The 72,089-nt window shown below is 39.6% G+C and overlaps 1 protein-coding gene across 1 annotated transcript; it reads left to right on the top strand.

The window, feature by feature from the left end:
* The first annotated feature begins 40,832 nt into the window (after positions 1-40,832).
* TAF7L (TATA-box binding protein associated factor 7 like) lies at positions 40,833-62,635 on the top strand. The gene is made up of 13 exons (XM_004447573.4): positions 40,833-41,091; positions 44,520-44,587; positions 45,849-45,927; positions 48,022-48,155; positions 48,820-48,946; positions 49,208-49,263; positions 52,226-52,267; positions 53,103-53,175; positions 53,496-53,609; positions 54,037-54,300; positions 54,509-54,621; positions 57,829-57,888; positions 61,788-62,635. The coding sequence occupies exons 1-13, from the start codon at positions 40,833-40,835 to the stop codon at positions 61,830-61,832; spliced, it is 1,434 nt and encodes a 477-aa protein (XP_004447630.1). The 3' UTR covers positions 61,833-62,635.
* Positions 62,636-72,089: the final 9,454 nt, after the last annotated feature.

Raw genomic sequence — 72,089 nt, 5'->3', positions numbered from 1 at the left:
GCACATGGATCATTCTCCAAGATAGACCATATGCCACAAAGAAAAGCTTAATGAATTCAGAAAGATTGAAATCATACAAAACAATATCTCTGACCACAGTGGAGTCAAGCTGGAAATTTGCAAGGGACAGAGGCCCAGGTTTCACACCAAGATGTGGAAATTAAACAGCACAATCTTAGAGAAACAGTGCGTCAAAGAGGAAATCTCAAAAGAAATCAATGACTACCTTGAAACAAATGATAATGATAACACAACATACCAAAATTTATGGGATGCAGCAAAAGCAGTACTGAGAGGGAAATTTATAGCCATAAATTCATATATCAAAAAAGAAGAGCAAAAATTGAAGAACTAACTGCACTTTTGAAGGAATTAGAAAAACAACAACAAAGTAACCCAACACGAAGAAGAAGGAAGGAAATAACAAAGATAAGAGCAGAACTAAATGAAATAGAAAGTAAGAAAGCACTTGAAAAGATAAACAAGACCAAGAGATGGTTTTTTGAGAAGATCAACAAAATTGACAAACCTTTAGCGAGACTAACAATGAAAAAAAGAGAGAAGATGCAAATGCACAAAATAAGAAATGAGAATGGAGATATCACCACTGACCCCACAGAAATAAAGACTATCATAAGAAGATACTTTGAAAAATTATATTCCAAAAAAATGGCAATTCAAAGGAAATGGACAAATTCCTAGAAACACATAAGCAACCCATATTGATGAAAGAAGAAATTGATGATCTTAACAAACCAATCACAAGCACAGAGATAGAATCAGTCATTAAAAATCTCCCAACTAAGAAGAGCCCAGGGCCAGACGGCTTCACAGGTGAATTCTACAAAACATTCCAGAAAGAACTAACACCAATTCTGCTGAAACTATTCCAAAAAATTGAAACAGAAGGAACATTGCCGAACTCATTCTATGATGCCAACATTACCCTAGTACCAAAGCCAAACAAGACACCACAAGAAAGGAAAATTACAGACCAATTTCTCTAATGAACCTAGACACAAAAATACTTAGCAAAATACTTGCTAATCGTATCCAACAACACATTAAATGAATTATACAACACGACCAAGTGGGATTTATTCCAGGTATGCAAGGATGGTTCAACATAAGAAAATCAATCAACGTAATACACCATATAAACAGATTGAAGGAAAAAAATCACATGATTATATCTATAGATGCAGAAAAAGCATTTGACAAAATACAGCACCCTTTCTTGATAAAAACACTCCAAAAGATTGGAATACAAGGAAATGTTTTGAACATGATAAAGAGTATATACAAAAAACTTAAAGCCAACATTGTTTACAATGGAGAAATCCTAAAATCCTTCCCTCTAAACTCAGGAACAAGACAAGGATGCCCTTTGTCTCCGCTCCTATTTAACATTGTCTTAGAAGTACTTGCTCGAGCACTGAGGAAAGAAACAGATATAAAAGGCATTCAAATTGGAAAGGAAGAAGCCAAAATTTCATTATTTGCAGATGACATGATCCTATACATAGAAAACCCTGAGAGATCTACAACAAAGCTTCTAGAACTCATAAATGAGTTTAGTAAAGTCGCAGGCTATAAGATCAATGCACAAAAGTCAGTAGCATTTCTGTACACCAATAATGAGCAAGATCAGGAGGAAATCAAGAAACAAATACCATTCACAATAGTAAATAAAAAAATCAAATACTGAGGAATAAATTTAACTAAAGAGGTAAAGAACTTATACACCGAGAACTATACAAGATTGTTCAAGGAAATCAAAGAAGACCTGAATAAATGGAAGACTATTCCTTGTTCATGGATAGGAAGACTGAACATTATTAAGATGTCTATCTTACCAAAACTGATCTACACATTCAATGCAATCCCAATAAAAATCAACGCAGCCTTCTTTAAGGAACTAGAAAAACTAACTATGAAATTTATTTGGAAAGGAAAGAGACCCCGAATAGCCAAAGACATACTGAAAAAGAAAAACGAAATTGGAGGAATCACACTACCTGACTTCAAAACATACTACAAGCTACAGTAGTGAAAACAGCATGATATTGGCATAAGGAGAGACACACAGACCAATGGAATCGAATTGAAATCTCAGATATAGAACCTCACATATATAGCCATATAATATTCGATAAAGCCACCAAACCCTCTCAACTGGGAGAGAGTGGCCTATTCAACAAATGGTGTCTGGAGAACTGGATAGCCATATGTAGAAAAATGAAAGAGGATTACCATCTCACACCTTATACAAAGATCAACTCAAGATGGATGAAAGACCTAAATATAAGAGCCAAGACCATAAAAACCTTGGAAAGCAGTGTAGGGAAACATCTACAGGACCTTGTAATAGGGAATGGATTCATGAATATCACACCAAAAGCACGAGCAGCAAAAGAACTAATAGATAAATGGGACTTCCTCAAAATTAAATCCTTCTGCACCTTAAAGGAGTTTGTCAAGAAAGTAAAAAGAGAGTCAACACAGTGGGAGAAAATGTTGGCAAACATATATCTGATAAGAAACTTATAACTTGCATATATAAAGAACTCCTATATCCTGAAAATAAAAAGATAAATAACCCATGTAAAAAATGGGAAAAAGATTTAAACAGACACTTCTCCAAAGAAGAAATACAAATGGCTAAAAAGCGCATGAAAAAATGCTCCAAATCTCTAGCTATCAGGGAAATGCAAATCAAAACTACAATGAGATACCATCTTACTCCCATAAGATTGGCAGCTATGAAAAAAACAGAAGAATACAAATGCTGGAGAGGATGTGAAGAAAGGGGAACACTCATCCACTGCTGGTGGGGATGCAGAAGGATCCAACCATTCTGGAGGACAGTTTGGCAGTTTCTCAAAAAACTAACCATAGATTTGCCATATGACCCAGCAATACCACTGCTGGGTATATACCCAGCAGAACTGAAAACAAGGACACAAACTGATATATGTACACCAATGTTCATAGCAGCATTGTTCACTATCGCCAAAAGTTGGAATCAACCCAAATGCCCATCAACAGATGAATGGATCAATAAAATGTGGTATATACACACAATGGAATACTACTCGGCTGTAAGAACAAATACACTACAAACACACGTGATAACATGGATGAATCTTGAAAACCTTATGTTGAGTGAAGCAACCCAAGCATTGAAGGACAAATACTAGATGAACTCAATGATATGAAATAAGAAAGCTGCCTCAGAGTGCTACAGACTGAACGATAGGCTTACAGGAAATCGGGGGGTGGAGGAAGGATGTGAGCCGACATCTGCAGGGATGGAATTTATGATGAGCTGGCGGTAAGTATAAACACAAAGAAGAGATAATATGGGGGTAAGGGGTTGCCTTTGGATGGGTCTTTGCAGGTTTGAGGGGCCTGGGGATGGGCGGATGGGTAATATTGCCCAAAAAGTGGGGGGAGGGAAGGGTAGCATACGAACATAGGAGAGTGTCAGGTGTTGGTCGAGAGTAAAAGGCTGAGAAAATCATATCAAAATATAATTAAGAGGGTTACCTGTTTAGGATGCTTGGAGGGGATGGTCAGATGCGGGATGGGCTCCTGGGGAATGTCTGAATGCTCATTTTGCCAGAGTGGGTGGTACCATTGGGTAGAGACCCAAGTAATGAGAGTTGGGGTGGACCCACATCCTGGGGAAGACTAATGCCATCAGATAGAGGGAACTGTATCTCTCGAGAGAAAGGGTGGCTCCCAGGGCATTGGGGTAATTGAGCATGTTAGGCCCTGAACAATGTTGCAAGTGTCTCTGGACGGGGCTCCTCGGGAAACGGAGGCTGGCTGTCACTGTTGGCACCAAGGGGATGGGAAAATGGATGTTAAATGTGTGGAACCAACTCATAGTGGCAACAATTAAAAACTACAGCTGGGGGGGTACTGAGTTCCTGGCTGGAGGTGCTCTGTTGTGGTCCCTAGGGGAACAGCGGCAATCCCCCAGGTGCAACGGTAAGGACCAGGAAGGAATGAGGGTCCAACAGGGAGAGCATGATACTAATGACTATGCTTGTGGGCCTATATGCCTGAAATAAGAACAAGGCCTAGAGCAGCACTGTGCCTGGGAATTTATTCCTGACAGCCTTCATGTTACTCAAATGTGGCCATTCTTGAAGCCAAACTCAGCATGTAGATGCAGTGCATTCCCCCCAGCATGGGACATGACACCCGGGGATGAGCCTCCCTGGCACCAAGGGATCACTACCAAATACCAGCTGAAGATGGAACTAGAAAATGACCTTGAGTTAAAGGTTCAATGCGGATCAGCAGAATATCCCTGTCTACATATAATAACATGACTTTAAAATGCCATTTGACCTAATGTAAGGGGGAATTGGAAAGCAGAAATGAGTTTATATGGCTACAAGTCTCTAAAAAAGAATCTGGAGGCTGTTGGAAGGATTGCCCCTGTGCACAGCTGAGCAGAGTCTTGGAGACAGATGGAGTGGATGCAATCCCCAGGTGTTGGTTCCTTTGAGGGCTAAAGAGACCCATGGGTTCTGTGGTCATGGCAGACGGGGTTCACTGCCATGTCAGATGGCCCTTCTTTGGAGCTGGTGTTTCTGCGTGATAGAACTGGACTCGGATGGGATCTCTTTTCATAAGACTTTCATCCTACTTTACTGGAATTGTAGTTGGTGTTGGGGTTTAAGATATATTTAGGGGATTTGAATCTCTGGATTGACAATAGTATAGCCAGGCCCTGAGCATCAACAGACTCCAGCTCCTACAATCTGATTTATTGGACTCACCTCACTCAGCTAAGATGGAGTTGAAGAAGGACAACCACCACACCATAGAGCCTAGAGTGCCTACAACTGAAAGCAGGAGGATTGCATCCAGTATCCATGTGGAATCTGAGCCTCCTCCTGACATAGAGGAGCAACAGACACAACCAATCTAAGGCCCACAGAGAAAAGGTGGCATTGGAATGGGAAAAGTGGACATGGTGGCTGATGGATATGGGGAATGGCAGGAAGAGATGAGATGTGGAGGCGCCTTTGGGACTTGGAGTTGCCCTGGATGGTGCTTCAGGGGCAATCACCAGACATTGTAAATCCTCCCAGGGCCCACTAGATGGAATGTGGGAGAGTATGGGCCATGATGTGAACCATTGACTGTGAGGTGCAGAGATGCCCAGAGATGTACTTACCAAATGCAATGGATGTGTCATGATGAAGGGAGTGAGTGTTGCTGGGGGGGGTGAGTGGTGGGGTGGAGGTGGTGGGGTTGAATGGGACCTCATATAATTTTTTTAATGTAATATTTTTACAAAATCAATAAAAAATAAAAATTAAAAAATTAAAAAAAAATAAAATGGGTTGTTTGTCTTTTTATTTTTGAGATATAGGATTTCTTTATATATGCCGGATATTAGGTCCCTATCTGATATATGGTTATCAAATATTTTCTCCCATTGAGTAAGCTGCCTTTTCACTTTCTTGACAAACTCCTTTGAGGTGTAAAAGTTTTTAATTTTGAGGAGGTCCCATTTATCTGTATTTTCTTTCATTGATCATGCTTTGGGTATAAAGTTCATGAAACCATTTCCTAATACAAGGTCCTGTAGATGCTTCCCTACATCACCTCCAAGATTTTTATGTTCTTGGCTCTTATATTTAGATCTTTGATGCATCTTGAATTGACTTTTTGTATAGGGTGTGGAATGGTGTTCCTCAGTCATTCTTTTGCATAGGGATATTCAGTTCCCCAAGCATCATTTGTTGAAGAAGCCATTCTCTCCCAGTTGAGTGGGCTTGGAGGCCTTGTCAAATATCAGTTGACTATATTCATGAGAATCTATATCAGACCTCTCAGTTCGGTTCCATTGGTCAGTATGTCTATCCTTGTGCCAATACAATGCAGCTGTAGGTTTGTAGTATGTTTTAAAGTCAGGTAGTGTAATTCCTCCAATTTCATTTTTATTTTTCAATATGTCTTTGGTTATTTGGGGCCTCTTGCTTTTCCAAATAAATTTCATAGTTAGCTTTTTCAATTTGGTAAAAAATACTGTGGTAATTTTTATTGTGCTTGTGTTAAATCTGTATATCAGTTTGAGTAGGATAGACATATTAATGATGTTTAGTGTTCCTATCCATAAACAGGGAATATTCTTCACTTATTGAGGTCTTCTTTGATTTCCTTAAACAGTGTTGTGTAGTTTTCTGCATACAAAACATTTACATCTTTAGTAAAATTTATTCTTAGGTATTTGATTCTTGTAGTTGCTATTGTAAATGGGATTTTTTTCTTTATTTCCTTTGCAGATTGCTCATTATTGGTGTCCAGAAATGCTACTGAGTTTTGCACATTAATCTTTTTTTAGTAAATTTTTATCATCTTTTTTAAAGATACAGAGATCACAAAAAATGTTACATTAAAAAATATGTGTTTCCCATATACCCCACTCCCCCCCACACACACACTCCTGTGTCAGCAATCTCTTTCATCTGTGTGGCATATTCATTGCATTAGGAGAATACATTTTGAAGTACTGCTACACTATAAGGATTATAGTTTACATTGTAGTTTCCACTCTCCCCCAGTCCATTCAGTGGGTTATGGCAGGATATATAATGTCCTGCATCTGCCCCTGCAATATCATTGAGGACTTTACTGAAGACATTTATAGACTTTACAAGCTTTGATGTAGATTTCTCAGGGTTTTCAATATATAGGATCATGTCATATGCAAATTGTGCAATTTGTACCTCTTCCTTTCAGATTTGGATGCCTTTTATATATTTTTCTTATCTAAGTGCTCAAGCAAGTACTTTTAACAAAATGTTAAATAAGAACAATGACAATGGTCATCCTCATCTTGTCCCAGATCTTAGAGGGAAAGCTTTTGGAATTTCACTATTGAATATGGTGTTAGCTGTGGGTTTTTCATATATACCTTTATCTTGTTGAGGAAGTTTCCTTCTATTCCTACCTTTTGAAGTGTTTTCATCAGGAAAGGGGAGTGAATTTTGTTGAAGGCTTTTTCTGCATCTGTAAAGATGTTTATGTGGTTTTTTTTCTTTCAATCTGTTTATGTGTACTACTTTGTTTGATTTTCTTATGTTGAACCATCCTTGCATACCAGGGATGAAACCCACTTGGTCATGGTGTATAATTCATTTGATGTGCTGTTGAATGTGATTACCAAGTATTTGACTGAGGATTTTAGCATCTAGGTTCATTAGAGAGATTGGTCTACAGTTTTCCTTTCTCACAGCACCTTTGGCCTTGGGTAGGGTGATGTTGGCATCATAGAATGAGTTAGGCCATGTTCCCTCTATTTATATGTTTAATCAGGATTGGTGTTAGTTCTTTCTGGAATATTTGGTAGAATTCATATGTGAAGTCATCTGGTCTGGGCTCTTCTTAGTTGTGAGGTTTTGGATGACTAATTCAGCCTAGTTACTTGTGATTGGTCATCTATGTAGGCTGTTTGTGTGTTCCTAGGAATTTGTCCATTTCATCCAAATTGCCCATCTTGTTGGCATACAATTTTTCAAAGTATCCTCTTATGATACTCTATTTCAGTGCAGTCAGTGGTGATATCCTTTTCCCCCTTTCTTAATTTATGTATTTGCATCTTCTCTCTCTCTTTTTTTCTTTGTTAGTCTAGCTAAGGGTTTGTCAATTTTATTAATCTTCTTAAAGAACCAGCTTTTGGTTTTATTTTTTCTAGTGCTTTCATATTTTCAACATCATTTAGCTATGCCCTAATCTTTGTTATTCCTTCTTTCTACTTCCTTTGGGTTTAGTTTGTTCTTCTTTTTCTAATTCCTCCAGGTACGCAGTTAGGTCTTTGATTTTAGCTCTTTCTTCTTTTTTAATATAGGCATTTATGGCTATGAATTTCCCCCTCTGTATAGCTTTTGCTGCATCCCTTAGGTTTTGATATGTTGTATTGTCATTTTTGTTTGTTTCAAGGTAATTTCTGAGTTCTTCTGCAATTCCCTCCTTGACTAACAGATTATCTGAGAGTGTGTTGTTTAACTTCCATATATTTGTTCCTAATCTGCTTCTCTGCCCCTTCCTGATTTCCAGCTTCATTCCATTGTGGTCAGGGAAATTACTTTGTATAATTTCAGTCTTTCTGAATTCATTGTGTGTTGTTCTCTGGAATAGCACATGGTCTGTCCTGGAGAATGAGCCATGCACACTTGAGAAGAATTTATATCCTGCTGTATATGGGGGTAATGTTTGGTATATGTGTACTAGGTCCAGATCCTCTGATATATTATTCAATATCTTTGTTTTTTTAATGATTCTCTGTTGAGATGTTCTGTCTAATGGTGATAATTGTGTATTGAAGTCCCTACTATAATTGTAGAGGCATCTATTTCTCCACTCATTTTTTTCCAGTGTTTGCTTCATGTATTTTGAGGCACCCTGGTTAGGTGTATAAATGTTTATGATTGTTCTTTCTTCTTGATAAATTATCCTTTTATTAGTATATTGGCCTTATCTCTTACAGTAGTTTTGTATTTAAAGTCTATTTTGTCCAATATTTGAATAGCTACTCCCACACTTTTTTGGTTATTGTTTTCATGAAAAATTGTTTTCTAATCATTCATTTTCAGCTTTCTTGAGTCCCTGGGTACAAGATGAGTTTCTTGTAGACAGCATATAGATGGATCATATTTCCTTATCCACTCTGCCAATCTTTGTCTATTGACTGGAGTGTTTAATCCATTAACATTCAGTGTTATTTCTGTCAAGGAATTACTTACATTAGTCATATATTCTTTAGGTTTCTGCACTCTATATGTTGTTTTTATTTCTCTTTTCATCTTTTCAGTTGTTCTTACACTGTCCTCCAACTCTCCCTCCCCCTTTTTTCCTTTCAACCTACAGAACTCCCTTTTAGTGTTTCTTGAAGGGTAGGTTTGACAAACTCTTAATTTCTGTTTAATCTGTGAATATTTTGAGCTCTCTCTCATTTTTAATCCCACCTTTTCTGGATAGAGAATTATTGGCTGGAATTTTTTTTCTTTTAACACCTTACCTATGTCATACCACTGCCTTCTTGCCTCCATGGTTTCAAATCAGGAATCAGCATTTAATCTTATTGAGCTTCATTTTATGTGATGGATCTCTTTTCTTTTGCTGCTTTCAGTATTCTCTCTTTGTCTTGAACATTGGACAATTTGACAAGTATATAAACTGGTGTAGACCTGTTAGAATTTATACTGTTTGGGGTGTTCTGTGTTTTCTGGACTTGTACATTCATGTCCCTCAATAAAATTGGGAAATTTTCAGCCATTATTTCCTCCAACACACCTTCTGTCCCCTTTCCCTTCGCTTCTCCCTCTGGGATGCCTATAATGCATGTTTGTGTGTTTTGTTATTTAAATCCCTAAGTCCCTCATGGATTTTTAAAAAAGATTTAATTAATTTATTTATTTCTCCCCACCCCATTTTTTTTCACTTATTGTGTCTTTTCATCTTCCTTGTTTCTTTAGAACACACTGGAAAGTGAAAGTGGGACTGCTGATGTGTGAGAGGTGTCTAATTACTTGAGCTAACTCCACTCTCTGCTTCATTGTGTCTCTCATTATGGTTTTTCTTCTTGTGTCTTTTGTTGTGTCAGCTTACCATACCTGCCCATTGTGCCAGCTCGCTTTCTTCTTTGAGAGGGACAGGGATCCAAACCAGTGACCTCCCATGTGGTAGGTAGGAGCTCAGTCAACTGAGCCACATCCACCACCCCCTGCTGTACTGTCTTTCACACCACTGAATCTTTCCTCTGCCTGTTCGAATCTGGTGTTATATTCTTCCAGTGTATTTTTTTATTTTTTGCATTGTGCCATTCAACATCATGATGCAAAATACCACAAATTGGTTGGCTTTTATAAAGGGTATTTATTTGGGGTAGAAGCTTACAGTTACCAGGTCATAAAGAATAAGTTATTTCCCTCACCAAAGTCTGTTGCCACATGTTGGATCAAGATGGCTGCAGACATTCAGCCTTCCTCTTCCTCTTAATGCTCTGTGGTCCCAGCTTCTTACAATATCATCTGTAGGTCATCAGGTTCTCTAGGCTTTGTCTCTTTCCCTGTGGCTTGATTCTCCCTGGGCTCAGGCTTGCCAGCTATAGACTATCAGGCAAATTGTTCATTGTCTCTTTCCAGAGCCTCTACCATGTCTGTGGAGCTGTCTCTATTCCTCTGTGTTTACATCTCTGTGTCTCCTTTGTGTTTACATCCCAAGCTCCAACTCAAAACTCCAACACAAACCTTCTTCCATGTTTTCTCTGTGAGTCCCTGCCCATCAAAGTGGCAGGGATGAAATGTCCTACTTACAAGGCCCAATCAAGGCCTTAATCATTATTTAATCAAGTAAAAGTGAAATCTCTGAATCCAATATAATCTAATATGCCTGGAGGGACAGACCAGTTTATAAACATAATCTAATACCTATTTTTTAAATTCATAAACAATATCAAACTGCCACACTTCTTAATATCCTTAATCTCTTTCTTCACTTCATTAAATTGATTCATGATATTTGTTTTGGCATCTCTGATTAGCTGTTCCATGTTTTGCATCTCCTCCTGTTTTTTAGTTGTTTTGTTGGACTGGGCCATGTCTTCCTTTTTTTTGGTATGGGTTGTAATTTTTGTTGCTGTCTAGGTATCAGTGTATCTTGATGGGTTTATTCAGTTGATTAGCTTCTGTTTCTACTCTAGTGTTTTATTTTGTTGTTGTTTTTGTGTGTGGTAAGTATTCACTTTGACACTTCATTCCTCTTATTCTATTTCCTGCCTGTTGTCTATGTTCCCTTAAGAAAAAAATTAGAACCAGAGAAAAGGAAAGAGGTAATAAGAGAAAAAGAATAATAGCAGTAATAATAGTAAAAGGTAGAAGAGGAACCATGCAAGACCTAGGAAAATGAATAATTAACTCAAGTAAGAGGTACAGAGGAATAAGAATTAAAAAGTGGGGTAGAAATAATGAAATGAGAAACAGAATAGAGAAAAATACATAGAATGAATTAAAAGGACAGAATGATGAGGAGAGGTAAAAAGAAAAGAAAATGGGAAAAGAAAAGAAAAAAGTAAAAATGAAAGAAAGCAGAAAAAAGGAGAAAAAGAAACGAAAAAAGTAAAAATGAAATAAAGCAGAGAAAAAAAGGAGAAATAAGAAAGATTGAAGATCAAACAAGAAGAGGTCGAATGAAAGAACAACAACAGAAAACAACATTAAAAAGATGATGGGAAAAAGGAAATAGCATAGGTAGACAAAATTGACTTAAAAAAGAGAAACAAAGGAAGGGGAAACACAACAAACAAGAAAGAAGACAGTAGCACTTAATTTTCTTTAAAAAAAAAAGGAGAAAGGAGAGAAAAAGATACATATAATGTGCAACAACAAAAAGAAAAAAGAAAAAAACAACAACAAGGAAAAAGAGCCTTCCCACTTAGACCCTTAAGGAGCTTCTCAGGCTGCCAGTGTTCATCAGTCAATCACCCTGTAGTCTGCCCTCTGAAGATTTTGAAATGGGTTTTAGTGAGTAAACTAAGTTAAATTTTAAAAAAGAAACTTTTTAAAGAAAAATAAGAGATCCAAGGAAAGCTAATACAAAAAGAATATCTATATGTTGCCCGTCATAAAGTATCAACTGGATATCTGATAACCCAGTGGATCACTTTTCTAAGAAGAGCTGGGAATTGATCCAGGGACCTCACATATTCAAGGTGGGAATTCCTCCACTGAAATAAACTTCCTCCTTAAGAGGTGGGACCTTTCAGAAATCTATCCGCCCACATTTCCTCGGGATCTTAGCAGTTTCAAGAGTCCTGCTGATTAGGCACCTTTCTGTCCCCTCCCCCTCTTTATTCTAATTGCTTTCTCTCCCATGGCAGCTGTGTGTGAGAGCCAGTCTGAACAGATCCCTCTTCCCCTCTCTTGGTCAGATCAGGGTCCCTTCCAAGATTCATAGGGGCTTCAGCTGACCAAACTCACCACAAAGAAACCACTCTCAACACTCTTCCAGACCCCTTTTCCTCCCAGGGAACCCTAAATAGGCTTTTCAAAGCTTATTGAGCTCTTCCTACTACCTGTTTCCCTTAGGGGGGGGGTGGAATTTTAATAGTTTTCAGCTTCCGGAGTAGTTAGTTGCCTGTCTCTGCCCCCTCACTTCCCAAGTTCCTCTCTCTCAGGGAAGCTGGATGTGACAGGCTGCCTGAGCAGAATCCACTCTCTTCTCTCCCTGGGACCACCTCAGTGCTGGCTGGTATCCTACCTGAGTTTCAAAGGGAGCTCAGGTGTCCAAAGCCACAGAAGGGAAACCACTTCCCACCTTTCTCCAGAACTTCCTTCTTCCTCCCAGAGAATACTCTCTCCCCCACTGCCACCCCCACTGACTGGTGGGAGTCAAGGGGTCCACTGAAACTATTTGCCTTGAGGGTGGCTTAGCTGCCCACTATTTCCAGCCACAGGGGTGAGCAACTCACGGTTTTCCCTTGGGCTTTTTATCTCTTTGTCCAGTTCTCTCCAGATCAATGCCCTGAAGCCTCCTGCCCTGTGGGTTCCCAAAAGAGCTCACTTGGGTAGGATTTTGCCCCTTCTCACATTTTTTTTTTTGCAAGAGAACTGGGGAGTGCCCACCTACAACTATGCCATTTTCCCAGAACTTGCTCTCCCATAAGTTTTAATAAGTCGTGTTCTCATTTTCATTTGTCTCAATATACTTACTGATTTCACTTGCAATTTCCTGTTTGACCCACTGATTATTTAGGCATGTATTTAGCCTCCACACATTTGCACATTTACCTCTTTCCTATCTATATATTTCCACTTTCATTCCACTATGATCTGAGAAGGTACTTAGTATAATTTCAATCTTTTTATATTTATTGAGAGCTGCATTGTGCCCTAACATGTGGTCTATCCTGAAGAAAGATCTATGGGCACTTGAGAAGAATGTATAACCTGCTGAATTTGGGTGCAACATTCTGTATATATCTGTTAGGTCTAGCTCATTTGTCATATTGTTCAAGTTCTCTGTTTCCTTGTTGATCTTCTATGTAGTTGTTCTATATATAATGATGTGAGTGCTGTGTTAAAGTTTCCAACGATTATTGTGGAGATTTTTATTTCTCCTTTTAATTTTGCCAGAGTATGTCTCATGTATTTTGGAGCACTCTGGTTATGTGCATAGATATTTATGGTTGTTATATCCTCCTGGTGGATTGTCCCTTTTATTACTATATAATGACCTTCTGTATCTCATAACTTTTTTGCATTTAAATTCTGTTTTGTCTGACATAAGTATAGCTACCCCTGCTCTTTTTGGCTACTATTTTCATGGAGTATCTTTTTCCAAACTTTCACTTTCAGCTTGTTTGTATCTCTAGGTCTAAGGTGAGTGTCTTGTAGGCAGCATATTAATGGCTTATGTTTTTTTCCATTCTGTCAGCATATATCTTTTTTATTGGGGAGTTTAATTCAGTCACATTCAATGATATTACTGCAAATGTATTAGTTACTTCCACCATTTTTTTCTTTGGTTTTCATATGTCATATCTTATTTTCATCTGTCTTTTTACTCTTTTGTTTTTTTTTTTTTTTTTTTAAATTTTTTTATTTTTTATTGACTTTGTAATAATATTACATTAAAAATATATATGTGAGGTCCCATTCAACCCCACCCCCCCACCCCCCCCTCTCCCCCCCCCAACAACACTCGTTCCCATCATCATGACACATCCATTGGATTTGGTAAGTACATCTTTGGGCACCTCTGCACCTCATATACATTGGTTCACATCATGGCCCATACTCTCCTCTATTCCATCATGTAGGCCCTGTGAGGATTTACAATGTCCGGTGATTACCTCTGAAGCACCATCCAGGGCAGCTCCATGTCCCGAAGACGCCTCCACCTCTCATCTCTTCCTGCCTTTCCCCATACCCTTTGTCCATTATGTCCACTTTTCCCAATCCAATGCCACCTCTTCTATGTGGACACTGGATTGGTTGTGTCCATTGCACCTTTATGTCAAGAGGAGGCTCAGATTCCACCTGGATGCTGGATGCAATCCTCCCATTTTCAGTTGTAATCACTCTAGGCTCCATGGTGTGGTGGTTGTCCTTCTTCACCTCCATCTTAGCTGAGTGTGGTAAGTCCAATAAATCAGATTGTAGGTGCTGGAGTCTGTTGAGGCTCAGGATCTGGCTATCACATTGTCAGTCCAGAGATTCAAATCCCCTAAATATATCTTAAACCCCAACATTAACTGCACCTCCAGCACATTATCATGAAAGTCTTATGAAGGGAGATCCCATCTGAGTCCAGATTCATCACACATAAACACCATTTCCAAAGAGGGGCCATCTGCCCTGGTAGTTAACCCCATCGGCCATGACCATAACTCCCATGGGTCTCTTTAGCCCTCAAAGGAACCAATATCTGGGGGTTGTATCTGCTTTATCTGTCTCTCTGACTCTGCTCAGTTGTGCATGAGGGCAAACCTTCTGCCAGCCTCCAGACTCTTTTTTAGAAACTCGTAGCCATATAAACTCATTTCTCCTTTCCATTTCCCCCTTACTTTAGGTCAAACAGCATTTTAAAGTCATGGTATTTTATGTAGACATGGATATTCTGCTGATCCGCATTGAACCTTCCGTATAAGGTCATTTTCCAGTTGCATCATCAGTTGGTAGTTGATAGTGGTCCCTCGTTGCCAGGGAGGCTCATCCCCGGGTGTCATGTCCCACGCTGGGGGGAAGGCATTGCATTTACATGCTGAGTTTGGCTTCGAGACTGGCCACATTTGAGTAACATGAAGGCTGACAGAAGGAAATTCCCAGGCACAAAGTTGCTCTAGGCCTTGTTCTTATTTTGGGTTCTTTATCTAACTTTATCCAAGTTCTTTATCTATCCTTTAAACTCTTTTTACTCTTTTGGTTATCCTTTCTGCTCTCCTTTCTTTTATACTCTCCTCCAAACCTCTCTCTCCTGTCTTTTTCTCTCAGGTTCTAAGGCTTCCTTTAATATTTCCTGCAAAGTTGAATTCTCTTTTATGAAATCTCTTAGTTTCTATTTGTTTGTGAGTAGTTTATACTAACTTTCATATTTGAGGGATAATTTTGCAGGATAAAGAATTCTTAGCTGGCAGTTTTTCTCTCTCAGTAACCTAATTGTATCATAACACCTGTCTTCTTGCCTCTATGGTTTCTGATTTAAAATCTGCAATAAGTCTTACTGGGTGTCCCCTTTATGTGATGGTTTGCTTCTCCCTAACTGCCCCCAGAATTTTCTTTTTATCTTTGACATTTGACATTCTGAGTGTATGTGTCTTGGAGAAGATCTATTCAGATTTATTCTGATTGCAGAATTATGCACTTCTTGGACATGTAAGTTCATTTCTTTTTTAAGAGTTGGGAAATGTTCAGCTATTATTTCCTAAAATACTCTTTCTGCCCCTTTTCCTTTCTCTTCTCCTTCTGAAACTTCCACGACACATATGTTGTTTCACTTCCTGTTGTCATTCAACTTTCTGACCCTCTGCTCAATTTTTTCCATTCTTTTCTCCCTCTGTTGTTTTATCTCTTCAATTTCAGCTCTTCCGTCTTCTTTCTTCTATTATTTCATGTCCATATACCTCTAATGTGTTTTTGTTTTTGTTTTTTGAGGTACAAGGACAGGGGATTGAACCTGGGACCTTGTATACAGGAAGTCGGCACTCAACCACTGAGCCATATCAGCTACCCTGAGTTGGCTCCCTTGTCTGTTCATTTGTTGTTTGTTTATTGTTTCAGTTTGTTTATTGTTTCAGTGTTGTTTTCCTCATTAGTTTTTGCTCACTGTCTGCTCATTGTTTTTGTTAATTGTCTGCTCATTGATGTTGCTAATTGTTTTTGCTTCTTGTCTCCTCAGTGTTTTTCCTCATTGTCTGTTTTTTCTTTAGGAGGCACCAGGAACTGAACCCAGGACCTCCCATGTGGAAGGTGAGCATACAACTGATTGACCCACATCTGCTCCCCTACACATTTGTTTTTGCTCATTTTCTATTCATTGCTTGCTAGTTGTATTTGCTCATTGTCTGCTCAATGTTAGTGTTTCTTTAGGAGGCACTGGGAACCAAACCTGGGACATCCCATGTGGGAGGTGGGTGCTCAACTTCTTGAGCCACATCTGCTCCCTCTAATGTGTTTTTTTAAAAAACACAAATATCACAAAAATGTTATATTAAAAAATATAAGAGGTTCCCATATACCCCACTGCCCACACCCCCCACTCCTCCCACATAGACAACTTCTTTCATTAGTGTGGTACATTCATTGCATTTGATGAGTACATTTTGGAGAATTGCTACACATCATGGATTATAGTTTATGTTGTAGTTTACACACTCTCCTAGTCCATTCATTGGGTTATGGTAGATATATAATGTCCTGCATCTGTCCCTGCAATATCATTGAGGACAACTCCAAGTCCTGAAAATGCCCCAATATCACACCTCTTTTTCCCTTTCCCTGCCTTCAGCAACTCCCATGGCCACTGTCTCCACATCAGTGGTATAATTTCTTCCATTGCTAGAGTCACAATAGTTCTATAGTAGAATACCAATAAGTCCACTCTAATCCATATTTTATTTCTCCATCCTGAGGACCCTGGGATGGTGATGTCCACTCCACCTCTAAGTCAAGAGGGGGCTTACATCTCACATGGCTGATGGATGGGATTCTCCTGTTTGCAACTCTAGACTCTTTTGGTTCCTTGGTGTGGTGGTTGACCATCCTTACCTCCCTGTTAGCTGACCTGGCTAAGTCCAATGAACTGGAGAGTATGTGTTCCAACTCAGCTGAGGGCCAGCACCCAGCTGTCACATAGATAGTTGAGAGATTCAAGTCTCCTGAGGATACACCAACCCCAGCACCAACCACAAGTTCAGTAAAAGTGATAGAAGAGGCATGTGTAGAGTAGAGAGATCAAATCTGAGTCCAACCCCATCACACCCAGAAACACAAATTCCAAAATAGGGCCCACTGGTAAGAGACTAAACTCCAGAGCCATCTGTCATGACTGTAGGACATGTCTCCATAGCATCTCAGGAGCACCAGTACCTGGGGTTTTATCTACTTTGACTGTCTCTGGGATCCTGCTGAAACATGCATAAGTGCGACCCCTCTGACGATCTCCCAACTCATTTTGAAGTTTCTTAGCCATATAAATTCATTTGTCTTTACCATTTCCCCCTTTTATCCAAGGTCTTTTTCTAGTTGCATCACCAGCTGGTGACTGGTAGTAACCCCTTAGCACCAGAGAGGCTCATCCCTGGGAGTCATGTCCTATGTTGGGGGGAAGGTAATGCATTTACATGCTGTTTATCTTAGAGATTGGCTGCATTTGAGCAACATAGAGACTCTCAGGAGGTAACTCTTAGGCACCCAGCAGCTCTAGGCCTCGTTGAAATTCCAAGCACATAGGCTCATAAGCATAGTCATCAGTATCAAGGGCCCATCATTGTACCATCCTTCTTCACTGTTCTTTGCCTTTGTACTTGGGGGATTATTGCTGCTCCATTGGAAAGTGTGACAGAGTTTCCTGGAATAGGAAATGAGCACTCCCTCAGTTGTTATGTGAAACTGTACCCATTATGTCCACACCTAATGAACATCCAAACCTATCTATATACCTTATATGCATGCCCTGGAGAATTCCCTCCCACCCATGCATCCCCCACCAATGATGCCCCACATCAGAGCTCCTCTCCTGCCATAGTTGAACCCCTCTGTGATCCAAAACTTCTTAAAAAATGAAGCCTAAAATATTGCCAAGTTAAATTAATAGGAGAATGAAATAGTAATGATAGGTTTAAAGATTAGAAATAGAATAATACTAATTTAGAGAATCTAAAATAAAGTAAAAAATAAATTGAGTATTAAAAATATCATTAATTTTTTAAATTGTTCCTTTCATCACTGTAATAGGTGTTGTCCTGTATGTACAGTGACAAGGCAATCTCTTCTGTTTCTTCCTCAGTGTCTATATCCTTTTTTAAAAAATTATGTCTTCAAAATAGCTTTAGGTCATAGTAAAGTCACATATAGAATATAGAGAATTCCCATATATCCAACATCAAACCCTTTTCCCCCTTCCCCAACAATGATCTTTTTATAAGTGGATGTTACATTTGCTGCAAGTGATGTACAGATATTGAAACATAGCTATTTACCATGGTTCCATTATGGTTTATGTTTTAGACTGTACACTTATACATTTTTCATTACATTATGGTTTACATTATGGTTTACATTTTAGACTATACACCTTTATAAAATTTTGGTGAAAAAAATAAAAAGTAAAAAACGAACAAAAAATATAAAGTTTTGGTGATATTTAACATGTCCTGTATCCATCATTACAGGATCATGCAGAACACTTTTTATCTCCTCTACTGTGTCTTTCATTCCCATGAATGAGCTCTTTTATTTTTCTATTCAGGATTTCAAATTCTTCTTTGTGCTTGCTCAATGTCTTCCTGATGTCATTTATTTCTTTATTGTCTTCCATGTCATTAATTTGATTTTAGAAATTTGTGTGCATCTCATTAATTAGTTCTCTCAAATCCTTTTTCTCTTCTGGGGCTTTGATGTATTCCTTTTCTTGGGCCATGTCTTCCATTTTCTTAGTATGGCTTGTAATTTTTTGCTGATGTCTAGGCATCAGGTTACTATGGTAGTTTACTCAGGTACCCAATTTCTTTCTCTTTCATAGGGATTTAGTGGTGGGAGGATGTGTGTTACTGCTGCTCTTTGATTCATGGTTTGACAATTTTGCCATCACAATTCCCCTCCTTTGTCCTTCTCTCTTCTGGGTGGTATCCATTCTTTGCCTGGTGTCCTAAACCCTAGATCTTTTTCCAGGCCATTTCAGTTTGTCCTTTCCCCATGAGTTTCTTTTTTAAAGATTTATTTGTCACCCCCTCCCTCATTGTTTGTCCTTGCTGTCTGCTCTCTGTTGTGTGCTCATCTTTTTTTTTTTAGGAGGAACCAAGAATTGAACCCAGGACCTCCCATGTGGTAGGCAGATGCCCAACTGCTTGAACCACATCTGCTTCCCCCCATAAGTTTTGATATATTCTATTTTCATTTTCATTTGCCTCAAGATATATCCTAATTTTTCTTCTGATTTCTTCTTTAACCCATTGGTTGTTTAAGACTACGATGTTTAATTTTCACATATTTGTGAGTTTTCTGTTTTTACCTTTGTTATTTTTTTTGGATTTTTTAGCAAAATTTTATTGTCTTTTTTTTTTAAAGATACATAGATCATACAAAATTTTACATTAAAAAATATAAGAGGTTCACATATACCCCACTCCCCATCCTCACCCCCCCCACTCCACTCACATCAACATCAGTGTGACACATTCATTGCATTTGGTGAATACATTTTGGAACACTGCTACACTGCCTGGTTTATAGTTTACACTGTAGTTTACATTTCCCCCCCCCCCCCAGTCCTTTCAATGTGTTATGGCAGGATATATAATTTCCTGCATCTGTACCTGTAATATCATCCAGGACAACTCCAAGTCCTGAAAATGCCCCCATATCACACCTCTTCTTCCCTCTCCCTGCCCTTAGGAACTCACATGACCACTGTCTCCACATCAATGATACAATTTCTTCTATTGCTAGAGTTATAGTAGTTCTATAGTAGAATACTAGTAAGTCCACTCCAATCCATATTTTATTCCTCCATCCTGTGGACCCTGGGATGGCAATGTCCACTCCACCTCTAGATCAAGAGGGGGCTTAGATCCCACATGGATGATGGATGTGATTCTCTTGCTTACAGTTGTAGACTCTCTTGGTTCCCTGGTGTGGTGGTTGACCATCTTCACCTCCCTATTAGCTGACCTGGGTAAATCCAACAAACAAGAGAGTAGGTGTTGCAACTCTGCTGAGGCTCACGGCCCAGTGGCACATGGACAGTCCAGAGATTCAAGTCTCCCAAGCATACACCAACCTCAGCACTACAAGCTCAATAAAAGTGACAGAAGAGGCTTTGTAGAGAGTTCACATCTGATTCCAACTCCATCACACTCAGGAGTACAAATTCCAAAGTTTACCTCTGTTATTGGTTTCTAGCTCCATCCACTTTGGCCAGAGAATATACATCGTATGATATCAATATTTTTAAATTTATTTGCCACCCAATATATGGCCTATCCTGGAAAATGATCCATCTGCATTCAAGAAGAGTGTGTATTTTTTTGTTGTTGTTGAGTGAAGTGTTCTATATATATGTCTGTAAGTTTTAGTTGCCTTAGAGTATCATTCCCCTTTTGTATTTCCTTATTGGACTTCTCACCAGATTTTCTATCCATTATTGAAAGTGGTATATTAAAGAATTCTACTATTAATGTAGAACCATCAATTTCTCCCTTCAAATATATCAGTCTTCGCTTCAGATATTTTGAGGTTTTTCTGTTACGTGTACATATATTTATAATTGTTACATTTCTTGTTGAGTTGTCCCATTTATCGGTATATAATGACTGTCTTTGTCCCTTAAAACTCTTTTTTAAGTTTTTTTTAACATATTTTATTTTTATTTTATTTCTCCCCACATTCCCCCCATCCTCCCTGTTGTGTGCTCTCTGTGTCCATTCTCTGTGTGTTCTTCTGTGTCTGCTTGTATTCTCATTAGGAGGCTCCAGGAACAGATCCTGGGGCCTTCTGGAGTGGGATAGAGGTGATTACTCTCTTGCACCACCTCAATTCCCTGTTCTACTACATCTTATTTTCTCTCCTCTGTGCCATCTTGCTGCACCAGCTCTCCATGTCAGCCGGCACTCCTGTGTGGGTGACATTCCTGCATGGGCTGGTCCTCCAAGTGGGCCAGCTTGACATGTTGGCCAGTTTGCCCTCACCAGGAGGCCCTGGGTATCAAACCCTGCACCTCCCATATGGTAGATGGGAGCCCAATTGGTTGAGCCACATGTTTCCCAAATATTCTTTTTTACTTAAAGTGTATTGTATCTTATATTAGTATGCTGCACGTGCTCTCTTTTGGTTACTACTTACATGGCATATACTTTTTCCATTCTTTCTCTTTAAATCTACTTGTATCTTTGAATTTAAGGTGAGTCTCTGGCAGAGAGCATATAGTTGGGACATTCTGTTTTATCTATCCTGCCAATCTCTGCCTTTTCACTGAAGTGTTTAGTCCATTTACATTTAAATTCACTACTGCTAATGCAGGACATTCTTCTGCTATTTTGCTATTTATCCTTTGTTTGCATTATAACTTTTTTGGCCTTGATTCTTCCATTAATGCCTTTTATACTTATTTGACTTTTTTGTGTGTTTCCAATCTCTTTTCTTTCTCTTTTCCTTGTGGTTACCATGAGCTTAAAATTTAACATGCTAAATATATAACAATCTTATTTGTTTTGATAACAACTTAACCTCAATGGCATACTCATATAGTTTTCCTATACTCCTCTGACCCCCCACCTTTTTTGTACTTGTTATCAGTTATATCTTTTAAATTTATGTCTAAAACCATAGATTTATTCTTATTTTATATGAATTTACATTTTAGCATTGGTAGGAATTAACAAGTGGTTTTACATATCAAACAATGCACCTGAATATTACTGGTATTTATAATTATCCAAATGGTTACCTTTACAGGGGGTCTTTATTTCTTTATAGTGTTTTGAATCATTATCTACTGTCATTTCATTTCAGATGGAAAAACTCCCTTTAGCATTGCTTGTAGGGCAGATCTAGTTGTGATGAACTCTCACAGCTTTTGTTTATTTGGAACTGTATTAATCTCACCCTAAGTTGTGAAAGAGTGTCTTGGCAGATATAAAATTCTTGGTTGACAGTTTCTTTCATTTAAGTATTTCACCCCATGACCTTTTTACTTCCATGGTTTCTGATGAGAGATGGTACCCAATATAATTAGAATTCCCTTATACATAGCACACTGCTTTTCTATTGCATCATTCAGAACTCTCTCCTTTTCCTTTCTATTCAATAGTGTGACCAGTATATAGTGGGATGTACTTTTTCTTCATGTTTATACTGTTTGGGGCTCACTGAGCTTCTTGGATGTACATATTCACATATTTTGCTAAGTTTGGGAAGTTCTCTGTCATTATTTCTTTGAATATTCCTTCTGCCCCTTTCTCTGTTACTTCTACTTCTGGGAATCCCATAATGCATATATTAGTATGCTTAATGGTGTCCTAGAGTTGTCTTAGGCTAGTTTCTCTTTTTCTAATTCTTTTTTAGTTCCTATTCTCAGCCTGGCTCATTTCAGTTGTCTTGTTTTTTAGTTCACTGGTTCTTTCTTCTACCAACTCCAATCTGCTCTTGAAACCATCCAGTGCAATTTGTTTTTCCATTTCAATTATTGCAATCTTCAACTATAGTAGTTCTGTTTGGTTCCTTTTTAAAATTCCTATCTCTTTGCTTTGACTCTCATATTGTACATTCATTTTCCCCCGTTATCCTTTAGTTCTTTCTCTGCACTTTCATTCATCTCCTTGAGCATTTTCATGATCATTTTTGTAAAGGCTTTGTTTGGTATGTTCACATTTTCATCTTCTTTGTTGGTGTTTTCTGGATTTTTTTTAATTTTATTGACTTTGTAATAATATTACATTAAAAATATATATGTGAGGTCCCATTCAACCCCACCCCCCCACCCCACCTCTCCACCCCCCCAGCAACACTCCCTCCCATCATCATGACACATCCATTGGATTTGGTAAGTACATCTTTGGGCACCTCTGCACCTCATAGTCAATGGTCCACATCATGGCCCATACTCGGCCCTGTGAGGATATACAATGTCCGGTGATTGCCTCTGAAGCACCATCCAGGGCAGCTCCATGTCCCAAAGACGCCTCCACCTCTCATCTCTTCCTGCCTTTCCCCATACCCATCAGCCACCATGTCCACTTTTCCCAATCCAATGCCACCTCTTCTATGTGGACATTGGATTGGTTGTGTCCATTGCGCCTCTATGTCAAGAGGAGGCTCAGATTCCACATGGATGCTGGATGCAATCCTCCCACTTTCAGTTGTAATCACTCTAGGCTCCATGGTGTGGTGGTTGTCCTTCTTCAACTCCATCTTAGCTGAGTGTGGTAAGTCCAATAAAACAGATTGTAGGTGCTGGAGTCTGTTGAGGCTCAGGACCTGGCTATCACATTGTCAGTCCAGAGATTCAAATCCCCTAAATATATCTTAAACCCCAACATTAACTGCACCTCCAGCACATTAGCATGAAAGTCTTATGAAGGGAGATCCCATCTGAGTCCAGATTCATCACACATAAACACCATTTCCAAAGAGGGGCCATCTGACCTGGTAGTTTTCTGGATTTTTAACCTCTTCATTTGGATGAGCCATCATTTTCCATTTGTTTTGTACTCTTTGCTTGCCCACTGTACATCTTAAAATTTTAAATGTTAACTCTGGGATTTATTCCCTTAGATGTCTGCATCTGGATTTTGTAACCAGCTGGTGATAAGACATATTTTTATGTTGTTTCTCAGCCCTATCAGGAAGGTCTGCCCAAGGTAAATAAAATGTGCAGGTTTTCTCTGTCTTTCTGGGCCTCTGTCTTGTCCTGATCTTTTGCTTGTTAGTTGTTTTGAAGTTTCCCTGTGTATAGGAGTTTGACTGTCCTCTTTTTTACAGCATACAGAACTCACTCTCTTGGGTGTTTAGCAGGCAAGCCATTGCCCTAGAGTTTCCACCTTTATAGTTTCTTACACTCCTTTCATTGTCACAAGCTGGCCTGGAGGGAAAATTCTAGGAGGAGGGATACACCAGAGAGGGCTTGCCCAAATCAGCCTTTCCCAGCCAAGAGAGGAACAGGGACCCACAAGGGGGTACAGACTGGCTCCACAGTGCCCCAAAGAGGGCATCAGGAAGGGTGCCAAGAGCTCTTTGCATGTTTGCCCAGAGCTGAGCTTTTTTGGCCTGCCAAGCAAATGCAGTCTTTCAAGTAACTATATTCCACAGGCCTGAGGAAGCACAGTGTCTTTCAGTCTCCATAACCACCATCCCTGTCCAGGGTGGTATGAAGCAATGGTGGCTACAACCCTTGTCTGGGGATGGTTGAAACAATGGTTGTCCTCAGAGCTGGAACCCCTGTGATCTAAATTTGCTAATCAAAAGCTGTGATCATCTGGCTAATCCAGGTGGGTTTGGGGAAAAATACGCCAAATATAAGATATTGGCTATAGTAAGTAATGTTTTGACGATGCTCTTTCATAGTTTGTAATAATTGTTTCACAACAATGCAAGGTGTTGGTGGTAATGTATGGGAGCCCTGAATGATGACGTGCATGTTTATTTTTTAAGTTCACAACTTATCCTATATACTTACTGTTTATGTATGTTCATGTATGAAAGATAAACCTCAGTTGAAAAAAAGAAGCTGTGATCAGTGATTGACTGTGCCCACGTCCATCTTGGAGAAGAGGATTTTTATGTTCCTTTCTGTCACCAGTGAGCTAACCAGTTGTTGGACCCTACAGAGCAGCCTGTTTTGAGAGTGGGCACCAGTAGCTGCTGTGCAAAGAGAACAATTTACTGTTTTTTACCATAATTTATCAGCCTCCTCCCTTTGCCCTTCCCTGCTGTTCAGTGTTCTTTTGGCCTCTGGAGTGTAAAAATAGTTATTTCAGACATTTTCTGCCTGTTTAATAGATGTTCTAGTGGAAGGACTGAATCCTGGACCTCCCTACTCTGCCATCTCCCTCAGTCCTTCTACCATAGAGTTCTTATTGTTAAGTTCAGCACATGTAAAGAATCAAAAGCTCTTATCCATATACTTGTGCTGCATAAATTCTGAATTTTCACACAATTCTAGTTTAATCTTACTTTCAAATTTAAATATATTCCACAGCTTCTATAAAGCATGAAAGTATTTACTGATGCCCTAATAGTTTATATCATTGGTCCAGTGAGCAAACGTTGATAGTTTTATGTTGGTGGTATTTTTTGGACAGTGTTCTTCTAGAAAATGATGACCCAATAATCATAGTATCAGTAAATGTGCATAAATGACTTGTAAATAAGTAGCAAATGTATCACGTTTCCCAGAGAAATGAGCAGCAGATAAATATTTAATTTTATTTCACTATGATTAAGAACACATTACTTTTGTCAAAAGAGAAGACCAAAAAGACAGCATTTTATTGAAAGACTCATAAAGGTCCCAGTTTCTAGTAGCTGACATCAACTTTCTCTTCATCTCTTTCTTATTTGTTCCTGGGATGCTTTCCTTGTTTCAATAATTTTCCATATATATTTGTAAAGATTTATTTATTCCCTCCGTTGTCTGCTCTGTGTCCATTCGCTGTGTGTTCTTCTGTGTCTGCTTGTATTCTCATCAGGCAGCACTGGGGATCTGTGTCTCTTTTTGTTGCATCATCTTGCTGTAGTCAGCTGTCCGTGTGTGTGGCATCACTCTTTGGTGGACTGCAGTTTCACTCAGGGCAGCTTTCCTTGCATGCCGGGGTGGGAGGGAGGGGTGGCAGCATGGCACTCTTACACAGGGGCATCCCCGCATGGGTCGGCACTCCTTGTGTGCAGCAGCACTCTGTGTGGGCCAACTCACTACACAAGCCTGGAGGCCCTGGATATCGAACCCTTGGACCTCCTATATGGTAGGTGGACTCTATCTGTTAAGCCACATCCGCTTCCCTTTCCATATTATTTAATGTAACATTTTGTGTGATCTATGTATCTTTTTTAAAAAAAGACAGTAAAAATATAAACAAAACAAAACAGTGAATGCTAATGGATTAAACTCTCCAATAAAAAGACACAGATTGGCAGAATGGATAAGGAAAAAAAACACAATTTTCCAAGGAAAGTTGCTTTCCTTCAGTGTAGACCATGAGCAGTGGGACTCAACTGTGACTCTAGGCCAGGGGTGCTTAACCTTTTTTGTTCTATGCACCTCTTTGCCAGTCAGGTGAAAACCACAGACCCCTTACTAAGTCCACACTGTACTGTATTATTTAATAAATATATCACACCCACACCTGCACATCTCCACAAGAACAATGTTTTTTTGAATTTCAATTCAAGCTCATAGACCCCTAATTAAGAACCCTTGCTCTAGGCCAAGGTAACAGGAACCGAGATTAAATTTGTTCTTGACTTAGCAATAGAAAAACTGATTAGAAAATAGATTGGAAACAGACATATACTCTTGAGGAAACTTTTTATTATAGAAGAGTGAGTAAATATATATCAATGTATATGTAAATATGTCTGTATATGTGAATATGCTTTAATTATGGCAGGTAATGAGATTTTACTGAAAATATCTTAGAAAAAGAGAACTCTGAATTCATGTTGGGTTATTCTTCACCTGAATGTGATCCATGAAAAAGAACAAATTTGTTTTTATATGTGAGCATTGAGTTATATATAATCCCAATAGATTGTAAATAAAAGCCAGTGTGCAGGCTTAAGCTGCAGTCTCAGTGTAATATGCATATCTATGCCTACTAGTCATTATCGAGATTTCTCAGGAAAAAAATAGATATCCTTTTATTACTGTCTCTGTGCTTAGGTAGCAATTAAATGAATAATACTCACTATGAATCCAACCCACCAGAACCATCCTTTCACTAAAGCATGACCAATATAACCTAAAGGAAGAAAAAAAATTAGTCTATCAATTCTAGAGCATCATGATATAATTAATTAATACCACCACTATCTATATTTTTAAATGAAAAGACAATTTAAAATTTTGACTCTTCTTTATGAATTTTCAGTAATGAGATTGGATTTTTCCTATCACATTCATAAATCTATTATTCTATTTATGAAATGATGTTTATCTGTTTTTGAAATAGCTTGATTTTATCTGATTATAAAATTAACCTATGTGTTGAATATAAAACATTCAGAAAATACAGAAAGTACAAGGAACAAAATGTGCTAATGGAAATAAAAGCAAGAAGAAAAGCTAAGTAATCTAATTTTAAAGAAATCAAAAGATTGCTGTACCTGCTTTAATAGGACTGCTGCTGGACATTTTAATGTCTCTCTTATTTAAAATAAAGTTTCCTCCTATGAAAATGCTGGGGATGAGAGCCAAGACCAGGTCAATGTAAAGGCCAGAGTGACCAGACATAGTTTCCTTCTACTGATGATTCTCTGTTCAAGTAAAAATAGAGAGATGGACAATTTGCTGATACAAAAGATTCCCATGTTTGAGTGATATCAGAGAAAATGGTATAGTAGAGAACTGCAAAAGTCTGTCCCTGCACATAAACAGTGAGTAAACTGAAAAATATGTCAGAATTAATTTTATCAGAACTCTGGCAGTTCCCTCAAGGACTGGCACAAGGGTTTGCCATTGTTTCACCTAATTCAGAGAATTCCCACGGTTGTAGGGGTTTCCCAGGTAGCTTTTGCCAACAGCATTTAAAGGCAACAGTATTGGCTGCAGAAGCCTGGAGCAAGGCATAATAGTAGAGACAAGCAATAAACAAACTGAAAAGTCTGGGAAGGAAGTGGTTAGGGAAGGAGATTATGTGGTAGAATAAGGGCTTTTCAAACCTCCCCTATATAGTGGGGTATTGAGAAGGCCACATATACAACTGGCCCTGGAGGCATGCTCAAAAGGCCTAAGAAGACCCTAAGCTTTCACTCCTGGTTGACCTTTAGGCTTAAGGAAAATAGTAATTGAAGGGTAAGGCTGAATTGTAAGCAGCTTGGCCAAACAGTGAAGGAGAGCTTCAACACAGAGCCAGTCTGCAAAGACTGAGAGGCTATTTTTCCCTTTCTCTTTCTTTTTAGAAATTTTATTTTATTGATTTCAGGCATTTAAGGAAACTGTCAAAACACTATATAAGACCCTCCAGGGAGTGAGAACAAAAAGATAGTGGAGTGAGACTCTCCAGGCCTCTGTCTTACAAAATCTTTAAATAACTAGCAAAAATTGACATCACTATCTTTCTCACACTTCTGGAAAACACTGAAGGGTTGCAGTAACTGGGTAAGTATCGAATCAAGAAAAAGACTACTTAAAAGCTGTTAGGTAGGGAAGCAGATATGGCTCAAGTGATAAGGACTCCGTCCCCTATATGGGAGGACGAGGGTTTGATTCCTGGAACTTCCTAGTGAAAAAGAAGAAAAGAAAGCATGCCTATGTGGTAAGCCAGTATCCAAATGGCGAGCCAAGTGCCCGTGTGGTGAGCCAAGTATCCATGCAGAGAGCTGAGTGCCCATATGGTGCCCATGTGGTGAGCTAAGTGCCCACATGATGAGCCAAGTGCCCATGCGGTGAGCAGTGCCCACACAGATGAGTCACGCAGCAAGATTATGAAGCAACAAAAGAGAGATGAAGGGGAGAGTCAAGGTTGAAGCACAACAGAGTCCAGGACCTGAGGTGGCACAATTGACAGGGAACCTCTCTCCACATCAGAGGTCCCCATAATTTAATCCCGGTGAATCCTAGAAGAGAAGACAAAAAGAGAAATATATACAGAAGATCGCACAGCAAATGGACACAGACAGCAAAAGCAGCAGGGCAAGGGAAGGGGAGGGGAGGGGAAGGAAAAAAAGTAGTGTGGGGGGAGTAAATGTAGTTCAAGCAGTTGGGCACCCACCTCCCATATGGGAAATTCCAGGTTTGGTTCCCAGTGCCTTCTAAAGAAGATGAGCAGACAACGAGCAGACACAACAGCAAACAGACAAAGGAGTCATCTCAGAGATAGGGAAGGGACAGGGTGGGAGTTGATGTGGCTCAAGTGGTTGAGCACCTGCTTCCAAATTGGGAGGTCCTGGGTTTGATCCCTGGTGCCTCCTAAAATAACAATGACGGAAGGAGGGACAAGATGGTATCAGAGTAAATGCACCCACATCATCTCTCCTAAAAAAAAACAGGCGAGTGGGGACAAAATCCTGCCTGAATGAGCTGTTTTTTTGAACCCACAAAGCAGGAGGCTTCAGGACATCAATCTGGAGAGAGTGTGACAAAATGAGTGATTGCTCAAGTTAAAACTGAATTTTTGGTGCTTGAGGCTGGAGCTGTGGGATGGCTAAGGCCATCCCTCAGGTCAGCAAGCCATGGCATTCTTCCTAACCTTGCCAATCACACAGCTGGAGGAGACAATCTCTGAGACTGGGAGGGTTCTGGTGAAAGGTGAAGAGGGGTCTCACATGTATGGGATCAATTGTCTGGACCCCCTTTTTTGAGCTTTGAGGAGCACACCAGCTGGCTTGAGTAGAAACCAGGAAAAGGAGAAAGGCAAATCTACTGAGGCAGCCTGATTTACTTAACCTCCTGGGATAAGGAAAATTGGTCTGGGAGAAGGTGGAATCAGGCAATTAACTAGTCCTGTGTAACACACCTAAGGGAGGGAGACAGTCAGAAGTGCTTAATAAGCTTCCAAGAGCATATTTAGGGTTCCTAGCAAGGTCTGGGTGCTCTCTCTCAAAGAGACTGACAGTCATTATTTTCTGTGGTGAGTTTTTCTTAATGTTTGGTTGACTCCTTGCTTGTGGGTTTCTTTGTTTTTTGTTTTCTTCCTTCTTCTTTATCCCCCTCTTCTTTGTTTTATTTTTTCCCCAATTTGTTGCTGCCAGCTTGTTTCCTATTTGCTGTGTTTCCTCTTCCTCGATCTCTTTTCTGTATGTCCTGATTTTGGCTACCAAAGCTATCTCTTTTCTTTCCTACATCTTTCTATCTCCCACCTTCTGTTGTTTCTCTTATATTCCACTTCTCTTTGTTTAGCCCACACTTTTTCTGACTTTTTATTTCTAACACTTCTATTCTGTTTTCAATCTTTTATTAACTCTATCTGATATTGTTCTTTCTTTTCTCTTTACTTCTTGATTCACCATGCTGGCCCTTTAATTAATACTATATTCTTCTCCATATTCAGTTTCCCATTTCATTGTAGGTACTTCACTTTTTTATTCCTATAACTCTGTGCTGCTTACATGAGTTTAATATCATTCACCTAGGACTTACACAGTTCTTCTGCTAACATTTGCTATATACCTTTTCTTTTGTTACCTCTTCTGCTTCCCCTGTAACTAATCTTTTTCCTTCAAGGGAATTTAGACAACAACAAGGAAATAGAATAAGAAGAACAAAGTGTCAAAGGGAACACATAGCATACACACAAAAACTGGCACTAAATAAAAGCTGAGACAAGACAGAGAAGCTAATCAACTGAACAAACCCATCAAGATAAAATGATGATCAAACAACAACAACAAATTACAAACCATACCAATAATCAGGAAAACGTCCCAGTCCAATGAACAAACTAAAAACCAGGAAGAGGAGCAGAACATTGAGAAACTAATCAAAGCTCCCCAAACAAATATCTGGATCAACTTAATGAAGTGAGGGAAAATATCAAGGATATTAAGAAAACACTTGGAGAGCATACTGAAGAAATTGTAAATGTACACAAAAAGATAACCGGATATGATAGTGATGAATTGCACAATCCAAGAAATCAAAAATACACTCTCAGCAATTAAGAGCAGATTTGAAGAGGCAGAGGAAAGAACTAGTAATGTGGAAGACAGCACATCTGAAATCAAATAGATAGTAGAATTGATGGATAAAAAGATAGAAAAAAATACAGCAGGGACTTAGGGATTTGAATGACAACACAAAATGCACAAAAAAATGCATTAGAAGCATCCCAGGAGAAGAGAAAGGAAAAGGGAAAGAAGGGATGTTGGAGGAAATAATGGCTGAAAACTTCCTAAACCTATTGAGGGAGATGAACGTACATGTCCAGGAAATGTAACACCCCCCCCCCAAACAGTATAAATCCCAATAGGCCTGTCCCAAGAAATATACTTGTCAAATTATCTAATGCTTGAGACGAAGAGAAAATGCTGAAGGCAGCAAGGGAAAAGAAAACCATCACATACAGGGGAACCTCAATAAGATTAAGTGCTGCTATCTTACCTGAAAAAATGGAGGCAAGAAGGCAGGGGTATGACATAATCAAGGTAATAAAAGAAAAAAATGTCCAGCCAAGAATACTCTATCCAGAAAGTTGGCATTCAAAAATGATGGAGAGTTCAAAATATTCACAGATAAAGAGAAACTAAGAGAGTATGCCAACAAGAAACATGCTCTTTAAGAAATACTTGAGGGAGTTCTGCAGGAAGAAAGAAAAAGCAGGAGAGACAGAGTTGGAGGAGAGTGTAAGAACAACTAAAAAAACAAAAACAGAAAATGAAAATCAAACAAAATATGACAAACACCAATCCAAAGAAAATATGGCTAATGTAAGTAATTCCTTGAGAATAATAACAATGAATATTAATGGATTAAACTCACCAGTCAAGAGACACAGATTGGGAGAATAGATAAGGACCTATGACCCATCTATATACTGTCTACATGAAACCCGCCTTAGGCCCAAGGATTCAAGGAGGTTGAAAGTGAACTCCTGGAAATCAGTCTTATAAACAATGAATAAACAAAAAGGGCAGGAGTATCTATACTAATATCAGACAAAATAGACTTTAAATGCAAAACTATTGTAAGGGACAAAGATGGACACTTTGTAAAAGTGTTTACTAAGTGGACACTTAGTAAAAGGGGTAATCTTTCAAGAAGAAAGAACAATCATAAACCTTTATACAGCTAAGCAGGGTGCCACAAAATACGTGAGGCAAATTCTCAAAAAACCAATTGGAGGATTAGATGCCTCTACAGTTATAGTGGGGGACTTAATACACCATTATCATGAGCAGACAGAATATCTAAACAGAGAATCAATAAAGAAACAAAGACTTTGAACAATGTATTAGAGGAGCTGGACCTAATAGACATATACAGAACGCTACTACCCAAATATAGCATTCCTCTCAAGTGCACATGGATCATTCTCCAAGATAAACCACGTTCTAGACCACAGAGGAAGTCTCAATAGATTCAGAAAGACTGAAATCATACAAAATAATTTCTCTGGCCACAGTGGAATGAAGCTGGAAATCTGCAAGACCAGAGAAACACATTAGGAACAAAGATATGGTAGTTAAACAACACACTATTAGACAGTGGATCAAGGAGGAAATCTCAAAAGAAATCAGTAACTACCTTGAAATTAATGAAAATGACAACACAATATCAAACCTTATGGTATGCAGCAAAAGCTGTACTGAGAGGGAAATTCATAGCCATAAATTCATATATCAAAAAAGAAGAGCTAAAATTGAAGACCTAAGTGCATGCTTGGAGGAATTAGTTATAAAACAACAAACTAACCCCAAAGGAAAAGGAATCAAAGAAATAACAAAGATCAGAGAAGAACTAAATGAAATAGAAAATGAGAAAGCACTAGAAAAAATAAACAAAACTAAAAGCTGGTTCTTTGAGAAGATCAATAAAATTGACAAGCTTTTAGCTAGATTAAAAATGAAAAAAAAGAGAGAGAAGATGCAAAAACACAAAATAAGAAGTGAAAAAGGGATATTACCACTGACTCCACAGAAATAAAGAGTACCATAAGGTTTACAGGAAATAAGGGTGGAGAGGAAGCTTATGAACCAACTCCTACACAGGCAAAATCTATGATAATGTGGAGGTAAGTTGTTATGCAGTGAAGTGATAAGACGGGGGCATAGGGATACTATTGGGTTGGGCTTTGTAGGCTTGAGGGGGTGCTAGGGTTGGGAAGATGAGTAGATGGTCCAGGGAATCGGGGGGAGGGTTGGGGGGGGCAGATGAACACAGGAGATTGTCAGGTATGTGGTTGAACCTATAATGTTGAGAAAGCTCTTTAGAAAATATAATAAGCAAGGATTACTGTTTTAAGGTGATTGACGGGGGTCATCTGGCACAGAGTGCACCTGGGGTAGGCTTCTAAGGAGTGTGTGTGTGCTCATCTTATCACAGTGTGTTATATCAATGTGCAGAGACACATACAATGAGCAGGACGGTGTTGTACCCCCATCCTGGGGAGGCCTGATGTTCTCAAACAGAGGGGAGAGTGTCTCTTGAGAGCATGGGTGGCTCCCAATGGGGGAGGACAGTCTAGTGTGTCAAGCCCTCAGCATTGCTGCAAGTATCTATCAATCTGGTCCTTCAAGCAGTGAAGCTTGGTTATTCACTGTGGGCCGCAAGGGGAGGGAGAGAGGAATAGAATAGATGGAAGAGAAGTAACTGGGAGACAATAGAAGTGTTCCACAAAATTGTACAATGATGGGTACAGGCCATGTTCAATTTAACCAAAAATTTATAAAAATGTATAGTCTAAAATGTAAGCCATAATGTAAACCACAATGTAACCAAAAATTTATAGAAGCATACAGTCTAAAATATAAACCATGATGGAACCATGGTAATTAGCTATGTTTCAATATCTGTATATCAGTTGTAGCAAAGGTAACATCTGCATGTAAAAAGATCATTGCTGGGGATGGGGGAAAATGGTTTGATGTTGGGCATATGGGAGTCCCCTATATTCTACATGTGACTTTACTGTGACCTAAAATTTTTTTGAAGACATAATAAATTTTTAAGAAAACAAAATGATGGAGACACAGAGGCAGAAACGGAAGAGATTCCCATGGCACTGTACATACAGGGCAACACCTATTACAGTGATGAAAGGCAAAATGTCAAAAAAAATTTTATAATATTTTTCATTTTTTAAAACCCCAATTTATTTTGTGCTTTATTTTAGTTTTTCTAACTTATTATGTATACTATCTAATCTTTAAACCTATCGTTACTATTTCATATTCTTACTAATTAAATTTGGCAATATATTAGGTTTCATTTTTGAAGAAATTTTGGATTACAGAGGTGTTCATCTATGCCAGGGGAGGAGCACTGCTGTTTGGTGTCATTGATGGGACATGACTCCTGGGGATTAGCCTCCTTGATGCTGAGGGACTACTACCAATCACTAACTGGTGATGCAACTAGGAAGAGACCTTGAATAAAACGGTCAACTGATACCAGCAGAATATCTCAGCCTACATGTAGGATCATGTGTTAAAAGCTGCTTTTTGATCTTGACTAAAAAGGGAAAATGGAAACGACAAATGAGTTTATATGGCTAAGAATCTTCAAAAAAGAGTCGGGAGATCATCAGAGGGGTCGCACTTATACACGCCTTAGCAGGACCCCAGAGACAACCAAAGTAGATACAAACCCAGGTACTGGTGCTCCTGAGGGCTACAGAGACCCACAGGTTCTGTGGGCATGGCAGATGGCTCTGGAGTTCAGTGCCATGTCAGTGGGCCCTACTTTGGAATTTGTACTCCTTAGTATTATGGAGTTGGACTCAGATGCGACCTTTCTACACATACACCTTCTGTCACTTTTACTGAACATGTGGTTGGTGCTAGGGTTGGCGTATACTCAGGAGACTTGAATCTCTGGACTGTCCATGTGCTACCTGGGCCATGAGCCTCAGCAGAGTTTCAACTCCTACTCTGTGGTTTGTTGGGCTTACCCGGGTCAGCTAACAGGGAGGTGAAGATGGTCAACCACCATACCAGGGAACCAAGAGTGCCTACACCTGCAAGCATGTTAATTGTGTCAATCACCCAAGTGGGATCTAAGCCCCCTCTCAATTTAGAGCTGGAGTGGACATCACCATCTCGGGGTCCACAGGATGGAGGAATAAAATATGGATTAGTGTGGACTTAATGATATTCTACTATAGATCTATTGTGACTAGTAATGGAAGAAATTGTAGCATTGATGTGGAGAAAGTGGCCATGGTAGTTGCTGAGGTTAGGGAGAGGGAAAAAGATGTGATGTGGGGGCCTTTATGGGACTTGGAGTTGTCCTAAATGATGTTGCAAGGACAGATGCTGGACATTATATAGCCTGCCATAACCCACTGAATGGATGGGGGGAGAGTGGAAACTACAATGTAAACTATAATCAATGCGGTGCAGCAGTGCTCCAGTATGTATTCACCAAATGCAATGAATGTGCCACAATGATGAAAGAGGTTGTTGATGTGGGAAGAGTTGGATGGGGATGTGTGGGGTATATGGGAAACTATTATATTTTTAATGTAATGTTTTGTGTGATCTATTAACTTTTTAAAAGGATAATTTAAAATTTAATTAAACTTTTAAAAAAATTTAAAAAAGTAAAAAGAAATACCATATGACCAGGCAATCCCACTGCTAGGTATATACCCAAAAGAATTGATAGCAAGAGCTCAAACAGATATTTGCATACCGATATTCACAGCAGTATTATTTAAAATTGCCAAAATGACTTGGAGTTGTCCTGGGTTATGCTGCAGGGACAGTTACCGGACATTGTATGTCCTCCCATGGCCCACTGGGTGGAATGTGGGAGAGTGTGGGCTATGATGTGGACCATTGACCATGATGTGCAGCGGTGCTCAGAGATGTATTCACCAAATGCAATGAATGTCTCATGGTGATGGAGGAGATTGTTGCTATGGGGGGAGGAGTGGGGTGAGCGGGGAGGGAGATATATGGGGACCTCATATATTTTGAATATAATATTAAAAAAATAAAGACAAAAATAAAATAAAATAAAATAGCCAAAATGTAGAAGCAACCCAAGGATCCATCAAACAATGAATGGATAAATAAAATTTGTTACATACATACAGTGGAATATTATTCAGCTGAAGAAAGGAATGAAGTCCTTATACAAGCAACAACATGGATGAACCTTAAAGATAACATGTTGAGTTAGATAAGCTAAACAAATATTGTATGATATCACTGATTTGAAACAATTAGAATAAGCATACTCAAAGAGTCAGAATCTAGAATATAGGTTATCAAGGGACAGGTGGGGATAGGAAATGAAAAGTTAAAATATACAGGTTCCTATTTCAAACTACAGAAATGTTTTGATAACGGACATTGGTGATGGTATGACAAGATTGTAAATGTAATTTTTTAAAAAAGATTTATTTATTTATTTAATTCCCCCTCTCCCCCGGTTGTCTGTTCTCTGTGTCTATTTGCTGCGTCTTGTTTCTTTGTCCGCTTCTGTTGTCGTCAGCGGCACGGGAAGTGTGGGTGGCGCCATTCCTGGGCAGGCTGCACTTTTTTTCGCGCTGGGCGGCTCTCCTTCCTGGCACACTCCTTGTGCGTGGGGCTCCCCTACGCGGGGGACACCCCTACGTGGCACGGCACTCCTTGCGCGCATCAGCACTGCGCATGGGCCAGCTCCACATGGGCCAAGGAGGCCCGGGGTTTGAACCGCAGACCTCCCATGTGGTAGACGGACGCCCTAACCACTGGGCCAAGTCCGTTTCCCTGTAAATGTAATTAACAGCACTGAAATATCTATCTGACTATGATAAATGGGGGAAATCTTAGATTGTATATATGGTAATAGAATAAAAATTATTTTAAAAATCCTTGGTACTACACTACACAGTGAACCCTAAATTAAACCATGGATTTTAATTAATAGTACAATTATAAAAATGTGCTATCATCAATTGTCACAAATCTTCCACACCAATGCAACGTGTTACTGGGGGTGAATCCTATATTTTATGGATGATTGTTCTTTAAACCCAAAATCTCTCTAATAAACGGAAAACATTTCAAAAATTTTCCAAAAGAATACATTAGAGGTAAACAAACAGCAGATATGAATAGGCAAAGAAAAGAATCAGCAAACCAGAAATAAGGACAACTGAAATCATAGTCAAAAGAAAAGATAGAGAAAAGAATTTTTTAAATTATGCAGGGTCTGAGTGATATGCAGGACAACATGAAGTGTACCAACATATCATTATGGGAGTCTCACAAGGAGAAAGGAAGGGGACGGAAAGAATATTTGAAGAAATAATGTCCAAAAATTTCCTAACTCTTGTGAAAGATGTACTCACGCATGTCCAAGAAGCTTGACATGCTCCAAACAGGATAAACCCTAATAGACCTACTCCAAACTAATCAAAATGTCAAATGTCAAAGATAAAGAGGGAATTCTGAAATCAGCAACAGAAAAGTGATTCACCATATACAAGGGATCCTCAATAAGACTAAGCACTGATTTCTCAAAATAAACCACTGAAGCAAGAGAGAGTGCATGACACATTTAAGGTATTGAAAAACTGCCCAAAATTCTTTTTCTGGTAAAACTGTCCTTCAAAAATGAATTAAGTTTAAGATATTCATGGATAAACAGAAACTGAAAGAGTTCCTCACCAAAAGATCTGCCCTAAAGAAATACTGAAAGAAGATCTTTAAACTGAAAGGAAAGGACAGAAGAGAGTGGCTTGGAGCAGTAAGAATAAGTGGAGATCTCCTGTAAAGGTAAGCACATAGATAAATGCAAAACCCAATTGTACCATATCCTCGGAATATAATTCTATAATTTATTTCCTGTAAGAGTTAGAATACAATTGAATAAGAACTAATCATATTTCCTTGTAGTGGACAAGCAAAATATAAAGAGGTATGTGTGACCAAAACAACACAAAGGTGGGAAATGGAGAGATATAGTAGCAGAGACTGTGATCACTACAAGGAGTGCCACCCAGTGCGAAAGAAAGTGCAGCCTGCCCAGGAATGGCGCCACACACGCGGAGAGCTGACACAAAAAGATGAGCAACAAAAGGAAACACAGATTCCCATGCTGCTGACAACAACAGAAGGGGACAAAGAAGAAGACACAGTGAAAAGACACAGAGAACAGGTTCCAGGTTTGGTCCTCGGTGCCTCCTAGAAACAAAAACACAAAAAATGACAAGCAAAACAAACAAACAAAAAACAACTCAGGGGAGCTGATGTGGCTCAGTGGTTTAGCACTGGCTTCTCAAATATGAGGTCCAGAGTTCAATCTCCTGGCCCAGTACCTCAAAAAAGACAAAAAAAAAAAAAAAAAGTGGTATCTCTATCCACTATTAATGAACAATCCAATGAAGAAATAAAGAATTACATTAGCAACTGAAAGAAAGAAATATCTAGGAATAAATTTTATCAAGGATGTAAAGGACTAATATGTAGAAAACTAAAAATAAACAAAACAAAACATTGCTGAAAGAAATTAAAGTAGAACCTAAATAAATGAAAGAAGCTTCTGTGTTGATGGATTGGAAGACTAAATATTGTTAAGATTTCAATTCTACCCAAAGTGATATACAGATTCAGTGTAATTCCAATACAAATTTCATCAGACTTCTTCAGTCATCAAATTCATATGGAAAAGCCAATCATCAAATTCATATGGAATGGTAAGTGGCCAGAAATTGCCAAATCCATCTTGTAAAAGAAGAACGAAGTTGGAGAACTCACATGTCCTGATTTAAAAGCAGAGTTGTAACTCCTACTCCCTGGTTCATTGGACTTACCCAGGTCAGCTAACAGGGGGGTGAAGATGGTCAACCACCACAACAGGGAACCAAGAGTGCCTACAACTCCAAGTAGGAGAATCGCATCCACCAACCATGTGGGATCTAAGCCCCATCTCGATATAGAGGTGGAGTGGACATCACCATCCCAGGGTCCACAGGATGGAGGAATAAAATAGGGATTGGAGTGAACTTACTAGTATTCTACTACAGAACTATTGTGACTAGTAACGGAGGAAACTGTAGCATAGATGTGAAGGAAGTGGCCACAGTAGTTGCTGAGGTTAGGGAGAGGGAAAAAGAGATGTGATGTGGGGTCATTTTCAGGACTTGGAGTTGTCCTGGGTGATGTTGCAGGGACATATGCTGGACATTAAATATCCTGCCATAACCCACTGAATGGACTGGGGGAGAGTGTAAACTACAATGTGAACTGTGGTCCATGTGGTGCAGCAGTGCTCCAAAGTTTATTCACCAAATGCAATGGATGTGCCACAATGATAAAGGGGGTTGTTGATGTGGGAGGAGTGGGTGTGTGTGTGGGGGTATGTGGGAACCTCATATTTTTTAATGTAACATTTTCTGTGATCTATGTATATTCAAAAAAATTAAAAATTAAAAAAAAAGAGACTACAAAGGCACAGTAATCAAAACAGCATGGTATTGGCACAACCATATAGAGTAATGGAATCAAATAGAGAATTCAGAAATAAACCCTCACATCTATGGCCAAGTGATTTTGACAAAAGTGTCAAGTCCACTCATTGGGGAAAGAACAGTCTCTTCAACAAATGGTGCTAGGGAAACTGGATAGCCATATACAAAAGACTCAGGATAGACCCCTACCTCATCCCATATATAAAAGTTAACTCAAAATGTATCAAAGACCTAAATATAGTAGCTCCAACTATAAAACTCTTAGGAGAAAATATAGAGGTAAATATTCATGACCTTATGCTTGACAATGGGTTCTTAGAAATGACACCAAAAACACAAGCAACAAAAGAAAAAATGAGAGAAATTGGACTTTGTCATAATTAAAGGGAAAGTTTACATCTCTGTGCACATTGTAAATTTCCTCCGGGTAATTTTTGTCTCCTTACTATGAAACACTTAAGATATTTTAAGCATTTAACAAATGTTTCAAATCAAATCTAGCACATTAGATAATCAAAAATTTTTGGATGAGTGAATTTATAAGTTAAGGAGTTACTGTGCTTCCCACCTCCCTCTCCACTCACAGTGCCCTGTGGCACTTCTGTCAGAGAACTATTTTTTATTTATTTTACTTATTTCTCTCCCCTCTCCCCCCCACCCCGGTTGTCTGTTCTCTGTATCTATTTGCTGGGTCTTTGTCTGCTTCTGTTGTTGTCAGTGGCAAGGCAATCTGTGTATTTTTTTGTTGCGTCATCTTGTTGTGTCAGCTCTCCGTGTGGGTGGCACCATTCCTGGGCAGGCTGCACTTTCTTTCGCCCTGGGCGGCTCTCCTTATGGGGCTCACTCCTTGGGCGTGGGGCTCCCCTACGCGAGGACACCCCTGCATGGCACGTCATTCCTTGTGCTCATCAGCGCTGCGCATAGGCCAGCTCCACACGGGTCAAGGAGGCCTGGGGTTTGAACCAGGGACCTCCCATGTGGTAGATGGACGTCCTAAACACTGGACCAAGTCTGCTGCCAGAGAACTATTTTCATATTACTGATTTTTATATCTGATTCTTTCAAAAAAAAAAAAAAAGGATTCCAAGCAGCTTTCATTGTTACCGCACAAGAGAAAAATAATTAGAAAAGTTGGAGAGAATATGATTATACAAGTAAGCTAAAGTTCAACATATCCCCGTAAGATTCACAGTTCCTTGAGGTGAACTGCAGATTTGGTTCTGAGCTTCCTAGCAACCATCAGAAAGAAAGTTAATTACAGAATTCACATTGTCCATACACTTCAAAACAAATTGCTCAGCCGTTTCAGTGACTGAAAATAAATTCTTTCCCTTGAGTTCTCATAAAAAAGTTTTTTTTAAAATATATAAACTGCTTTCAAGAATATTCTACAGGCAATGAAGTATGGATTGCATTGTTCTATTTTGTATTACAACATCATGGCATAATTATAAATAGCAGTCGGCTGACTCCAAAAGGGACCAAAACGGATTTTGTCAAAGTCTAAAGCTCTGGTAATATAGTTTAATTATTTGGGGGGGGGGGGTTGGATCTCGTATCCTGAATGACTGAGATATTGATTTACAAAAGTTTGTTTTCCAAAAATATTTATTCTTTACAATTACATTTTATCTAAACATATCTAGTGTTAGGCAATAAAGACCTCTCCACTATAATCTCTGGCACCTGGAAATGCCTGTAATATTACCTCTATGTCTTTAAGGTACTTTTTACATCATTTTTTATGAACGTTCTGGAACTTTCCAGGTCATGTGACTGAACAGGAAGCCATTATACCGCCCCAACGAGGTGGATCATGGAGTTCCCTGAGGGAGAGCCCCCAAATCTCTCGGAAAACATTTCAACACCAACAGCTTCAACGTCAGAAGTAACAAGCTACCAAGGTGCCCAAAGACCTGAGGAGCATGGTGCCGATATTGCCTGCAACGCTGGTGCCGAAGTTGCGAGAGACCCAAGAGCCCAAATTCCTGTCGACCATGGCGCCCAAGCTGATGCCGACTGCGGTGCCCAAGCTGCTGCCAAAACTACTCTGGAAAACTTGCCTGAGGGGAAAGGTAAGTGGCTTTAAGTTTTCTAACAAGCTGGGAATCCTATTCTGGACAGGCCAACTGCTAACGGTTTGTCTGAACCGCGACCATCTCTAGGGCAGAGAAGCGGCGTAACTTTTGTTCCTCTCCAATAATGTAAAATAGTGACTCTGCTGCGGAAGGGGTATGGCAATTACATTAGAGTCGTTTTGACGGTGCGGATGCTAGATATGTAATGAGTTTGAGGGATGCATTTGTCACCAGGAGAAGTCACCTCTCCAAAGGAAAAATCAGTCCAACCTAACGGATTCTAAGGGCAAACAAATGGGCCATTTCTTCTACAGGTGCCGCTGTATAGCAGTGGAAACAGTCTGTGAGCCTTGAAGGTCGCCACTGTGGAAAGGTGGAAAGGTACTGCATCGTGGAGTCTCGGGCTGCTTCCTCTCAGTCCCTGCGTGCTCCACGCCCTTTCCCGCCCGGCATGCGCCTCTGGAGGCTGGCGGGCCGTCTGCGGAGGCGGGGTGGGCGGGGCCAGGCGAGCGCTGCGGATGGTACCTGTCCAGCGCTGTCCGCTCACGGTGGGCCCGCTCGCTGGCCTCTCCGGCCTACCGGCGGGGTCCACGCACGCTCCTGCCCGGAACCCACGGGGCAGAGGCGGTCCGGGTCCGCACACCCTTTCCGGTCCCGGCGCGAGTTAGCGAAGGAGCGGGTGAGTCGGTCCGGCCAGAGGGCTCCGGAGACCGGGTCAGCGATGGGCAGAGGCGCGCGGAGTTCCCTTCTCCAGCCTGCCTCGGCGGGAATGCGTGAAGACTGGGGCCCTTTGACCCCGGGGGAGGTTTTCCAGGAAAATTGGATCAAAGCCCAGGATCTGGAATCTTCCCTGGGAAGTTTAGTGTCCCCAGGGAAAAGGATGGAGTGGATATTTCCCTCAAGCTGCAGCCAGTGGCTGTGAAATTGAGAAAATATCAACTTTGATTTGTGGCTACTCGTGCTGCCTAGAGCATAGCGCCAGGCGCCCCCCAGCTAATTTTTATAATTCTGCTAAAGGCAACGGAATTGCGGTTGAATGAGGGAAGGCGGCCCTTTTAATTTAATTAGGTGTCAAAGAGCCCTTGCAGGCAAAAAGTGAATGCCTTCTCTTAAAGTAAATACGGTACAACCAATTCTTGGGTAAATGTAGGTAGCAAATTAAAATAAATAAAAGTCATTACATACAAAGTTGTCCACCTGCTCTTCCATCAGACCCCCCCCCCCCTTTTTTTTCCATTAGGGCAGTGTACAAGCAGCTACTTTGAAATAGTTTCAGTTCTTACATTCTTTCATGAGAGAGGAGTTACTAAAAAGGAATTGCAATGAACAGAATGCCCTAGACTTAGTTGTGCTGAGAAATCTAAAAGTTACTACTGATCTGATAAAACCTTGCTAAGAAGCTAGTTGTTCAAATAATATGTTTCTGCTCCCAGCCTTAAGTGTTTGTTAACTCTTCCATTAGGCAATATGCTCAGCCTTGAGATTTTAACTCAATTTAATTTAAATAATGCTTTTCTTATGTTTACATTTTTCGTATTGTCTTTATATATAATTGTTACACAGGTTTCTGTAAGAAACAAGTAGAGAAGTAATGATTATCACCAATAATGTGTTTGTGATCCCCCACCCTGCTCTCTCTAAAGCTCTCTCTTCTTGGGTGCCTGCTTTTACACTAAGAAAAGTCTACTACAACCCTCTGACCTTTCTGTACTTTCTATGTCTTTATGATTATTTCCAAAGCCACGCAAGGGTTGAAATCATAACTGGTGAATGATTTCACCCTAATGAGAACCCAGACCCACTTGCATGTGCTTAAAAAAGGAGGTGGGGGGAATCTTATTTCAGTGCTCTTAAATAAGATTCAAATTCAGAACTCTGAGCCCAGTTAATGTTTACAGGATATTAGGAACTGGGCATTAACTGGATTTTGTAACTTGATGTATAACATAGGGGCCTTAGAACATAAGAAAACATTGTCATTTCTCAAAGGTGGAAAGAAAAATATCTTTATCAGAAGAGATGTGGACCCTAATACCAAAAATTCAGGCCACTACAGATACATTTCAAATAGATGGAGGATAAGATTAAAAAGAAAGTTTGAAGGAAATTATTCACTTTACAAGACTGTTTTATAAAGGGATCCATAAGGGGTCCCTTTAAATGGCTTTTAGGGGTATTTCAAATTAAGTGGTGGTTATGAGGATTAAATGAAAGAATAGACCTAATGCTCTCAGTGTAGTAGCTGACACATAGAATACATGTGGTAAAAATTGGTATTGAATAAATCAAATCAGATTTTAAGTTCTGCTGTTATTACTATTCAAGAATACATCTATTGCATGAAATTAGGTGCACTCATATAGATAATCTAGCCATAAGAACTGGACTCCTAATTTTTCCCTTAGTTGGCTTAGTTCCCTTAGTTCTTGATGCTGGTTTTAGAGTCATAAAAACTGCCTTCTCTTCCACACACTGCTTAATTCTTACCAATTTATTAAGGCAAATGAAATATTGAAAGTGAAGCATATGTTTCCTTCAAATCAGTGTGAAACGTTTCGGCAAGAGGTTTCTGAGTTATTTCCATCTTTGGTTAGTATTCTTCCCTGCAGAGATTACGTAGTTTACCTTAGGTAGCTACCATCTATGTTGTTGAATTGTAGGCCTCTCATCTGGGTGTCTAATAGTAACATTAAGAAAACGAAATCATGTTTCATGATAGCTCTTCATTTGCTATGTGTGGTTGATTTAAAAAGCATTGTTATTATATAATTTGAGTTAGCTTTGGAAAATCTGCACATATTGGAGGGGACATACTTTTAGAAATAGGTTGGGAAGTGGACTTGGCCCAATGGATAGGGCGTCCGCCTACCACATGGGAGGTCCATGGTTCAAACCCCAGGCCTCCTTGACACATGTGGAGCTGTCCCATGTGCAGTGCTGATGTGCACAAGGAGTGCCCTGCCATGCAGGGGTGTCCCCCGTGTAGGGGAGTCCCATGCGCAAGGAGTGCGCCCCGTAAGGAGAGCCGCCCAGCGCGAAAGAAAGTGCAGCCTGCCCAAGAATGGCACCGTACACATGGAGAGCTGACACAACAAGATGACGCAACAAAAAAAACACAGATTCCTGGTGCCGCTGATAAGGATAGAAGCGGTCACAGAAGAACACACAGCAAATGGAGACAGAGAGCAGACAGCTGGGGTCGGGGGGGAGGAAGGGGAGAGAAATAAAAAAAAAAAAAGAAAGAAAGAAGTTATGTCAAAGTATTCCAGAGCTGTACACACCATCATTCCAGTGAGGATAATGAACAAGGTCCTGTATATTTTAACCAGTACTATCAGCAGTGGTCAACAGATGAAGCAAGAGAAAATTTTAGTAACTTTCTGATGGTTTTGTTTTTGTTTTGTTTTCATGAACTCAATAACAAGAGATGAGTAAAAGCCAGAATGAACCTCCTCATGAACTTGAGAACCAATTTATATTGCGTCTGCCTCCGGTAAGAAACCCTTTCTTGCATCTCATACCAAATGTTTTCAGTGCATAACTAATAACTATTAGTTCTGCTTAGATTTTGTAACATTTCTATTTAAGGTAGGCTGTATAATAATTCAGAACATTGGTTTCCCAGGGATCATGTTCTATCAAGCTATCCTATCCTACTACCTAATATGTACTTCTTGGGCAGCACTTCTTTCCTTCTATTCATACCACCTATTATGTGGGTTGATTTCCTGACAAATAGCTGAGACAATGACAGATTCAGTTACTTAGCACAGACACTAAGAGCTAAGACTCTTCTGAAATCCTTTCTTTATCCAAAAGGGGCAATGTGAGGGACCATCAGAATCGCCTACATATTCATCACCATGCAAGACAATTGAAGCTCATCTCAACATTCTGTTAGGATTTCTTCTCCCTTTGATACCTGTATTCAAGCATTTTGTAATCTAAAAAAACAAAAACAAGAAAAACTGTAGTTGAACATATAAGGCTGAAGCGATTGAGTGCTGGCTTCCCACATGGGAGGTGCTGGGTTTGATTCCTGGGGCCTTAACAACAACAAACAGCAAGCAAACAAATGAATAAACCAACTCAGGGGAGCCAATATGGCTTAGTGATTGAGCACCGGCTTCCCACATACAAGGTCTCAGGTTGAATCCCTGGCCCTGGTACCTCAAAATGAATAAATAAATAAAAACTCTAATAGGAATGTGGTTCAAAAAAGTATTTCCCCAATTAGGGCTAATTACTATACCCAGTACTCTTCAGCTTAGTCTTTCCTTGCAATTTCCTTTTTTTTTAATTTTAAAAACAATTTATTGAAGTATGTCATTCATACATGAACATACATAAACGTAAGTATATAGTAAAAGTTCTGACATTACAAAATTTACAAGCATAACATCATACAGGGCTCCCATACATCATCGCACCACAAATACCTTGCATTGTTGTGAAACATTTGTAACAAATTATGAAAGAGTATTGCCACTTTCCTTGCAATTTCAATTGAAGGACAGCAGTAAGAAACAGGAATGTAAAGCTTGGAAAAGCCAATAACTGTAGAAAACAATGAGATTAGAGTATATCTCATCCTAACTTGATATATACAATGTGCATGGTAAAGGACATTGTTATAAAGGTTTGAGAATTTTAAAGTTTTTAATTTAAGAGAGGTCTTCTTTTGATATATCTGTTCTATTAGCTGTCAAGTAGAAAATACATCCTTCTGATTTTTCAATTTACTGCCTTTTTAGGAATATGCTTCTACTGTAAGGAAGGTAGTACATTCTGGACGTGTCACCAGTAAGGATGAACTGAAAATTGACTTATATCGTAAGTAGTTAATATCCATTCACCATATATTGAACAATAACTTAAGGGACTGTTGTGTGCCAGGCATTATACATATACTAAGGATGTGAAAAAGAATAGAATGTGGTCTCTGCCTTGATGGTCTCACAGTTTAGAAAGGCTTCAGTCACTCAAGGGAGTATAAAGAAGTATATAGGGAAGAATTTGGGGGTCAACTGTGGGATTTTCATACTGCGATTATTTCCTACTAGATACCAGATTTATGATTTTTTATTGTTTAAGGGAAGAACAAATGAATGCACTGTTCTTTGTTTACAAACATGACATTTTTTCTTTCTTTTAAATAATATTTTAGTTTTCTTTTAAAAAACGGAAGTGTATAAAAAGAAGAAAAGAAAAAAAATGGTCCATAATTCCACCATTCAGGTAATCTCTAGTTAGAAAATTCAAATAAAACAAAAAAGGTTCAAAAGGTACTTCTTCCTAGTGCCCCAAACTCAATGCCAAAGACAACTCATATTAACTGTTTTTTCTTTTTTTACATTAGGATTCACCATTTGTGTTATATAGTCATATGGTTTAAAAAAAAATTATTCCAGCAACATATATACAATTTAAAATGTCCCCTTTTAAGCACATTCAAATATCTTTTTTTTTTAAAGATTTATTTTTTATTTATTTCTCTCCCCTTCTCCCCCCTCCCCTTGTCTGCTCTCTGTGTCCATTTGCTGGATGTTCTTTATTGTCCGCTTCTGTTGTCAGCAGCATGGGAATCTGTGTTTCTTTTTGTTGCATCATCTTTTGTCAGCTCTCCATGTGTGCAGCACCATTCCTGGGCATGCTGCACTTTCTTTGGTGTTGGGCGGCTCTCCTTAGGGGGCGCACTCCTTGCGCGTGGGACTCCCCTATGCAGGGATACCCCTGCGTGGCACGGCACTCCTTACGTGCATCAGCACTGCACATGGGCCAGCTGCACACGGGTGAAGGAGGCCTGGGGTTTGAACCACGGACCTCCCATGTGGTAGACTGACGCCCTAACCACTGGGCCAAATCCGCTACCCATCAAATATCTAATTCATTGGTGTTAATTACATTCACAATGTAATTCCCTACCATCTATTATCAAAACCTTTCTATCACCCCAACCAGAAATTCTGTACTAAGTAAACATTAACTCCCCATTGCCTACCCCCACCCTGGCCCCTGGTAACCTTTATTCTAATTTCTGACTCTATGGATTTGCTTATTCTAGTTATTTCATATAAGTGAGAGCATACAATATTTGCCTTTTTGTGTTTGAGTTATTTCACTCAGCATGATGTCTTCAAGGTTCATCCATGTTGCATATATCATTATTTCATTCCTTTTTACAGCAGAGTAATATCCCATTGTATGTATATATCACATTTTCTTTATCCAGTCATCTGTTGATGGAAGCTTGGTTTACTTTCAACCTTTTTTTCTTGTGTTTCCTTATAGTCAAAACTTTTGTGCATAATACCAGCATTTAAATAATCTCTCTCTATATATTTTAAGTGAGTTTACATAAAAAGGATCATGGCAAACATGGTTCTGCACCTTTTTTTTTTTTCACTTAATATTAGAAGTTTACACCTGAATCCTCTTGGGTCCAAAGGTATTCATGTTCAAGATATCTGGGCAGAATTTAGTTCAATGTATAGCTATTTATAGAATTTTTATCTCTGAAGCTAACTAGAGATTAGAACTTGAGACTCATTAGCACCATTCTATGGTCAACTCTTTCCCCAAACCTTTGAAAACACACATGTACAATGACAGGCTGAATAGTGTCAAAATGAATGGGTTCAAAGGAATGGAATTTACCTTTAAGGATGAAAATTTTTCACAACTATTAACAAGAAACTTAGTTACTTTTGAAGAAGCAACGTTACCTGGGAAAAGAGCGTTTCATATACTCTGCCTTCTTTTCTCTGGTAAGTTCCTAACTGGGTACACAATTCCAGTAGTATGAGAAATAGTAGGTTTCACTGAAGAACTAGTTTGTCCCACACAAGTCTTCATTGCACATATCATAGTTAGGCTTAAGAGTTCATTGGGAAGATGTCAACTTTAATCTTCTCTACTTCTCTTCAGCTGATGGACGTCACGCAATTGTTGAGGTAGAAGATGTGTCTTTAACTGCTAAGCTGGTAGATTTGCCTTGCGTTATTGGAAGCCTGAAAACTCTTGATAAAAAAAACTTTTATAAAACAGCAGATATTTCCCAGGTATTGACTAGCTTTTTAAATCTACTAGCTCTCACATTCTTCAAGGAATACCTTTTTTCCTCCTTTCCTCTTTTCTGCAGGGCTTCTTTCTACTTGGTGAATGACTGTTTGCCATTGTTAATTTCTAGATGAATTACACAGGAATAAAACACATGTTCTGGTTTGGTGTTTGATCCTTAACCTTTCAAGATTTTATTTTTTCCAAATAGCTTTTAAAGTACCTGTCCATTATTTATAACGTCTTTCATTAATTTTAAACTATGAACAGCTCTAGAATATTCTGAACTTTCTGCTAAAGCAGTATGCTGTTAATTCTGGAGGTCTGAATTGGTTCTTATTCATCGTCTCTGCTATTTCTTATTTCCTCTCTGAGTCAAAATGCTAAGATATACCTGTCTCCGATATGAGACATTACCTCAGCAATGGTAAACACTCTATATAAAAACAAAAAAACAAAACATTCTGAAGTCCATATACAGTGCTGACTTGCTGAGAGAGAAAGAAAGAAAAAATTAAGTAATACTTAATTTGATTTTCTGGAAATACCAAATGTTAATCTCTTTACATCTATGCTCCAGGAATTTTGGTAGTAGGAATTATCCTGATTCATTACTAAACCAAATTTTGGAGCCATAGTCAACTTATTTGTCTTTGATAAATGTAGATGCTTGTGTGCACCGCTGATGGTGATCTCCACTCTTCTCCGGAAGAACCAGTTACCTCGGCTGATCTTAAAGAAATCAGGAAAAATCAAAGGGAGAGACAGAAGAAGTATGTCTGGAAGCATGGCAGTGAGTCACCAGTCTTTTGCTCATTCTGGCTGACTGCATGTATCTGCTGACTCCTAATTATTTGTGAATCAGGAACTTTTTACTTCACTTAGGAGTTTAATTCCTTAGGCCCTCAGACAGGCTCCCAGACACTTTTAAAGGACCGAGTCATGTCTTGAGCCAGTGGCTTGTAGGAACATGAGCTTTCTTTTTAATAAATTCAGATAGATATGTGACTATCATAAATCATACATACATTTTACCATGTTGTGTTTATTTTAGTTACTCCACCACTTAAGAATGTCAGAAAGAAAAGGTTCCGGAAAACAACAAAAAAGGTTAGTTGCATGGTATTTGTGTGTTAGCTGGGTGTATTGGAAGAGGATTATGTGTGGGAAGGAAAGCGAGAAAGTCAGTTGGCAATTAATTTATTCATTCATTCATGTATTCGATAAATATTTATTGAGTGCGAGCTAAATGCCAGGCACTGTGTGCTAGTGGTTGGTAATATAGTAGTGAACAAAAGCCAACCTTATACCTGAGGTTATAGGCTAGTTGCTTAGAAATCTGGAAGTGTCATTAATTTGAAACTTCTGCTAATGGTTTTAGTTTACAATTGCAGGATCTAATTTCTAGATTGAGCCAATCCAGAACCTGAGAAATGGGAATTGTGGTTATATTCCTTACCTCAGACTTGTAGGACCTTGGGCAAACCACAGGGGGATACTGTGGCTTGGCTTTCACTTTTTTTAAAACTTTTTTTTTAGATAATTGTAGATTCACATGTAGTTGTAAGAAATAAAAGAATTCCTTGGTATGCTTTATCTGTTTTCCCCATGGTAACATTTTATAAAACTATAATATCAGAACAAGGAAATTGACATTGATACAATTCACCAATCTTACTCAGTTAATTTGTACTAAAAAACTTTAGTTCTATACAGTTTATCATATGTGTAGGTTCATGTATCTACCACCAGTCAAGATAATAAACAGTTCAGTCATCACAAGGATCCCTCATGTTGCTTTTTTTTTTTAAGATTTCTTTATTTCTCTCCCTTCCCCCCCGCCCCCCCCCCACACTCCTTGTCTGCTCTCTGTGTCAACTCGCTGTGTGTTCTTCTGTGCCCGCTTGCACCCTCGGTGGCACCGGGAAACTGCGTCTCTTTTTTGTTAGGTCATCCTGCTGCATTAGCTCTCATGTGTATGGCACCACTCCTGGGCGGGCTGTGCTTTTTTTTCCCGCAGGGCCACTCTCCTTGCAGGGCATACTCCTTGTACATGGGGCACCTCTACGCGGGAGCGCCCCTGCATGGCACTACACTCCTTGCACACGGCAGCTCTGTGCGTGGGCCAGCTCACCACACGGCCCAGGAGGGCCTGGAGATTAAGCCCTGGACCCCCCCCATATGGTAGTCGGATGCTCTATCAGCTGAGCCATGTCTGCTGCCCCCTCATGTTGCTTTTTATACCCACATTCACCTCCCTTCCATTTTTGATCCCCAGTTCCTAATCCCTGGCAATCACTAATCTGTTATCCATCTGTCTAATTTTGTAATTTAAGAAATATTTTATTAATAGAATCATACGTTGCAACTTTTTGGTATTGGCTTTTTTCACTCAGTGCAATTCCCTTATGATCTATGGAAGTTGTTGTATGTATCAATAGTTCATTCTTTTTACTGCAAACCACAGTTTGCTCGACTGTTCACCTATTGACAGACATTATCTGAGTTTTTTCTGGCCTTTGACTATCACAAATAAAGCTGCTTTTAACAATTTTTGTGTGTATAAACTTAAATCTTCATTTCTTTGTGATAAATGCCCAGAAGTCCAATTGCTGGGTCATATGGTAGTTGCATGTTTAGTTTAGGTTTGTTTTTAGCATTTATTTTTTATTGTATTTTTAAAGATACATAGATCACAAAAAATGTTACATTAAAAAATGTAAGAGGTTCCCACACCCCACCCCACCCCACTCCTCCCACATCAACAACCTCCATCCTTGCAGCACATCCATTACATTTGGTGAATACATCTTGGAGCACTGTTGCACCACATGGATTTTAGTTCACAATGTAGTTTACTCTTTCCCCCAGTCCATTCAGTGGGTTATGACAGAATATATAATGTCCAGCATCTGTCCCTGCAATATCATTTACAACAACTCTAAGTCCCCAAAATGCCCCCACATTTCATCTCTTCTTCCCTCTCCCTGCCCTCAGCAACTACCATGGCCACTTTCTCCACATCGATACTACAGTTTCTTCCATTCCTAGAGTCACAATAATTCTATAGGAGAATACCAGTAAGTCCACTCCAATCCATATTTTATTCCTCCATCCTATGGATGGAGGTGGAATGCATGTTTAGTTTTATTAGAAACTGCCAACCTCTTTTCCAAAGTGGCTACACCATTTTAAATAGTAAACAGCAGTGTTTTTCATTTTGATGAGGTCTAATTTATCAATTTTTCCTTTTATGGATCATACTTTTGGTATGAACTCTTTGCCCAGCCTAGATCCCAAAGATAGTCACCTACGTTATTTCTAAAAGTGTTGTAGTTTTATGTTTTACATTTAAGTCTGTGATCCATTTTTGTGTAAGATGTTTAGTTCAAGATTCATTGTTTTACCTATGAATGTCCAGTTGTTACAGCACCATTTGTTAAAAAGGCTATCCTTCCTCCATTGTATAGCTTTTATGACTTTGTAAAAAAATCTGTTGGGCATATTAATGTTGGTCTACTTCTGGGTTCTTCTATTATGTCCCATTGATCTTTGTATTGATCTCTCCACCAATATATCACACTGTAGCTATATAATAAGGCTTGAAATTGGGTAGACTGATTCCTCCCACTTTATTTTTCTTTGTTAAGATTGTTTCAGCTATTCTAGGGCCTGTGCCTTTACATGTGTATTTTTTAAAAACATTTTTTGTCTTTATTTCTTTTAATGTTACATTCAAAAAATATGAGGTCCTCATATAGCCCCCACCCCCCTCACCCCATATGTATTTTAGGATAAGTTTGTCTATGTTTACAAAAATCCTTGCCGGAATTGTGATAGGAATTACATCTTACCTATAGATCAGTTTGGGGAGAATTGACATCTTTACCATATTGAGTCTTCCAATTCATTAATACAGTTGCCTTGGCTTTTATACTGTCAGTCGGTAGCTTTTATTGAGTGCCTACTAAATGTAAAACTAAGTTAAAAATAGTTGTAGAGCTATTTAAGTTTTACTGAGGGAGAGCAATAGTAATATAACTTCATTGTTTTATTGTGTTTTATTTCATAGCTCATTGATTTCAAACAAATCGAAGAAATCAGCTTTACTGAGGTAGAGCAATCATAATATAAGTTCATTGTTTATCTTTAGTGTTTATCCTTATTTCATAGCTCATTAGTTTCAAAGAAATCATAAAGATTACTTTCAAGCCTTCCTTCTCACCTCTTGCCCCCATTCCCATACACACATACACTGAATTTGGTTCACTGAAAAATGACTTCATTGTTTAATGTCTGATAACTCCTAGGGGAAAAAGATACAATTTGACCCTGTGTATTTTAAACTCTTTTCTTTGAGATTTATTTTTAAAAGCCATTTGTTGGAAGTTGAGGTTCACTTTTTACCAGTAGTTGTTTGCTATTTTGTATCCCCTCTCAAAGTTCTAATTTCTATTCATGACATGACAAATTGGTTGCTGTGGAGATAATTATCTAAAACTGAATTCAAGGGAGAACATGTAGCTAAGATCCAGTTTTTTTTAAAGAAACATCTCTAATAATAAAAGCGTAAGGAAGTGAAATCACTTCTAAACAACTAATAAAGAATTATAGTTCTTTGCCAGTATGAGTCAGAGCAAATAATTCATAACTGAGGCTTAAGGGTTACACCTCTGATAGAGGTCTTTGCTATCAGGCTATAAACTGAAAAGATTAAATGTCTCAGGTAACTTGTTTGCTTGGAACAAAATATGCTTACCAGAGAAAAATTCAGACTCAAGTCAAAGATTCCTTCCTTAAGAGTTTTACTTAAAAGTAGGAATTTGATTGGATGGGCATCTAAAAGAACCTAATCATTTTATTTCATTTGTACATAAGAAAGGTAGCACTCCTTTAGAGCACAGGGTGTTAAATTATATCACTGGTATTTTCCCCCCACTTTGGTAAAGTACATTGAATCTCCAGATGTGGAAAAGGAAGTGAAGAGACTGCTGTGTTCAGATGCTGAAGCTGTCAGTGCCCGTATCCTTTTACACCAAACCTTTTGTGTATACTTTTTTTACATCCCATATAAACCTGCCAACAATCCCTCACTTCTGGTGTTTGTGTGCTGTTTTGATGTGTAGAACTTAAGATTTTTGGAAATGTTCCTTTTTAGCTAGAAGTAGTAAATTCATGTAATGGAAATTCGTTTAGTTGTGTAATTTGATATAAGGCACTTATCCAAAATAGAAATTCAGATACAAATGGGATGAATAGTACTTCCAGCCAAAGAGCCTCTTCCCTTTCACCTGTGCTTTCTCCTATCCTTCTGCCTTTTCCTTGACTGTCTCTCCTTTCAGGATGGGAAGTCATTGCTGAAGATGAAACCAAGGAAATAGAAAGTCAAGGCACCATTCCAGTCTTTGATATCTCCCCAGGGATGATTGGCCATGAGCAGGGTCATGTCTCATCAGGTACATTAGTAAAGGCAAAGTAGGAACTTCAGAGATGGCAGATACTGACTGTGTAAAATCTTTCTTTAGGGGCTCACAGTTCAATCACAGAAAAAGGATGCCTTTGTCCTTCTTCTCATTGGTGCCTTAGGTTTTTAGGGGTTTGATTGGTGTTCTAATCTCTCTTCCCTCCCTGGTATTCTAACCTCCTATGGGCCTTTGGATTCTATAAATGTCTTAATCATTGAATACATGGAAAGACTGTTAGAGTGTTTTGCATTTCCTGTCCTTGTTTTGTGAAGGGAATAATATTTCTGTGAGAAAAATGATTTATAAAATTCACTGGCTGCCCAGTGAATTTAAGGGCAAGGAGTATAATTGTAGCTGGAGTGGGAAGCATTTGAAAATCTTTGGATACTTCCACCTTCTTCTTGTTTAAAATCAGTAGAATGTGATATGCTTCGGGAGATGTTCAGGGATTCTAGCAGTAACAGTGATGAGGATGATGAGGATGATGATAAAGAGGAGGAGGAAGAAGAGGATGAGGACGATGAAGAAGAGGAAGAGGAAGAGAATGAGGAAGAGGAAGAAGAGGAGAATGATTTGGAGAATGAGGAGGAAGAGGATTCTGAGGAGGATCTGGAAAGGGAGCTACAGGCCAAGTTTATTGAATCTGGCCAATTCAAGGCAAATGAAGAAACCAGTTCAACAGGTAAGTCAGAGGAAAACACAAAGGGGTGGGATAGGATGGGTGGCAGTGCTAAAGGTTAACTCTAAACACTCATTAGATGCAAGACTAAGTTTGAGGTGTTATTGCTCAGATGTGTAATGGAGCTTTAGTTGATTTGGGCCTCTGTCACTAGTTTAGGCTATATAAAGTTATATATTTAGATATATAAATTTTTTACTATCTCTGTTAGTTCTGGAAATTCAGAAGCAGATTCATTACATGGAGATGCAGCTCCAAGAGATTCAGGGCAAAGCACAAAGACAGGAGGATCTCATCGTGAAAGTGGAAAACCTGACGCTCAAGGTGTGTTCTTGGTTGATATAAACACATCTTTTTTTTTTTATTAGAAAAGTTGTGAGTGTACAGAACAATCATGCAGAAAATATGGGATTCCCATATACCATCCTACTATTAACACTTGCATCATTGTTGCAATTTGTTACAATTGATGAAAGCACATTTTTATAATTGTATTATTAACTATAATCCGTAATTTAATTTAGAGTTTACTGTGTGGTGCAGTTCCATGGATTGTTTTTTCTGTTACCATATATACCACTTAACATTCCCCCTTTTAACCACATTCAGATAAATACATATTTCAGTGCTGTTAATTATCTTCACAATGTTGTACTACCATCACTAATGACCAAAACATTTCCATCATTCCAAATAGGAACCTGTACATTTTAAGCCCTAATTCCCCGTTCCCTAATCCACTCCATCCCCATATAAAGAAATCTTGATATCTTATATTCAAAATTCCATCTTTGCGTTTCCACTCATGTCATCTCTATGCAGCACTATAGTTTATTCATGAACTTAAACAACCTCTTATAAACCCCTAATAAAGGGGTAGCCCTGTTTCCTTTTACCCAAATAATTTTGATCATTTTATATTGCATTTTTGAGAAGGGACCAGGTCACTTAAGATAGTAAGTATCCAATATTTGTTCAGCATTTACTATGCTATTAAGGCACATAAAGAGCTAAATATTTTACATGTATTATCTCATTTCATCTTTATATCCTTTAAACATAGATACTCTCAGTACTCTGATTGCATAGATAAGGAATTGAAACTCAAAGAGTTTAAGTAACTTGCCCAGGACCATAGGAAATAGTATTTGTATCAAAATGTATTCATTGTAGGGGAGCAGATGTAGCTCAAGTGGTTGAGTGCCTGCTTCCTATGTATGAGGTCCTGGGTTCAGTCCCCAGTGCCTCCTAAAAACAAACAAGAAAATGAATTCCATTGACCAGTGGATGTAGCTGAATGGTTGAGCACCTGCTTCTAATGTATGAAGTCCTGGAAAATGTACCTCCTAAAAAAATGTATTCGTTGTAGTGAAAGAGAATTAACTAAATTCATTTTTGTTTAATTTTATGATGCATGTGCAAACGAGTAAATAACTTGCTTTGTTTTTTATTAATACATATTTAAAATATCTATTAACTCTGTCACACTAGGGAACATAAATTCCAAAGTAGGACCTACTGAGAGGGTACCAAACTCCTGAGCTGTCAGTCCTGCCTGTAGTGTCTGGATGTCTCCAGAGCCCTCAGGAGCCCTGATATTTGAGGCAATATTTACTATGGTAGTCAATGAGATTCTGCTGAGACATGTATAAGTTTAACCTCTGGAATGACCTCCTGACTTATTTTGAAGTCTCTTAACCTTATAAACTCATTTATCTTTACTCTTCTCCCCTTTTGGTCAGGGTATTTTTCTAGTTGCATTGCTAGTTGGTGCTTGATGGTAATCCCTCAGTGCCAGGGAGGCTCCATACCGGGGAGCGGGGGTGAGATAATGCACTTATATGCTGAGTTTGACTTAGAGAGAGGCCACATTTGAGCAGCAAGGAGGCTCTCAGGAGGTAACTCTTAGGCAATCCATCATACTAGATTGTTTCAGTTGCAAAAGTAAAGGTTCGTAAGTACAGTCATCAATATTAAGGGCCTGTCAGTGGTCCACCCTCCTTCACTAGTCACTGCCTCTATACTTGGGATTCTTACTGTCCCATTAGAAAATGTAGCAGAACTCCCTAGGATGGGAATTGGATTGTTGTGGTTTCCCTACATATGACTCTTCTGCTCCTTGTATTTGAACCCATAGTACTAGAGTTGATAAGTTTATGTCCAAGAGACTTAAATCTTTGGGCTTTCCATGTGCCAGTCAGGCCCTGAATCTCAACAGAGTTGCAACACCTACTCTCCAGTTCATTGCACTCACCCAGTACAACTAACAAGGAAATAATGATGGACAGTGACCATCCCAAGGAACAGAGTCTACAACTGCAAGCAAGATAGTCCCATTCATCTGCCCCATGGGATCTAAGCCCCCTCTCAATTAGAGGCAGAGTGGGCATCATCAACCCAGAATCTTCAAAATTGGGGAATGAACAATGGACTGAAATAGACCTACTGTTATTCTACTATAGACTTTTTTTTCATCTAGCAATGGAAGAACTTTTATCATTGATGTGGAGGCAGTGGCCTCTGGAGGTGCTGAGGGGGGAAGAAGAGGGAAAAACAAGTGTAATATGGGGGCATTTTCAGGGCACTGGAATTGTCCTGAATGATGTTGCAATGACAGATTCAGGCATTATATATCTTGTCATAACTTAAAAAATTGTGTGGGAGAGAGTTTAAACTATAATGTAAACTATAATCCACACTTAGTGGCAGTGCTCCAATATGTGTTTATCAATTGTAACAAATGTACTGCACTAATGAAGGATGTTGTTAATGTGGCAAAGTGTGCAAGAGATAGGGAATGGAACATATGGGAATCCCCTACATTTTTATATAACATTTATGTAATATACATATCTTAAAAAAACTTTTTAAAAATTTTTTTTATAATTTAAAAGCATCTACTAAAGGAAAATACTAGTATGTTTAGGCCATATTTGCTTCCCTTTTTATAGAGAGGGGAATTATGAAGCATCTGTAGAATTCTGTGCCAGATTTCATTTTCTTTAGAGATGTACTTGTTAGAGAGGAGCAACTTGACACAGAACTATACTTATATAGGGTGTTGTCATTTAGAATAACCCAAGTGTGATAATAGCTGTGGATATACTTTGAAAGATACGATATATGGCATTATTATGATTATTGTTGTTGCATGCAGTGTTAGGAATAGTAATATTCTGCCCTACTGAGGGGAAATGGAGGGACCAGCACCAATGTCCAAGACAACTCTTTTAATAGGCTACCACATCCAAAGGATCTGGGCTAAACTATTAAAAGGTCATATGAAGGCATTCTAACTCTTTGTTTTAGGGCAAGAAAAAAAATGCTTTGTAGAGTGTATAAAATCAAATAGGATGGAGCTATAGTTAGGGATACAGTTTTTATACTCTAAATCTTAAAAAAAAAAGGAGTGCTCTTTTGTTGTGACTGACAGTTTTTCCTACGTATCAAATTATTTGCCAAACTCTGTCTCCCTTCGTTCTCTTTTCCTTAGAGTCTCAGCATTCATCATTTATACCATTTGTTTTCCAGAGTCACTTACAGTCTGTGCTGGAGCAGCTTAAATTACAGGAAAATGAAAAAAATGAGCAGGTGAGAAGTGTGTTTTCAAATCAACCAGAAAACATTTGATACAAAGAACTCCCACTCCAACCCAAATCTCATTTTCTGTATGTCCCACTTACTGAAATGATTAGCAATAGTAATAGTCTTCTAAACAGGGGTAGGAGGATGAAACAAGGTCTTTGTGAAAATTCACTCATTCAACAAATATTGAGTACCTATTAAATGAAAAGCACTGTATATACAGTGTTGAATAAGACAGATAAAAGACTTGTCTTCATGTAACTAAACGATCTATCAGGAGAGATTGACATTAAACAAATTTTTCTCGAAATATCAATGTACGAATTGTGAAGAAGTACTGCGAAGGAAATAAAGCAAAGTAAATGGTACTATTAGAATAAAGGGAGTCCTGGATTAGATTGAAGGGATCATGATAGGCCTCTTCAAGGAAGTGATATCGAAGCTAAGACCCGAAGGATAAGTCCAGGCAAAGAGCGTGATAAAGAGCCTCTCAGGTGGAGCATATGTAAGGTCCCACATTGGGAGAGAACTTTGCCCATTTAAAGACCTCTGGAGTACTTAAAACTAGGAAGATAATGGCTTAAGATAAGGTTGGAGAAGTAGGTAGATATTAGATCATATGGCTTCTTTCAGGCCATAATAAGGAGGATGGGAAGCCCTTAAAGAATTTTAAGCAGGAGAGTCACATCTAATTTAAACTTTTAAAAAAGATTACCCTGATTAATATCTGGACAATAGATTGTAGGGGGGTGGAAGTAGAAGCAGGAAGACCAGTTATGAGGCTGTTTGGTAGTCTAATAAGAGATGATGGTAACTTGGGCTAAGATGGTGGTAGTAGAGATAGATAATATATGTATTAGCAGCAATAAAATTTTTTTTATAACTTTATTGAGATATAATACCATACAATTCACCAATTTAAAGTATACAATTAAGTGGTTTTTAGTGTATTAACACAGTTGTGCAAGCTTCACCACAGTCAATTTTAGATCATTTTCATCACCCTCAGAAGAAACTCCATACACTTTAGCTATAACCCTGCCCTCAATCTCCCCATCCCTGTCAGCTGTAGGCAACTATTACTGTGCTGTCTATTAATCTACTTTATCTATCCTGGATATTTCATATAAATTGAATCATATAATATATGGTCTTTTGTGATTGGCCACTTTCACTTAGAATGTCTCCAAAGTTGATCCATATTATAGCATGTATCAGTACATCATCCCCCTTTATGGCATGATAATATTCCATTGTATGCATATACCACATTTTGTTTGTTCACTCATAGTTTGATAACTATTTGGGTTGTTTCCACTTTTGGGCTGTTATGAATAATGCTGCTATATATGAGAATGTATTTTAAAGGTAGAATTGATGGGACTTTGTGATGGATTCTTTTTGGGTGTTAAAGGAGAAGGAAGTGTAAGGATGTGTAACTGATTTCTAACCTGAAAAACTGTATTTTTTAAAGCCATGGGAGTGTTAAAAGTGAAAAGAGAAGAAGGTAATACGGAATAATTGAGGGTCCAACAGCTATATAGAAAATGTATGCTGACTTTAACCCTATACCTTTGGGGTTATATTTTTAAAGAGCCTGAAGGTTGTATTATGATGATGGGCTTACTATGCAGCTTGTAAGGTAGGGGCACTCTCCCCAACCTTCATCCCTACAAGGCCAGAGGAATTTTTACATTCTGTAGATACCCTTCCCTTCAGCAAATCTCTCACCCAAACCTGCTTATAAACAAGAATGTGAACAGTTAATGCCAAAATTGCTTTAGTACCCACCCATTTTAGTTTGAAAAAAGGCTGCTGATGCAAAGTACCAGAAATCTGTTGGCCTTTATAATGGTGATTTATTTGGGGTAAATGCTTACAGTTCCAAGGAAATGTAGCTATAAACTTATTCATTCCTCAGAATTCTGCGTTAGCTCACTTATTCAACATAAATTTATTGCATACATACTTTTTTTCCCTAAAGATTTATTTTTTTAACTTATTTCTCTCCCCTCCCCCCCCCCAGTTGTCTGCTCTCTGTGTCCATTCACTGCGCATTCTTCTGTGACCGCTTCTATCCTTATCAGCGGCACCAGGAATCTGTGTTTCTTTTTGTTGCATCATCTTGTGTCAGCTCTGCGTGTGTGCGGTGCCATTCTTGGGCAGGCTGCACTTTCTTTCGTGCTGGGCGGCTCTCCTTACGAGGCACACTCCTTGCACGTGGGACTCCCCTATGCAGGGGACACCCCTGCGTGGCAGAGCCCTCCTTGTGCGTATCAGCACTGCACATGGGCCAGCTCCACATGGGTCATGGAGGCCCGGGATTTGAACCGCGGACCTCCCATGTGGTAGGCGGACACTCTATCCATTGGGCCAAGTCGGCTTTCCTGCATACATACTTTAAGCTGGGTTCTACAGGAAGCTACAAAATGCTTAAGATGTAATCTCTGCCTTCAGTTGGGGAAAAATCAATGAGAGAGATGGTGATTTAAAGGAATGAGAGCTCACTATTGAGTTTTGTTTGTGGTGTAAATTAGGGAAGGCTTCATGGAGAAGATGGCAGAGTTTTAGTAAGAAGATGGAGAAAAGTAGGCATTCTATCACAGAAAGCAGCATGCGCAAAGGCCAAGAGGTGGTAATACAAAGCTAAAGAGATTAGACTTTTGGTGTAGGTCATAATGAGCCACTGAAGCTTTTTCACCCGGCGAGAAACGCGAGATTACTGTCCCAGAAGTGTATAGGCAAGATTAGAGTATGGGAGACTAGAGGAAGGTGCAAGAGATAGGAGGAATTAGTAGGACTTAATTAATATTATTTATGGGGCAAGAAGGAAAATAAAGATGAGTCCAAGGCCTGGGTATATGGGAAATGGTGTGCCAATAATTGAAATAAAGATAACAGGAAAAGGATTATTGGGGTGAGTGATAAGGAAGAGGATGAATTTAGTTTGAGGAGTATTGAGTAAGAATTGCCTTTGAAATGGGAGATCAGAGAGAATCTGGTGCAGACAAATGGTCATTGAAGCTGTGGGGATAGATGAGTTACCCAGGTTGACTGTTCAGGAAGAAGACTGAATGCAGTGGAAAACTTGCCTTTAGGTATTGTGGAAGAAGGAAAAACCCACAAAAAAAGAAAGAACTGGAGCAGTCAATGGTTCACTTTGAGGGATCACTGTAAGTAGGGCCTCTAAATTACTGCAGGTAGCAATTATAGCAGTCTAGTAGGTAATGTGCAGTGTAGGATTGTTTTGGTAATGCTCCCGACCTTTCATTTCACAGAATGAAAATCCATTCTGGCATGGAGTGACCTATACTGTGGAATAGTACAAAACAGTTAATAGGCAGTATACCTCTCAATGCTATTGTCACCTTACCATTTCAAGTGAAAAAAATTAAATCCTTCATCATAAAAGATTTAAGATTTCTGACTTACAGAGCATAAGGATAAATAGAATATCACTAGGTTCCTGATTGGTCAGGACTCTGACCCTATTTTCGAGTACTTTGCATGTGGCAAGAAGAATGAGGAGGTTAGGAAGGTTAGGAAGAATGGGACAAGAGGCTATCCCAACTGCCTTATCTCCTGACTCTGAGAACATGGCTACAGTGATCCCATCTTCTTTGCCCCTACAGTAAGTTGTGACCTTTATAGCCCTTCCCTGAAGCACACATTCCTAATAGCAAGCATATCCCATTTTCAAGTGTCCTTTTATAAGTTTGGCATAATAAAGCACACTATTGCAGCATTGTGTGTGCATTCTTGACTGTGGCACTGTTCTTTGCAACAAAGCTTATAAATGCCAAATGACAGCAATTCTTTTTGTTTCATATAAGTAAATTCTAGATCAATTAGTGGAATTTAGGATTTCAGGTGAATTTTTCACGTTTTTCTCCCTCACCCTACAGCTCATTTCCTTACGGGAGCAATTGAAATATTTTCTGGAGAAGTAAGAAAGCCTTCAGCCTGGTACATAGACCTTGGATTCACCTTATAGACTGAAGACTGTAAGAAATCATGCATGTTTCTATCCCTTTAGTTGCCTTATGCTGAATCAATTGTATGTTTCTCTAAACTTGTTTTTTAGTTATAATATATTCAAATTGTCAAAAAGAAAGAGGCAGGGTATAAAAAGTAGTGAACATAAAGTCCCAACTAACCATGGGACTTAGCTTCTCTTTATCAATTTGAGAATTACTTAAATTGCTTCTGTTCTGTGGTACCATCAAAGGATGCAGCCATGCTTACCAAAAGCAGGCAGTCTAGCTACAGTCCATGCAGCTGGTTTGCCTATGCTTTAGCTTTTGTCTCTTTTGTCTATTAAGTATTTTCTCCAACATAGAATACAAGTCATTTCTACCAAGGATTAGGACCTGCCAGAATGAATTTAAGTGCCTACCTCACAGCAGTTTATGTTAGGTTGTGTCCTATGCCTGTTCAGGTGTAATAGGGCTCTTTTCCTGCTCAGGGATGATTTCTTGCTGCTGCTGCTATCTTTGTTCTGTTTCGTTTTTATGACCCTGGTTGGTTGTTAATAGCCAGCTAAGAAAGTATTTAGGTAGAGGAGAGATGATGAAATTCTGAGCTGTTATCCTTATTCTGAGCCTCTATGTCCTAACCTTAATCAGAAAAGGTAAGGGAAAACCAGATGCCTGTAATGCCTGTGAAGACTTCCTTAACAACTCTGGGTTGTTTTTGTAAGCAGTATTATTAAAATTTCTGGTCTGTATTCTTTAATCAATAAATTCTTTATATTAAGTGGATTGCTGTTACTTTAATAAACTGCCCTCATGAAGAGAGCATTCATTTCCAAAAGGACATTTTTTTGTCTTTATTCATTTTTTTAATATTACATTCAAAAAATATGAGGTCCCCATATACCCCCCACCCCCCTCACCCCACTACTCCCCCCATAGCAACATTCTCCTCCTTCATCATGAGACATTCATTGCATTTGGTGAATACATCTCTGAGCATCGCTGCACCTCATGGTTAATGGTCCACATCATAGCCCACACTATCCCACGTTCCATCCAGTGGGCCATGGGAGGACCTACAATGTCTGGTAATTGTCCCTGCAGCACCACCTGGGACAACTCCAAGTCCCAAAAATGCCTCCACATCTCATCTCTTCCTCCCATTCCCCACACCCAGCAGCCACCATGGCCACTTTCTCCACACCAATGCCACATTTTCTTCTATTACTAATCACAATAGTTCATGAATAGAATATCAGTAAGCCCACTCTAATCCATATTCTATTCCTCCATCCTGTGGACCTTGGATTGGTTGTGTCCATTCCACATCTATGTCAAAAGGGAGCTTAGATTCCACATGGATGCTGGATGCAATCCTCCTGCTTTCAGTTGTAGGCACTCTTGGCTCCATGGTGTGGTGGTTGACCTTCTTCAACTCCATGTTAGCTGAGTGGGGTAAGTCCAATAAACCAGAGTGTAGGAGCTGAAGTCTGTTGAGGCTCAGGGCCTGGCTATCATATGGTTAGTCCAGAGATTCAGATCCCCTGGCTATTTGTGAGACAAGCAATAAACGATACAATTAGAAAACGACCATACGATGCTTTCAGTACTGGGACATCCTTCTAAAAAGTTTTTATGATAACTCCTAATGAACTAAGCAAATAATCTCATATTAAGCACATAGTATTGGTATTTGGAAAGAGAGGGTATATAGAAGTGATAAAAATGGCAGCTCCAACATTTGGATTGAAGTATCATGTTGTAGTGGAATGAACACAAGGTTGGAATTTTGGCTCTGTCAATCACCTTGGGCAAGTTCCTATACATTTAAGAGTCTCTGTTTCATCATCTGTAAATCAAGGATGATACTGTATACCACTAAGAGGCATCTGAGCATTTTCTGAAAGTAGCCCAGCTAGACCCAGGTCTGATCTCAGTTGATGAAATGCTGCTCTAGGGAGTGTGACCCCAAGCTATGTCACTTTTTTTTTTTTTTTAATTTTTTGGAAAAGTATATTTATTTATTTTTTTTTAATTTTTTTTATTTTTTATTGACTTTGTAATAATATTACATTAAAAATATATATGTGAGGTCCCATTCAACCCCATCCCCCCACCCCCCCTCTCCCCCCCCAACAACACTCGTTCCCATCATCATGACACATCCATTGGATTTGGTAAGTACATCTTTGGGCACCTCTGCACCTCATATACATTGGTTCACATCATAGCCCATACTCTCCTCCATTCCATCCAGTGGGCCCTGTGAGGATTTACAATGTCCGGTGATTGCCTCTGAAGTACCATCCAGGGCAGCTCCATGTCCCAAAGACGCCTCCACCTCTCATCTCTTCCTGCCTTTCCCCATACCCTTCGTCCACTATGTCCACTTTTCCCATTCCAATGCCACCTCTTCTATGTGGACATTGGATTGGTTGTGTCCATTGCACCTCTATGTCAAGAGGAGGGTCAGATTCCACCTGGATGCTAGATGCAATCCTCCCATTTTCAGTTGTAATCACTCTAGGCTCCATGGTGTGGTGGTTGGCCTTCTTCAACTCCATCTTAGCTGAGTGTGGTAAGTCCAATAAATCAGATTGTAGGTGCTGGAGTCTGTTGAGGCTCAGGATCTGGCTATCACATTGTCAGTCCAGAGATTCAAATCCCCTAAATATATCTTAAACCCCAACATTAACTGCACCTCCAGCAAGCTATGTCACTTTTAATGCTCTTATTCCAAGTCAAATTTAGTAATCCAAGGGTAGAGAAGAGGAGGTCAATATGTATGGGCAAGCGTTGAACTTACCTAGGTCAGCTAACAGGGAGGTGAGGATGGTCAACACCACACCAGGGAACTGAGAGAGTCTACAGCTGCAAGCAGTAGAATTCCATCCATCAGCCCTGTCAGAACTAAGCCCTCTCTCAATTTAGAGGTGGAGTGGATATCACCATCCCAGGGTCCTCAGGATGGAGGAATAAAATATGAATGAGAGTGAACTTACTTGTATTCTACTATAGAACTTTTGTGACTCTTGCAATGGATGAAATTGTATCACTGATGTGGAGACAGTGGCCACGGGAGCTGCTGAGGGCGGTAAGAGGGAAGACGAGGTGTGATATGGTGGCATTTTTGGGACTTGGCATTGTCCTGAATGATACTGCAGGGACAGATGCAGGACGTTATGTATCCTGCCGTGACCCACTGAATGGACTGGGTGACAATGTAAACTACAATGTAAACTATAATCCCTGTGGTGTATCAGTGCTCCAAAATGTATTCACCAAATGCAGTGAATGTGCCACACTGATGAAAGAGGTTGTTGATGTGGGAGGAGTGAGGAGTGGGGAGTGTGGTATATGGGAACCTCTTATATATAAAATATTTATTTTATTTATTTCTTCCCCTCCACTGTTGTCTGCTCTTCATGTCCATTCACTGTGTGTTCTTCTGTGTCTGCTTGTATTCTCATTAGGAGACTCCGGGAACTGATCCTGGGACCTTTCTGAATGAGAAAGAGGTGATTACTCTCTTGTGCCACCTCAACTTCCTGTTCTACTACGTTTTCTTATTTTCTCTCCTCTGTATCTCATCTTGCTGCACCATCTCTCCACCACAGCCAGCACTCCTGCGCAGGGTGGCTTTTCAGCACTGGGTGGCATTCCCACACAGGGCTGCACTCCTGTGCGGGGCAGCATTCCCACAGAGGTCAGCACTCCACATGGGCCAGCTTGCTGTGTGGGCCAGCTTGCCCTCATCAGGATGTCTTGGGCATCAAACCCTGGTCCACCTATATGGTAGACAGGACCCTAATTGGTTGAGCCACATCCTGTTTCCCTTATATGTTTTGACATAACATTTTATATCATCTATGTATCTATTAAAAAAAAGAAAATAAAAAATGAAAAAAAAAGTAAAAAGATCCCCCCTCAAAAAAAAATATGTATGGGCAAGGCCTACAGAGGTATATGAAGACAGAGGAAATGCTGGGGGAAATGCAGAGACAGAAGTAGGACTAAGGGAAATTGGTATGTTAAGGGCAAACAAAATGAAGCTAAGATGAGTAGAGAAGTCAGATGACAGCTTGAACACTAAGGTAAATTTAGAAAAGATTTTTTTCAGAAACCCGTAATTGAAAAGATGAGAATAAGGATGGAAAAAAGGAATTGAGTGTTGTTGTGGTGCAGTCTAGCGGCTCCGCTCCCAAAGAGGTAAGGATGAACAGAGCAAGACAACACACAGTAACTGCTCTGGAGATGCAGGCTGGTGGCGCAGGTCTGATTTATTGAGGAAGTGTAGTAGCTTTTATAAACCGTGAGGCAACGTGCAAGCAGCTTATTGGTTATGCTAATTTAGCGAGGCTGATTGGTTCATGCGCTCTAGTTGCTGGTGAGAGGGCAGATTTCCGAGGGACATGTCCGGGCATGTCTGCCGCACCCTCGGCGCAATCTTTTTGGTGGAACCTCAAAGGCCTTATAGTTAGAGAGGTTTTCCTACATCTAACAAGGCGTCGGCGGCTTGCCCACAGAATGTCAGAGGCAGAAGGGTGGGGGAAGAGGCAGAATTTGAGAAGACAGGCCTTTCCAGATGAAGGAAAGCAGAGGAGTGGAGAAGAAACAGATTTTTTTAAAAAGTGCCCTAGTGTGTTAGTTTCCTAGGGCTGCCCTAACAAAATACCACAAACTGGGTGGCGTAAAACATCATAAATTTGTTCTCCCACAGTTCTGGAGTCTAGAAGTCCAAAGTTAAAGTGTTGAAAAGGCCACACTCCCTCTGAAGGTTCTAGGGAAGAATACTTCCTTGTCTCTTTCTAGTTTCTGGTGCTCCCAGGCATTGCTTGGCTTGTGGTGGCATAACTCCAATCTCTGCCTCTGACTTCATGTGGCCATCTTCCTCCAGAGTGTCTCTGTTTTCATGTAGTGTCCTCCTTTCTCTGTGTGTGTCTATGTCTCTTTTATTCATAAGGACACCAGTCATATTGGATTAGGGCCTCATCTTAACTTGATTACATCTGTAAAGACCCTATTTTTGAATAAGGTCACATTCACTGGTGTTAGGACTTAAATGAAACTTTTGTTTTTTGGGGGGAGGGTTCGAATTCAACCCATAACACCTGGGAACATGGATGGAGAGGCTGAGGCCAGTAAGGATGGCACATATGCCTCAAGTGTCATATAGGACTGTGAGAGGTGTAAGATCCTTGGTCCAATTCCTTTCTGATACTGCAGCCCAACAGCAAGGAAGTCAACAGAATAGGGCAAGGGAAAACTATCTTGTCTGCAATGCCCTTTCATTACCTCTACTACCTCTTCTCATTGTAACCCAGGTAATTGCTTCATTGCTGCTTTCTAGTCACCTAAGACTGATTGCTGCTGTGTCTGCCCACTCTAGTCTAAACACATATGCACTCTAGTCTAAGCACACATGCACTGATACCTCATGAAGTTTTTCTTTGCTAGAGCTCAGTGGTTCTCAGATTTTCACGTGTTATAGACCTGTGTACTGTTCAATATGGTATCCACAAGCCACATGTGGCTATTGAGCATTTGACCTATGACTAGCCCAAACTGAGATGTGTCACAAACATAAAATACACTCTGGATTTCTTTAAAGATTTATTTTATTAATTTCTCTCCCCTTCCCCACCATTGTGTGTCCATTTGCTGTGTGTTTTCTGTGTCCACTTGCATTGTCAGGCAGCACCGGGAAACTGTATCTCTTTTTTGCTGCATCATCTTGCTGCATCACCTCTCTGTGTGTGTGGCACCAATCCTGGGCAGGCTACACCTTTTTCACGCTGGGTGGCTCTCCTTGCAGGGCACACTCCTTGCATGTGGGACAACCCTAAGGCAGGGGCACCCTTACATAGCATGGCACTGCTTGCACGTGGCAGCACTGCGCATGGGCCAGCTCACCACACAGGTGAGGAGGCCCTGGGTATTGAACCCTGGACCTTCCATATGGTAGGCGGATATTCAATCAGTTGAGCCATGTCTGATTCCACACACTGGATTTCTTTAGGGGCACTGCTCTGTGCCAGTGCACTAAAGACCTTGCAGCAACCACATAGACCATGTAGGCAAGGCTTAAACCTAGGCTGACCCAGGTCTTGGCAAAATGGTCTGAGATCTTTTCAGAACTTGGTAAGATTGTCTTGTGATGAGCTGTGACAAAACTGTTTCTCATTCACCTCTCTATCTTGTGAGAGGTTACTGTGAGGCAGTTTCTCATCTGCCTCCCTCATTCTGGTGATGCACTTTCTGTCTGCCCCTCCCCCACCTCAGTCAGATACAGCTGTAGGTCAGAAAACTGCTTAGCTGCACCGAGGAATTGACTGCACCTCTAGGCACCACACCACTCATGTTGCCTGTCATCTGGACCCTTTTGTGGTTTCAGTATTGTCTTGTGGGATGAGCTAATGCAGGAGGCTGATAGTGTTGCTGATCTTGCTTTTGCTGTCTATATAAGTAATAAAATGCCCAAATCCATCTGGGTCTCTTGCTTTGTTTTTTTAATTTTTTACACTTTATCTTTTTTCTTATTTTTTACTTAATTTTTTTTTAAAGAGTTATATAGATCACAAAAAAATTACATTAAAAAATATAAGGCGGCGGACTTGGCCCAATGGTTAGGGCATCCGTCTACCACATGGGAGGTCCACAGTTCAAATCCCGGGCCTCCTTAACCCGTGTGGAGCTGGCCCATGTGCAGTGCTGATGCGTGCAAGGAGTGCCGTGCCATGCAGGGGTATCCCCCGCGTAGGGGAGCCCCATATGCAAGGAGTGCCCCCCATAAGGAGAGCCGCCCAGTGCGAAAAAAAGTGCAGCCTGCCCAGGAATGGTGCCGCCCACACAGAGAGCTGACACAACAAGATGACTCAACAAAAACAAAAAAGAAACACAGATTCCCATGCTGCTGACAACAACAGAAGCGGACAAAGAAGATGCAACAAATAGACACAGAGAACAGACAACCGGGGTGGGGAGGGGAAGGGGAGAAAAATAAATAAATAAATAAATCTTAAATATATATATATATAAAAGAGGTTCCTATATACCCACACCCTACCCCACCCCACTCTGCCCACATCAACAACCTCTTTCATCATTGTGGCGCATTCATTGCATCTGGTGAATACATTTTGGAGCAACGCTACACCACGGGAATTATAGTTTACATTGTAGTTTACACTCTCCCCCAGTCTATTCAGTGGGTCATGGCAGATATATGAGATCCAGCATCTGTCCCTGCAGTATTATCCAGGACAATGCCAAGTCCTGAAAATGACCCCATATCACACCTCTTCTTCCCTCTCACAGCCCTCAGCAATTCCCATGGCCACTATCTCCACATCAATGATATAATTTCATCCACTGTAAGAATCACAAAAGTTCTATAGTAGAATACCAGTAATCCCACTCTAATCCACATTTTATTCCTCCATCCTGTGGACCCTGGGGTGGCAATGTCCACTCCACCTCTAAATCAAAAGGGGTCTTAGATCCCACATGACTGATGGATGCAATTCTACTGCTTGCAGTTGTAGACCCTCTCAGTTCCCTGGCTGACCATCTTCACCTCCCTGTTAGCTGACCTGGGTAAGTCCAATGAACCAGAGAGTAGGTGTTGCAACTCAGCTGAGGCTCAGGGCCCAGTTGGCACATGACCAGTCCAGAGATTCAAGTCTCCTGAGTATATACCAACTCCAGCGCCAACCATGGGTTCAGTAAAAGTGACAGAAGAGGCTTTTGTAGAAAGGTCACATCTGAGTCCAACTGCATCATACTCATGATTGCAAATTCAAAAGTAGGGCCCACTGGCAAGGCACTGAACTCAAGGGCCATCTGTCATGACTGTAGAACCTGTGTGTCTCTGTAACCCTCAGGAGCACCACTACCTGGGGTTGTATCTACTTTGGCTGTCTCTGGGATCCTGCTGAGGTATGCATAACTGCAACCCTTTTGATGATCTCCTGACTCATTTTGAAGTCTCATAGCCATGTAAACTCATTTGTCTTTACCATTCCCCCCTTTCATTCAAGGTCTTTTACTAGTTGCATCACCAGCTGGTGATTGGTAGTAATCCCTTGGCACCAGGGAGACTCATCCTGGGGAGTCATGTCCCATGCTGGGAGGAAAGTAATGCATTTACATGCTGAGTTTGGCTTAGAGATTAGACACATTTGAGCAACGTGGAGACTCTCAAAAGGTAACACTTAGGCACCCTGCAGCTCTGGGCCTAGTTGAAATTTCAAGCACATAGGCTCATAACCATAGTCATCAGTGTCAAGGGACCAACATTGGACCATCATTCTTCACTGATCTTTGCACTTGGGGGATTGTTGCTGTTCCATTGGGAATGTGACAGAGCCCCCCTGGCTAGGAACTCAGCACTTCCTCAAATATCATGTGTAACTCCACCTCCTATTTTAATACCCAACAAATACCTGAACATTTTTATATACCCTATATACATGACCTGGAGAACTCCCTCCCAGCCATGTGTCCCCCATCAATGACACCCCATACCAGTGCTTCACCCCTGCCATAGTTGAACCCCTCTATGATCCAAAATTTCTTCAAAAATGAAGCCTAATATTCTGCCAAATTCAATTAGTAGGAAAATGAAATAGTAATGATAGGTTTAAAGGTTAGAACTAGAATACATGATAGTTTAGAAAAACTAAAAGAATAAATTGGGGTATCAAAAAATGAAAAATATCATAAAATTTTGTTTTTGATCTTTTGCCTTTCATCACTATAATAGGTGTTGCCCTGTATGTACTGTGGCAAGGCAATCTCTTGAATTCCTTCCTAAGTGTCTACATCCTTTTTTTTTAATCTTTAATTTTGTCTTAAAAGAAGTTTTAGATGACAGTAAAGTCACATATACAATATAGAGGACTCCCATATACCCAACATCCAACCCTTTTCCCCCTTCCCCAGCAATAATCTTTTTACATGTGGATGTTACATTTGCTGCAACTTAAGTACAGATATTGAAACAAAGCTACTAACAATGATTCCATTTTGATTTACATTATGATTTACACTTTAGATTGTACAATTTTCTAAATTTTTGGTTACATTATGGTTCTAAATTTTTTGTTACGTTATGGTTTACAGTATGATTTACATTTTAGACTATACACTTTTATAAATGTTTGGTGAAATTTAGCGTGGCCTATATTCATCATTGCACGATCTTGTGGAACACTTCCATTGCCCCCAGTTACCCCCTCTTCTATCTATTCTAGTCCTCTCTTCCCCTCCCCTTCAGGTCCACAGTCACAACCAAGTCTCACTGCTTGAAGGACCAGATTCATAGATACTTGTAGCAATGCTGAGGGCTTGACACACTAGACTGTCCTTCCCTATTGGGAGCCACAAATGCTCTCGAGAGACACCCCTCCCTCTGTTCGAGAACATCAGGCCTCCCAAGGATGGGAGTATAACACCTTCCCACTCATTATATGGGTCTCCACCCACTGATATAACACACTATGACAAGGGGAGCATTCACACACTCTCTAGAAGCCTACCCTAGGGGTACCCTGTGCCAGATGCCCCCCATAAAACACCTTTAAAAAGTAACCCTTCCTTATTATATTTTCTGAAGAGTTTTCTCAATATTATAGTTTTAGCCATGTACCTGACAATCTCCCTTGTTCACTTGCTCCCCCCAAAACCTCCCCCCAATTCCATGGACCATCTGACCCACCCTCCCAGCCCTAACCTCCCTCAAGCCTGCAAAGCCCCACCCAATCGTATCCCTATTCCTCCTTCTTTTCCCTTCCCTGCACAAACACTTACCTCCACTTTATCATAGATTTTGCCCATAGGTGTCAGCTCACAAACTTCCTCTTCTCCCCAATTTCCTGTAAGCCTATCATCCAGTCTCTAGCTCTCTGAGACAGCTTGATTTGCTTAATTCATATCAGAGAAGTAAAGTAGTATTTGTCCTTCAATGCCTGGCTTGCTTCATCATCATAAGCTCCTCAAGATTCATCCATGTTATCACATGTGTTCATACTGTATTTGTTCTTATAGCTGAGTAGTATTCCATTGTATGTATATACCACATTTTGTTTATCCATTCATCTGTTGATGGGCCTTTGGGTTGATTCCAACTTTTGGCAGTCGTGAATAATGCCACTACGAACATGGGTCTGCTGTATAGTTTCGTGTCCTTGTTTTCAGTTCTTCTGGATATATACCCAGCAGCGGAATTGCTGT

The sequence above is a fragment of the Dasypus novemcinctus genome, chromosome X, assembly GCF_030445035.2.
Source record: "Dasypus novemcinctus isolate mDasNov1 chromosome X, mDasNov1.1.hap2, whole genome shotgun sequence".
In the NCBI taxonomy this organism is placed as follows: domain Eukaryota; kingdom Metazoa; phylum Chordata; class Mammalia; order Cingulata; family Dasypodidae; genus Dasypus; species Dasypus novemcinctus.
Note: the sequence above shows the minus strand (reverse complement) of the source record. Positions and strands in the feature narration are given on the sequence as shown.

Coding starts and splice junctions, on each gene's coding strand:
- TAF7L (XM_004447573.4), top strand. CDS start 40,833: ATGGAGTTCCCTGAGGGAGAGCCCCCAAATCTCTCGGAAAACATTTCA. Junction 53,176..53,495: donor TGCTGAAGCTGTCAGTGCCC/GTATCCTTTTAC, acceptor CTCTCCTTTCAG/GATGGGAAGTCATTGCTGAA. Junction 54,622..57,828: donor TGGAAAACCTGACGCTCAAG/GTGTGTTCTTGG, acceptor TTTGTTTTCCAG/AGTCACTTACAGTCTGTGCT.